Source organism: Fundulus heteroclitus, chromosome 8 (assembly GCF_011125445.2).
Source record: "Fundulus heteroclitus isolate FHET01 chromosome 8, MU-UCD_Fhet_4.1, whole genome shotgun sequence".
Lineage (NCBI taxonomy): Eukaryota > Metazoa > Chordata > Actinopteri > Cyprinodontiformes > Fundulidae > Fundulus > Fundulus heteroclitus.
Genome location: NC_046368.1, coordinates 18,602,200 through 18,674,288, shown reverse-complemented (window position 1 = coordinate 18,674,288; position 72,089 = coordinate 18,602,200). Strand labels below are relative to the sequence as shown.

The 72,089-nt window shown below is 39.5% G+C and overlaps 3 protein-coding genes across 5 annotated transcripts; 2 read left to right on the top strand and 1 right to left on the bottom strand.

Moving 5' to 3' along the window:
• Positions 1 to 18,351: 18,351 nt before the first annotated feature.
• Positions 18,352 to 22,497, top strand: LOC105930688 (sphingosine 1-phosphate receptor 3). The gene is made up of 2 exons (XM_036140256.1): positions 18,352 to 18,542; positions 18,852 to 22,497. Exon 2 carries the CDS (start codon positions 18,917 to 18,919, stop codon positions 20,015 to 20,017), a length of 1,101 nt encoding a protein of 366 aa, XP_035996149.1. The 5' UTR covers positions 18,352 to 18,542; positions 18,852 to 18,916; the 3' UTR covers positions 20,018 to 22,497.
• Positions 22,498 to 32,969: 10,472 nt separating this feature from the next.
• LOC105930690 (sphingosine 1-phosphate receptor 3) lies at positions 32,970 to 35,350 on the top strand. The gene is given in 3 exon segments (XM_012869019.3): positions 32,970 to 33,240; positions 33,890 to 34,882; positions 34,884 to 35,350. Coding segments are annotated over 2 exon segments (1,056 nt in total). The 5' UTR covers positions 32,970 to 33,240; positions 33,890 to 33,931; the 3' UTR covers positions 34,989 to 35,350.
• Positions 35,351 to 38,490: 3,140 nt separating this feature from the next.
• On the bottom strand, positions 38,491 to 68,393 carry shc3 (SHC (Src homology 2 domain containing) transforming protein 3). 3 transcript variants are annotated; one of them, XM_036140254.1, is made up of 13 exons: positions 66,691 to 68,393; positions 65,841 to 66,591; positions 59,241 to 59,311; positions 50,165 to 50,228; positions 49,226 to 49,345; positions 46,819 to 46,872; positions 46,596 to 46,647; positions 46,388 to 46,517; positions 44,770 to 44,923; positions 42,680 to 42,770; positions 42,388 to 42,579; positions 39,328 to 39,653; positions 38,491 to 39,235 (listed from the first exon to the last, which is right to left on the bottom strand). In XM_036140254.1, exons 2-13 carry the CDS (start codon positions 66,471 to 66,473, stop codon positions 39,107 to 39,109), a joined length of 2,016 nt encoding a protein of 671 aa, XP_035996147.1. In that variant the 5' UTR covers positions 66,474 to 66,591; positions 66,691 to 68,393; the 3' UTR covers positions 38,491 to 39,106. The 3 variants fall into 3 exon arrangements, with proteins under 3 accessions (XP_035996147.1, XP_012724470.2, XP_035996146.1); XM_012869016.3 differs by having other exon boundaries at positions 65,841 to 66,795; positions 66,910 to 68,393; XM_036140253.1 differs by having other exon boundaries at positions 65,841 to 67,119; positions 67,669 to 68,393.
• Between the last annotated feature and the right edge of the window lie 3,696 nt (positions 68,394 to 72,089).

The following is a 72,089-nucleotide window of genomic DNA, read 5'->3' as shown; positions in this document are numbered from 1 at the left end:
TGACTAAACCTAAGGTAAAAAGCAAGACAAAGACTGGACCAACACTAGCTGAAATAAAGACTAATACCGGTTAAGGATAAATCCAATACAAAACGACACAACACAGAAATAAATCCTAAAACAGAAAAGTCGACTAACTGAAAATAACCAAAACCACAACAGAACATTACACTTCCCGTATTCATGTCCACCATAGTGGTTCAGTTTCTCACAGATCTATTTATATCATCTTAGACATTTTAAATGAGCTGAAGTAAAATCACTAATTTCCTCATTTGATAAATAGAGGTTGAAGGTGTAGTCAGATAAGCTTTGTTACAGGGAAGTTTTATACCTTGTCATGTGCAATTGTGTTTGTAGCTCCTCTTGGTCATATTCATTTCTATGTTCAAAGGTGAGATGCGTGCACAAGAACATAAAAGAAAGAAACACACTGTCAGCTTTGGATGGAAGAGGCTCCAATACATAAAATGAAGTTTGAGGCTTTATTCATGTAGCTGCAGGTCATCTTTCACTGAAAGCAACTAACTGCCCTCTATAACAGTCTATCCTTGGTGATTTACTGAAAGACGCCAGGAAAGCGGATAATCGGCAAATAAGCAATAAACAATATTTAGACTAAACTATCATCCTAACTAAAACTAAACTAAAAAGGAAACCCAAATAAATATTTACAGAAATAAGTCATTTCAACTAAACAAATTTAAGATCAATCAAAGAATACTTCAAATTTAACATAATACTTCAAGCACTACCCTCCTTAACCCCTTGGTTTGTTAAGCAAAGAATTGTGGGATACCTAAAGGGTTCTTAGCACCGGTAAGGGACATGGTGGGGTTCCTAGGCAAAACTAGCTGCAGAAGGGAGCATACAGGCTACTTTTCATACCTCCTTCCTTACTGACTACACTATTCGGACAGCACTTATCATGGAGACCTATGAAACACTTCCACTTTGGCTAAAGAGTCTGTCTTAGTCAAGTTTTTCTCCTTTTAAACCTAGAGGTACAGCCCAGAATGACTTTGGTTCAGCATATAGCCCATGTTTGTTTCCTGGTTCCTGAGCCAATCATATGAGAGTGCCCAGGGTTCCCAAACAGATCATTTGGTGTTTTATGTTGGCAAGAGAGCAGCAGACTGTTAACATGGAAGCCAATAAGAGAAGCAGAACAGAAATACAACAGAATACAAAATGATATACCTATTCTATGTAAGTGAAAATTCTGTGGGGTTTCACAGCAGCAACAGACCGTGTAGAAATGGTATATAAGATTATCGTCAATGGCAGGTTGTTGTACTGATTTGAGACACTAGGTGTAATTATTAATTATTGCTCCTTTAAACGAGACAGTGAGTAACTAATTTGGAATTTAGTTAGCAAAAATCAAATATTGCTTTTTATTAATACATATTCTGGCATAGTCTGATAAACTCACATCAAAAATTAAAGAGTGTTCATAACTTTTATGTTATGAATTAGTAGTTTATAAATACATAGGTGTCGGTGCACCCACTGGGAGGTGCCATGTTGCGTCGCTATTTCTGACTTCAGAAGCCAAAAGGGAACAAACTGTCAGCCTTACGCGTTTTCTCTCCCTTCTATATGAGGACATTGTGTCGGTGGAGGAAGAGTATAAAACAAGCAAAGACCACCGTAAATCATTCTATTTGCCATTTTCTGTTGAACTGCAGGACCACCCATACTCTTTGTCCAGTGAGAGGGAAGAGAAAGTAACCACAAAAAGAACAAATAAGTAATTACCAGGAGAAGTTAGAGTTTATAAAAGCACAGCTATTATTACCAGGTGGACTGGAGAAAATTCTGAGGAAGTGCTGACTCAGGAATAATGCGGAGGTTGTAGTCTTTCTGCTGGACAGCTAAGTTAATTTAATATGACAGTAAAGTTTATTTTTGCGGTGATGTTAGAAACAGGGCCGTGTAGTCCAGCAACTACTCTGTCTTCCTGGCACTAACGGGTTGTTTTGTTCGCCTCTCTCTCCCTCTCACCGATGAAGGCCAAAAACCGAAACGCGTTGATTTGTCAATAAAGTCTGTTACTTATATACTTCAAGTGCTGCTGAAGTTTTCATCTACCAGTTTGTTGACCCTCTTCCTGCACCTTGGAAGTTGTTGAAGTTGTGCCAGAAACGTTTGGATCTCTGAAATTGAAAGTAAAGCCAATATACAGAAATACAATATCTACAATGGGCTCAGAAAATGAGTAAAAAAACAAACAAGTAGTCCCTGCAGCTTACTATCATGAATAAACATACAGGTGAACATTTTGAAAGAGTGTTTACTGATCTAATGAAATGATCAGCAAAGACTACCATAAAGCAACATGTGGGGAACTTTACGTGAGCACTCAACAACCACAATTGCCTCTATGGTCTCCTAGCTGACTTATCTAGAGCTAGTTCTTGCCATGGCATGAAATGTGTTGTGTCCTCGGTTTTTTTCTTCTTTTGAAGACAAGCTTTAAAATATTTTGTAATCCTTGAGTATACATTTATTTAAACAGAGAAAGGAGCAGTGTTCCCTCTTTAACTGTTTACTCACACCATTTTCCAGCACTCGTAGACATAAAAATAGCTTCTTTCCCATGGTCCCTGCTGAAAATGGAATAAGCCACAAGCCCAGTTGATTGTCTGTTTACATGTTTATAAACATGGTGTTGGTTCCAGAGATCTTTGATTCCATTGAGAATTATTTACACCACCTCTCACATGCATGCATGTCTATTTGCACACTTTTAGCTTCTCAGGGGTTTGTTTGGATATTCATGCAAATTGCACAGTTCTTTGAGTTAGACATAGACTACAGGCACCAAATCCAGCCAGAGCTGTGAAGGCACGGCACAGTCGCACTGCGGCACTCCCACGACGCTTCCGCGTTCAGTGGAACCCCGTGGTTATAAGTACCTGGGTGCTCACCTTAACAATAACAGGGTGCTTGCTCTTTTTCCAAATTAAAATTCCAGACTTTTTCCAGACTTTTTTAAAACTGATGTTTTTTTTCCCAAGACCTTAACTTTATGTACTTGTCTACGTGTGTGCCTACTGCCTACTTCATTGGTTGAGATTGTACAAACTGTTTATTAGAAATGTTAATTTTTATAGGCTAGTATTAAATGAACAAATGCATTATTCACAGTAAATTATGCTTTTACTGATGAAAACGTTTCAAAACATGAAAATCACAAGTACATGAATTTCACATCAAACAAGTGTTTGATTCCATTAGGCTAATACAGTACGTGACCAGTAAGTAAAATTATAGTTTTATAGCCTACCTTCCTATTTCTCATTTCACAATGCCTTTGAGCATACTGTAAAATTCTACCCCACATTTTTTCCCATACTTTATTAAGACTTTCACACAAAATTCAAGACTTTTCAAGGTCTGGAAAACAGTGTTTCAAAATTCCATACTTATTAAGACTTTCAAGACTTGCGCAAGCACCCTGCAATAAACTAGACTGAAGTCACAACATGGATGCTCTTTACAGGAAAGGTCAGAGGAGATTCTACCTGCTGAGGAGACTGATGTCTTTTGGAGTGCAAGAGGCACTCCTGAAGACCTTTGACTATGTGGTGGCATCAGCTATCTTCTATGGCTTGGTCTGTTGGAGCAGCCTTGTCTGTAGCTGAGGGGAAGCAGCAGAGCTAGAGAGCTCTTTCAGTGACAGACCGCTGTATCCTAGATGCACAAAGGAGCGTTTCCGCACGTCCTTCATCCCAGCTGCTGTTAGACTTTACAATCTCTGCTGCTCACAACAAACTCAATAAGTGTTTACAAACAGATAAAAATAATATTACATCAACTTTAAATTTTAATTTATTCATTATTTATCCTTGTGTGTAAGTCTGGTGTTTGCGGTCTACTTGTTTTTGCCACTGTCATAACTGAATTTCCCCATTGTGGGACAATTAATGCATTACTATTCTACTCTATATAGGGTAATGGTGATTCTATTTCCCTATACGCATGCCTCCAAAAGCTCATTTTGTTTCAAAAATGTGTGGTTCAGAATAGTTAATCGCTTATTTATTTGTTACCTTTCCAGATTTTTGCGTTTTTGGCTTTAAAATATGGTGACTTTTACATTTTAAATGAGTTTCATTGACTACCACTTGCCAATTAACCTATATTGATGCTAAACAGTTCTTGCCAGTTTCTGTTTTCATCTTAATCCCCATTTCACCTGGAAAAAGAAAAGAAAAAAATTTCATTTTCACCTCACTGATTTTTTTTTTCTTTCTTTTTTCGGGAGGGCAGTATTCAAGCCTCCTGTCAGCTGTACTGTCAGCTTAGTGCAGAATTTTCTCTCTTTCTACCTGACGTCACCAGCTTTTTATACAATCAAAACAATCTTTGAGAACACTTAAGATACTGTCCATTTTCCGGCGCATAAGCTGTACACCAATCACCTGCTGACAGAACAGCTTTTTGTTGCACTCTTCAGGCCTGCACAGACATTTAATCAACCATTTAATGCTTTAATGGTTTCCTGTACATTGACAATGCATCTTAGAAAGTTTATAGCTTGTATTGATTTCATCAACAGGAACCACACTAAATATTTCTTCTCCTCTTAAAAACCAAAATAATTTACATATTGTATGTTTAGGTTGAAACAAATGGTGTTTTATTTAGAGTTTTGTCATCACAAATTGGAAACTCAGAGATGTGAAGATAAAAACAGAAATATTGCATAATATCACACAGCAGTCTTACCGGGCTTTGCAACATCTCTCTGTCTGGTAGATCCAAGTGGAGATGGAAATTATTGAACCAACAGAGAAATTTCCTTAGGTAATCTAATTAGGGAAACATAATCCTGTCTCCCTAGTACAGAAAGCAACATGAAGACGCTGTCTGAGGCTTTCAGTGGAACATTTCAGAAAAAAAAAAGTTTTAAATATGCTTTTAAAGTTATAGTACTTAGGTCAGAAGGAATTAATAAGAAAATTAATTGTTCTGATGGCAAAAATATTGATTCAAAAATTTTAGACACATAAACGATTCAAATTTGCTTCTCTGTGCTTCCTCACTTGCATTGAAAGGAGCCAAACACTTCATTGTTGGCCCAGAGGTACATTTAAATTTTAAAAGGTTGGGCTAGTAAAATGAGGAACCATTTGTACCTTTTTTATTTAAATGTATTCTGAGCTATATTTATTTTTTTGAGCAGGGTTTAAGAGAACACTTAATTATTTCTGTTTTTCTGGACACATGTGAACACGACCCGCAGACAACCTCCGAAAAGCTTAACAAGAGGTTTAAGTAAATGTGCAAAGGTCTGTGTTTGATTCAGCTAATTATTTCTGTGCAAATTAAGACCAAAAGCTAAAAAATCAAATAGAAAATCTAATTTTGTTTCAGTGACACAGTAGACAGCTATTGGACAGAAGCCCACTAACTAAACAATTACTACTGGACATTGATGCAACATGCTCAGAGTACTGTCGAGCTAATGGTGCCCCACAGGTTTTGCTGTACGCTCACATTAATGGGTCTGATAGGCCCGCTCACTCAGCACAAACGACCGGAAGCAGATTAATCCACTACCTAATGCAGACAAAGCATCATAATCTCACAGAAAACATATTAGTAGCAAAGTCAATTCGTAATATAAAGCAGGTTTGAGGTCAAATAGATAGCAGAGGCAAGGTTTATTATTTAGCATGCTGCTGAATGAAGATATTTGTGCAACCCAGAAGAAATGCACACTTAGATAGGACCTGCCAGTTCCTGTTATGGCCAGAAATTAGATTATTTGTAATGACAGCAAAACACAAAGAGTGTTCACCAATGGTGTTCTTTTTCTTGTCAATTTTGAGAAGTTTATAGGTGGACATTGGACATAAACAGGCAAAAAGTGCTGTATAGAAAGACTACAATAACCACAATGAACATATGGGGTATGATATGTCTTTAAGAGCTTGTGTATTTCATATTGGAAACATTTCTGATATATATATATGGTGGTTTATACACAAAGCATGAAACCATAAATGATTTTCAATATTATTACGATTATTGTTTGAACTCCGAAAATTGTGGTGAAGCTTGATTTTCGTTTAGTATTAAACATATTTATGTTTCTTCATTTAAATTGTTAAGAAATCTTGAGAACTATTCCTATTATTTATTGCACCAAAGCTTTAGGTATTTCATTAACAAATTACTTTTACATCAATATAGAATATTATAAAAACATATTTGCATTTCTTAAACATAAATACCCGTCATTCAATTGCACCACTTAAATCTATATCAAAATAACCTCTATAAAAAGAGATAAAAAAAATTCTTTATATGTAACATTAGATCAGATTAAATGTTTCCTGTTTTAGGTTAGTTAGACTTACTGAAATTATTTATGTTTGGTAAATGTAAGAAAAAGAAGCAAGAGACATTTTATTGCTTTTTTCAAATTCAGAAATTGCATACATTTCCCTAGTTTTTGGTAGAGTTGCCTTTTAAACTGAATGTTCTGTGTCTAATGCTTTGGGTATTCTTCCATAAGCTTGTCATTACGGTGTTCAGGGTTTTTGGCCCCTTCGTTGTGAATGAACTGCCGTAAGCCCCTTGCAACCACGTGACTCCGTTACCCAGAACCCCTTGCGTGGCGGCCATATTGGTTGGCACGCCATTTGACAAAATGACGAGTTCTCCAGGTATTTTTCTTCTTTAGATAACGTATCACAAGATCGTTTTAAGAGTAAGTTGATGGTTGATGGTATCAGATTGCCAGATCCACACAGCAAAAGCCTGAAGGGACGGAGCGAGTCTGTGAAATGCTGGCCAAGGGTTTCGTACCGCGACATACAGCTGCTTTATAAACACGCTGGCCAGTACAGACAAGAGAGCACGAAAGCCATGAAACCACTGGACGGCTGCAATATATCAGGAAAAAGGCTCCAGCAAACGCCCGCGACGCCATGAGGAATTAAGCGGGTCAGAAAATGGATGGATGGATGTTCAGACATGTTTGTGTAACAGCACAAAGCAGAGAGGAAGACCCGCCCGGTAGGTTAAAAAAACATCACTCACTACAGATTATTTTGGTGTTTTTGTCTTGTTAAAATGGGTGGGGGTGTCGGCGACATTGCAGCATAAACATAGAAGTACTAGCGCCCGTGAACGGGCGGAGGAGAGGTGGCGATCGTTACACTGGCCGGAGAGCCGCCGCTGTCTGGAGCAGCAGGAAGCGGGTGCTGCTCCAGACAGCGGCGGCTACAGCAGCAACAGCGGCTCTCCGGCCCGTGTACCGATCGCTATAGCAGCCGCCGTAGCCGCCGCTGTCTGGAGCAGCAGACAGCGGTGCTACAGAGAAGCGGCCCGTGTAGCACCGCTGTCTGGAGCAGGCTTCTGCTCCAGACAGCGGCGGCGGCAACAGCGGCTAATCCGGGCCGTGTAGCGATCGCTACCTCCCCTCCGCCGCTATTTAAGTAGAACAATGAATAGTGCAGAATTAAGTTGTATTTACCGGAGATGAAGTGTAGACTGCAAATTCTCTCGTAGTATGATGCGCCCCCCCCCCCCTAGTCCATTGGGAGTGTCTGCCTGCGCTCTTTTCATTGAAAATATCCATTTTTTTCTTCGTCCTTTCTCCTTCGGTAAACGACAGAAACGTACATCCGACGATTTGGAATGCCTCTGTTTGCAACCGGGAGCACAACAAGTCGTAGGCATTGCTTAGATTCCAAAAATAAACTAACTAAAAGTACGCTCTAAATCACCCGTTTTGTCATGTAGTAGACGGGCTGTCAGGCTAGCGTGCCCACCAAGATGGAGGCGCGCACCCCCGATCACGTGACTGTGACGTCAGATGCAAGGGGTCTATTAAGTCAGGATTTTGTGCCGCATTGCTTACATCGCTACATACACATTTTGTGTGGTACTGAGATCGGGGATTTGTGATGACCTGTCTTTGAGCCATTTTGTAACTTGTTTGGTGGTATTCTTATGGTATTTGTTCATTTGTACTTTGAATCATCTTGTTACTTTACAGTGCTTTTATAAATAGCATTGCTTGCATTGTCTTTCGGAAGAAACATTTATGTCAAATCTTTAGTTTCTTGGCTGATATCTTGAGATATTGCTTCAATATTTTCACATAAGGTACTGCCTTTATGGCGTCATGTGTTTTGTGAAGCACACCACTCCCGTGCTTCAAAGTTGTAACGGTGTTGTCATTTTAGCACACATTTTGGCCTGAACGAAGACTTTGAAAGGCAGACTTGGTTGGCTGATTTGAGCATCCCTAATACATTTTCAAACATTTTAGGATCAATGAATGTCTTTATTTGGGCATCCCTAGTCATGTCTTCTAGGTCTTTCCTGTAAAAGTTTAGGGGGATAGCTGTACCCTCAACTTTTGGAGTGTTATTTACTATGCAAGCTTATAGGTTAGTAATGCTTAATTGCACCTTAAACTGCGGTTTACTTGCAGTGCTTTATCATGAAATGTGACTTGGTGTGGTGTGAAACGACTTTAAATGGCAGTTATGTTCTTTTAAACTTTTTCTTGCCTTTTGAAGAATAAATTTGCACTTTACGGTAAATCCTATTTTGTTCACTCTTGATAAACCAGGACCCACTCACATACTCACTAATAGTCTGAATTTAAATTTACCAATTGAAATAATATGCATGATATTGGACAGTGGGAGTAAATCTGAGTACCAGGAGAAAACTGTGTGTGCATATAATGAACAGATACCTTATAGTTAAAGTGGGAGATTTTGAGGCAAATTTCCATCTATTTCAATCTTTTATCTGATGCTTCCAATACAAGTAAAATCAGATTTTTATATTCTGATTTTATTAAATGTTTTCACTTTTCTAATTACTTGAAAGCCTAGCTATCTTTACAATGAAATGTTTGTTGTAAAATTCAAAAACTATAGATATAAGTTGTCACAATAACCTAACAAAATTGTTCTAAAACATACTGGGATCTAGTGGAGACTGGAGAGAAGCCAGAATTTGAGATAAGTGTTCATGTCTTTTAGCACCTGTTAAAAGATGAGCTGCTGCATTCTGGAGAATTTGTTGGTGATGTAGAGTCGACTGATTAAGCCACCATAAAAAAGCATTACAATAGTCCTAATGAGAGGTAATGAAAGCACAAATCCACTTTTTAACATCTTTGATTGGAAGAAATGGTTTAACTTTTGTGATTAAATTGAAAACAAACTTCACCCTAACAACTGCAGGTAACTGTATCTCTACTTTAAAAGCCATCATGGAACAGAAGATGGAGTGAATTTGCACACTGGCGTTATCAAACTGCAAGCACTGCACACACATGCAGAATAAACACATAACTTCTCTCTGCAAATACAAGAATTTGATAATAAAATATTTTAACTTGCAATTAAAACACTTAAGTCAACAAACTCCTCAACTAGACTAGTAATATTCAACTAAACTACAAAGAAAAAGGGAAAATAATAAGAAAAACAAATAAACTACAAAAAAAGAAATGGTAAACTAAAATGGAACCCAGGAAATCGAAGCAGGGATATTACAGTTCAGGGTGATTATGTATGTCAAAGAATCATGGTATGTTTTGAGGAATTTGGAATTAGGCTCAAATTAGCTTTCAAACTAAGGACAATAATTGGCATGTGTCCAAACAACCAGTTCAAAATACAAATAGGAAAGGGAAAATAAACCATTACTTCAATAAATCAAAAGTTTAAATGTGATTTGCCGAATTGGAGATCAACCAGGTTTTGAAGTTAGCCTGTATGCTAACAACAAAGAAAACATTAGCAGCTGCAGTACTTAGCAACCTCTTTAAATCACACATGCACATTTAAGGCCAGGCATTAGGGCAAGCATTTGCTCAGACTGGGTGCGTGTGGGTAACATACAGGGCTGCGGTTTTAATACTGTCTTTTTGCAGGGCAGTGGAAGGAAAACCACTTTCTCAACACAACGAGAGACACCTTTTGTGTTTAGGAAATGCATAATTCTCTCAGATTCTTTCTACAGGAACTCAGACAGCCTGTTTCAGGCAAATAGTGTTATTCTCGGCTGGGGTACAGTCACCAGGTCAACTAACCGCAGACCATAGTTGTTGTGGTCTCTAGATATCTTAGAAGATGCAGTCTTTCACTTGACATTCACGCGTTTCTCCCGTATTTAGCCTGTGAAGATAGATAAACAGAGCTGCTGTGCACCAGACTTTAGTAGCTTCATAACGTCATAGGGATTCCAGCCGTGACTCCTCCTTCTTAGGAGCTTTGCATAGGAATGGGTTAGCACAGTGCATTTTGTGGTTCAAGGTTTTTACCAGTCACTACTGTGTTCTGGTGCACTTCAGTCCTTTTTGTTCCTCCATGGCCCAAACAGCACAGTGTCCATTGTTAAAACAAGAAGTGCTGCCGGGACAAATTGAACAAGGCATAACATAAAGGAAGTGAAGAGGGATTTGTGTTATCCCTCTTCACTGCAGTGGGTCCCAAAGCATATGCTTTGCTCTATTAAACATTTATAGATATTAAAACCAGAAAAACCTCTTGCACAGTGCAGAAGATTCAACAATGTGAGCAGCACCCCAGTGATTTTCAACCGAGTTAAAAAAAAAAGGTCTGATTATTCTGAATCTTCAGACTAATGTCCTGAAAAACATTTCCAGAATTAAAGAACCAGTCTTAGCAGGATCTGGAAAAACTAATCCATGCGTTTATCTTTAGTCGAATTGATTACTGCAACGGTGTTTTCTGCTCTGCATACCCAGAACCAGAACCAGAACCAAACATGGAGAAGCAGCATTTAGTTCCTATGCTCCACTTATCTGGATCAAACTCCCAGAAGACTGTAAAAGTGCTGAAACCCTGAGGTCTTTTAACTCAAAGTTAAACATCCATTTGTTTAGAGCTGCCTTTGACTGTTCTATTTAAACCAGGGGTCACTAACCATTTTCAAACTGAGAGCTACTTCAGTGGCGTTGTGTCATACGAAGGGCTACCAGTACTGACATCTGAACTAGAAGAGTCAGAGTTCCCCTTAACTTTATGTAAAATAAATAAAAATGTCATGCTATTATAGCTATTGTCATTTTTTCCCAATCTATTTAAATGCTAGTGTAATTAAACAAGGAGAGTACTGGAATAAAATAAAGTTTTAGATGCAGCTCACTGGTGGATTGTGCTTTTTTTTTTTTTTTTTTTTTTTAGAAAAAGCTCGTGGACAACACATGTGGTCCGCATTTATTTCCTATCTGGAACAAACTTCCAGAAAACTGTAAAAGTGCGGAAAGCCTGAGTTCTTTTAAATCAAGATTAAAAACACATTTGTTTAGGATTGCCTTCGACTGTTCTAGTTAAACTGTTTTACTGAAACATCATTAGTTCAAATTTGTAGTCCAATTGTTTTTAATATTTGCTTTAAGTTCCTATTTTTCCGTGTTTTAATTTGTTTCTACATTTTATTCCAATTTGCTATTATTCTGTTTTATTTTCCTATATTTTAATCATGTAAAGCACTTTGCATTGTCTCTGTACTGAAATGTGCTATACAAATAAATTTGCCTTGCCTCTGTCCTCAGGGGCTATTTGGTGCCCGCGGGCACAATGTTGGTGACCCCTTATTTAATCTATTAACTGAAACAGATAAGTTTGTGGTCCAGTTTTTCCTTACCTGTTTAATTATTCCACTGCAATGGACTTTTCTATGTTTCTGTGTTTTATGTGCTATTCATGTAAAGCACTTTGAATTGTTCTGTTGCTGAAATGTACCAAACATGCCATGCCATGCCATTGTCTTGATATTCAACATGAATAATCTCTGTAAATAGCTTAATCAAGTATCAACTAAGGCTTAAGAGCAGCAAATGTTGCTTCCGACTATCTTGGAAAGTTCAGAAGGCAATGTCTAACAAAAAAAAATCATCCATCATTTGCATCGATCTACATGGAGAATGTTTATTCACGGTGAAATTCAAGCGAGTTACAGATGCCTCGGCAACTTCACACACAGCATAGCTCACTGTCCAAATTCCAAGAGCTGAGGTAAAGGAGCCAAAAAGTGATGTGCAGTGTTAAGGTTCAGTTTTAAACAGACTGAACAAGTATATTCTGTTTGGAGGGGTTGCCTGGAGAAAGAAAATTCTCTCATCGCACAAGCACTACGTTTAAAATTGATTCAACCACCGTGCAGCCATCATGTACACTTGAATGCATCAAATTTATTTGATCCACGTAGTAAAACTTAGACTATGCTTGTATTTTGGGTGGCATTGCGTCAGCTTACACAGTATTTCTGTTTTGTTTTTTTTTTCCTCTTCGTGCATTTCCATGGAAGCTGGCAAAATATTACATGAACTCAGCCAGATGAGTATGCAGAGAGCTTGGCTCGGAAACATGTAATTTTTACAGCAGCTTTCAAAATGAAAGCTACAGAAAATAGTGGATTCTGTTTTCTCCGTGTTCGGTATCATCCAACCTCCAAGTCTATTAAATACATGCTTGCAAGATAATGTTGGCCAGGTTGGCACTGGATTATCTGTTAAGGAGTCAGAGGATTATTACCAGCACTCAGAGTAATGTTAAAAAATATCTCAGCTGGAAAAAAAGTGAAAACCTCAATCCATCATAGTTCATAGCTACAGATCTAAAGGTAAAACAGTCACATATTCAAAAGGAAGTGGCAAAGCTATTTCTGTTTGTGTGGCCCTCCGTAGTTGGCCAGTCTCAGACTAAACTGTGCCACGGCTGAATTTATACCCCGTGCAGAAACATCTCTGAGGCTTTGTTCTGTGGAGCTGCAAAGAGAGAGAGAGACCAAAGGCTGTGCCTAGAAATACTGCCACCACAAAGCCGCAGGGCGGGAGGGGGATGGTCCGACTGTGATTCGAAGTCCAGACTCACAAGGGTGTGTTTTAGCCCCAAAATGGCAAGCATGAAATTAAAAGGCAGGATTTACATTTAATTGCACATGGATGTGCCCACTGCCCACGGACCTGACCCAAGCCCTCGCGCACTAATGGAGGGTTGGAAGCACATCCTGGAACAAGTGGTGACTGCAAACACACCTTTAGTACTCCAGCTCAGCACTCTTAACGTTTATTCTGTCTTTCCTGTTGTGATTTAACCATTAGGTTCCCAGTTTAAATCAGAGGGTCTGATATCAGCTGTTACACCGACTTCCTACTCATCAATTATGAATGGCAATAAAAATACTTTTTACAAGTACATATCTGAAAGGCACTTTGCCTTTATGTTGCATTATGATCAATAATGTACATCATGATCTCAAAGCCACGAGTCAATAGCAGTTGGTTAATTATGTTGTATTTACAGCATATTTTATGTGAGTTTCATATTCCTGCAAGCTAATACTAATACTGAAGTGACTTGACAGCTGTAGATGTGTTCTGATTGTTTACATACATAATATAATATTAATTATATCCACAGTACAGTTTGTTTGTTTTTTCAAATAAAAATGCAAAGTGTGACTGAATTTGTTTTCTATGGGCTCTAATATAATCTAGCATTTAATTGTTTTTAAAAGTTTAATACTGAGAAATAGATCATTGGTGCGTGATCTCTATAATTCGACTTCTATGTAAAGGCCCCCGAGGTTTGTTAGAGAACATTTATGATCAAATTGCATCCTGAAGACCAAGAAAGACAGCAAAGTCAGGAGTAAAGTTGTAGAGATGTTTAAAGCAGGGATAGGTAATGAAAAACATGCTTTGAAGGTCTTATGGAGCACCGTTCAATCCAAGAAAATGGAAAAATGGAAACAGTCTGGCAGCTCTTCACCTAAATCGCTTTAAAAGGAAACAGCCAAGGGTTCCATGGTAACTGTGTAGGAGGTGCACCGATCCAGAGCTCATTGGGAGAATCTGTTGACAGAATAACTATTAGACGTACACTGCACAAATGCGGTCTCTGTACAAGAGTGGAATAATAAAATCTATTGGTGATGGCAGCGTCATGCTGTGGGGATACTTTACTTCAGGAGGGAAAGGGAACACTAAAAAAAAAAAAACAAGAAAGAAAGTTGGCAGCACTAAATATTTAAAGGCAACAAACTTCAGGGATATTTTAAGTTTAGGACTTCAACTTAACTATTTAGGTTTTGCCAAACTTTAAATGTTATGTTTTTGTAACTTGGAATCCTGATTTTCTTCTTTTTTTTTTCAATTTATAGGAAAGTAGCAGTGACTGATGTACAAACTATCTGCAATCTGCAATTTCTTACTTAAACAAAATGATGCTTTTTATTTAACCCTTATTGTCCTTGGGATTTTATGTGAGTTGATGGGAAGATGGGTAATGTTAAATATAGGATAATGATGGAAGATAAACAGGAAGATGCTGAAATAAACGAGACCGGCAGTGGATGATCTCCTTCCAGAAAGAAATAACCCAAGCTTATAGATAAAATAAATAGATCAAAGCATATTACCAATAAGGAAAAGAAATTGGCAAAAAAAAAAACACATTAAAAAATGAAAGCATTCAATCATCTTCAGTTTATGTTTCACATATTGAACATCATAAAAGGCTTTTATGATTAGGTCTTGAAAGTGGCCACTTTTGCATTCATTTAATACAACATAACAAATTTCACAGCAATAATGTGGAAATTATGCATGTTGTATATAAGTAAATCCTATATTAACATATGTTTTCCATATGTTTTGTATATCTTTTTCATATATTTAAAATGATGGTAATTTAACAGCACAGAAGTTGGCCAGAGGTTCTCTAACTGGAACTGAACTCAGCTATATGTCAACAAGCCACTTTCCCAAAGGCTTTCACAAAGATATAAATGCAACTCAGATAGTTAGACCATGTATGTATATACAATGTCCACCATCCAGTTCAACTGTATGTTGGCTACTGAACACGCATTACTGTAAAAGACTGAAGAAAAAGGAGCTCATTTCGGGTTTCTGGGCTGATAAAGAAACTTTGTAAAAACGTATTAATGTAACAAATGAAATTGCACGTTGGTGAAGAAAATGTACATTTGTTGCCATGCAAAGAATTGTGCAATGCCTGTTATCAGCATTTATATGTTTCGGTGAAAATTACAAAAGCGCACTTGTTTAGTGCTATAAGCATCACTATAATGAACTTGGGTTATGTGAAAAGACAAGCAAGTATTGACATTTATTCTAAAGGAAATTGTGTTAATCATGTGCCAAATTAAGAGTATTTCTCCAACAAGAATGGAATGAAATACTTAAAATGCTTCTGAAATGTTTGCCAAGAATGCTAAATACTCGTGCATTTACTTAGATCGATAGATAGATAATTTCCATATGGGTAGAATGACCCTGTCAACGCTCATGCTCAATGTTCAGAGGCACTCTGCATCCAGATTGACCCTGAGCACTTTTGTGAAGAAGAATGGGATAAAGTTTCAATCACTAGGTCTGCAGCTGCAATTTCAAGCTTAGTATTGACTGAAGTGGGTGGGATACATACGCACACAACACCTATGAGAGCTTATTTGTCAAAAGTGTTAAAATCCATGCATCTTGGTTCTTCCACAATTATGCACTGTTTTGTTCTATCACATACAATCCCAATAAAGTACAAAAGTTCAAAAAGTGTCTATATCTTTCCAGAGCACTGCACATAAAAATTATTGTAAAATGAAAATTTTTAATAGTGCCACCTAAAGTTGACACTCTTAAAAGTGGGATCATAGACAACCATGAACATGGAGGGTGTCCATGCGGCTTGACCGTTGGTTAACCCAATAAAAGATATATCACAGGTCCAAATAAGATCACATAAAACTACATACCATAGAATTTCAGAGACCAGTCGTGCCTCAGGCAAGGACACTTTCACTGAGCGATGGGTTTGCCATCCGTGAGGCATAATCACTCTGAGGTTGGGAAGGCTATACAGTAGCCTATGTGAAAATGCAGTTGCAGCTTGTAAGATGTGCTTAAATGATATGGCAAAATCGTGGCAGAAAGTCCCACCCACATGTGGTGCACTCATCATTTGAGGATGTTTCAGAAGCCCTGGTGCTAAAAACTACGCTCCCACAGAGAATTTCATTACTCTTCTGATGACAAAAGACGGAAAAAGACAAAAAAGAAAGTAAGTGTTTAGCCAGGGTGGTCCTGCTGAACTGAAAACCTTCCACCCTTATTCCCTCTGGTAACACACATAGGATCACCCGGACCACATATTGCGGGTTAGTGCTCGCTGATGATTTCAGATTTGGCTGAAAGTCTATGCAAGTGCAGATGTGAGCCCCACATCACTGCAGTTAGCTGGGGGGAAAAAATTGAAATAAATAACGGAAAATCCAAGGATTTTCCAACCATGTTCCCAGTCTGTTAATCCAGCGGCCTTCACGTGGACCCACTCTGTGATTGGTCCCAGATTCGCTGTGGGTTCAGAGACGCTGTTTTGCTTCTTTTTTTTTTTTCACAGAAATTTCCCCATTGATTCCAGCCCAGTGTGACCAGAAGGAAATGAATGAGAATTGTGACTTTAACAATGCAAATGGACTGTTGCCAGACCCTAGCTGTTTTTTTCGACCACACGAAACATTTCTGTGGGTTAATAACCACAGGCACTGGAAGGTATCCACTATTTAGAGATCTGGTCTGTGGGACAGCACAGTATGTGCTTAGTTTGGAGAAAATCAGCTCAAACTGTGGCCCTGTAAGAGGTAAAGCAATGAGCATGGGGGTTCCTTTTTTCTTTTTTTTTTCTTTTTTTTTTTTAGTTTGGAAATTATTGTTTAAGTTTGGCTCAGATTGTTTAGTGCTGACTGGTTAGGAAGGGCTTAAAACTACTGCTGCCTGTAGATGTGTTAAATCTGTTCTCAAGAATCATCATCTCCTACTGCCAGCCCTGCCCATCCTTCCTGGATATGAGGTCACAAAAGAAGAATCAGAACAAAGGACTGTTTCAGCCATCTTGACCTACAAGATGCATGAAATCTTTCAAGTTTTTTGCCTCAGCAAATACAAACAAGGTACAACAATCATGATAGAAGCACTGGATGCCTCCCCCTCACTTCATCTGTGCAGAAGAAATCCCAGGCTCGAAATACAGGATATCTACTTTTATCAATGACACAAAAGGGTCTTTTATGGGGAAACAAACACACATACACACACACACACACACACACACACAGACACACATCAGTACGACACAAAACTCACAATTTTAATTAAACCTTAACTATTTGGCCTTGAAAACCTACCTTAAAACTAAAATAATAACATGATCATAACCAATTAACTTTTTAGTATGAAAATCTATTTTCCATTTTAGGGAATTAAAAATAAAAGTCGGCGCTACATTTTCCCCTCTTCCAGCAGTGATGTCTGTCTGTATACATCAAGGTTCCAGCTTTTTCTTTGCAGGATGGAGCCTTTTTGCATTTCTAATATAAAAGTCACTAATTTTCACCACCCACTCACAGATGTCGGGTGGTGGTGCATGGGGCCCAGTGGTCATCATCATGAGGGCTCGGGTGCAACCAGGACAGGCCACCAATCTATCACAGGCGACAATAGAGATGCGATCTTGGACTTCAATAAGAAGCAGGAGTACCCAGAGAGCACCCACACATGCATGGAGAGAATGCATGTGAATGCACGGGAATGCACGGGCGCCGCACATGGCAGCCCACTGCTCCCCAAGGGTGATGGGTTAAAAGTAGAAAACAAATTTCGTTGTAATGTATGTTTCAATGTATGTTTCAATGACAATAAAGATGATATTACTATTACTATTAGATGCAGAAAGGCCCCTGGCCTGGACTCGAACCCCCAACCTTTGTGCTGGTAGGCAACAGTGCTACGATAAACGAGTTTTTTTTTTTTTTTTGTTTAGCTGCATCCACACCTGCAGTTAATTGTTTTATAATTGTAAATTAAAGCGTGAACTTCTTGCATGAACTGTAAATGTTTCCCATTTTTCGTGCTGCCTCTCATAAAACTGCATTATTCACATTTATTTCAACACTTAAGGCGCTTTTAAAAAATAAATAAATAAATAAAAAAGCTAGAATGTTCAATCTTTGTGTCATTTTATTTCCCCGCTAAATAAAGCTGTTAAAAACACCCACCTTTCGTTTTTTTTTTTTTTTTTTTTTGTTTCTGTTTTTTGTCCACGTTTAAGGCTAGAGGTAAATACTTGAAACAGTAAAACGCTGCGAACTACAGACGTGAAGTCACGTTACCTCCTGGTTGTGATAAGCCTGCGGAGCTGCGGCTGCCCCACAGCAGGCTCTCTGTGTCTGGGTCGATGGAGGGAGGCAGGCAGCCAGGGAGAGAGGGAGGGAGGGCCGAGCGGGACTTCCAGCCCACCGCGGACTTCTGTCCGGAGTTTTCAGAGCTCGGTGGGAGAGATGAAGAGCTGCTCTCCTCCGTGGCCGAGGGGAGATGGAGGGGGGGAAAAAAGTCAACGCAGCATGGAGGAAAGACGGAGCCCGGCGGTGTTCGCAGCCATGAAATGTTCGTTCTTGGATGTTCCTTTGACTTTTAAAAGCTGCTTACGAGCCTGGAGCGTCCAGCGGTGAGTTAGTTGCCTTCCTGCTGCCACTGACAGCAGCCGATGGCTGAAAATGCTTTAAAGACTGCGCTGCATGGGAAGTCAGACGCGGATGATTTAGAGACTGGATTAATGCCGGAATAAAACAAAGAAAAGCAAAAAAAAAAAAAAAAAAAAAAAGAACTTCTATTTTTTTTATTATTATTGTAAATCCCCTAATTACCATGGTGACTAATTTTTTAGTCAAAGAGCTCTGAACTATTTTTTTTTGCGAGGGGAAAATTAATATTTATAGATGTGTTTTCTGAAATAACCTTGACGCCTCTTCTGCAGCTGAACGCACCAGATCATCTGCTCTGCACTGACCTCGTGTGTCGACGGCCTTCGCTGATCCAAAGATGAACATCATACTCCTTCACTACAACTACACCGGAAAGCTGGGCCACCGGCTTCCCAGCCCTGACAAGAACCCGGGCGCTTTGGACGTCCAAACCATCGTCTTCCTCATCATTTGCAGCTTCATCTTCCTGGAGAACCTCACCGTCCTGGTGGCCATATGGAGGAACCACAGGTTCCACAACCGGATGTACTTCTTCATCGGGAACCTGGCCCTGTGCGACCTGCTGGCCGGAGTCGCCTACCTGCTCAACCTGCTCCTCTCTGGAGAAAAGACTTTTGAACTCTCCCCCACGCTGTGGTTCATCAGAGAGGGCAGCATGTTCGTAGCGCTCAGCGCCTCCATCTTCAGTCTCCTGGCCATCGCCATAGAGAGACACTTGACCATGATCAAGATGAGGCCTTACGACGCCAGCAAGAACTACAGAGTGTTTCTGCTCATCGGCGCCTGCTGGGTGATCGCCGTAACTCTCGGCGCTTTACCCATCTTAGGCTGGAACTGCATCGATAAACTCCTTGACTGCTCCACGGTCCTGCCTCTCTACAGCAAGAAGTACGTAGCCTTCTGCATCACCGTGTTCACCGTCTTGCTCTTAGCCATGTCGGTCCTGTACGCTCGCATCTACATCGTGGTGAAGTCCAGCAGCCGCAAGGTGAGTAAGTACAGCAACTCTGAGCACGCCATGTCCCTTCTGCGCACCGTCATCATCGTGGTCGGGGTCTTCATCGCCTGCTGGACGCCCATCTTCGTCCTGCTGCTGGTGGACGTGGCGTGCGAGCGGCATTGCCCGGTCCTTTACCAGGCCGACTGGTTTATCGCGCTGGCTGTGCTCAACTCGGCCATGAACCCCGTCATCTACACCCTGGCGAGCCGGGAGATGAGGCGGGCCTTCCTGGCTCTGGTTTGCGGCGTTTGCTTCAGGGCGAAGGCGTCGGGGAGCGGCAGCGGGAACAGGCGGTACCTGGAGCCCAGCCGAAGCAGGAGCAAATCCTGGAGCAGCCAGAACAACCCGAACCAGAGCCAGAACCAGAGCCAGCAGAGGGGCCAGGAGACGGACACTGGGGCAAAAAGAGAGGGTGCTCAGAGTGATGGGACTGATTAAAAAAAAAAAAAAAAAAAAAAAAAAGGGCTCAAGCAATCAAACAGAAGGAACGATCTTCTCGAAATGCATACGATTTTGGGACTGATCATCAGTTTGACATGGTGCATATCTGAGATGAAGATCCGACTACACAGTTGCTCCAGCGCTTAAGTTTTACTTTGCTGCCTGAATGTTTACATCTCTCTAGCATCTGCAGATGAGAAAAAAAACAAAAAAAAAAAGATCACTTTACATTACGTTCAATGAAGGAACCTAAATTTCTCCAGATGTGTACATTTTACAAGTGACTCTTGAGAATATAGAGGACGATCAGTATTGTTAAAGGTGCGTTCCCCACAGGACAGGGCAGCTCACGACCAGCTAAGATCCTGAGAGATTTTTACTGTAATATCTGAATCAATGGTTCTGCCATAGTGGCATTAAACAATCCTCACTATCATTGAAGAATATATGGAAAAATCAGCATGCAACATTTTTTTTTGGACACTAAACCTATGCTTAGAGTTCCACAAGTAATCATTATTGTAGATAATTGTTACAATGAAAGAGTGAACTGTATTTATTAATGTATAGTGTTGGGCTCTCTTTCTATATTTAGCAACATTTTGACTGCAGGCTCCTTATGAATTATATTTGAAGCAACTGAGACCCAAATTGCTTCATTTCATCTACTCTGTTTTAAAACTAATGCAGTTCTCGTTTTGGTGATACTGGGGCTCCCCCTTCTGGTCAGGTGAAGTACTGCTGCGATTTCAGAACTAAAATGCTTTACTCTCGATGGACCATAGAGTTTGTGTAAAAGCGTAAAGCTGGCAGACATGTGGATGCTGCATGCAAAAAAAGTATACAAAATTTTAACTCTGTTTATTTGTCACAATATATCAGCTTTGAAAGTCAAAATAAAAAAATAAAAATATTAAGCTGCTGAATCAGGAGTGACTCATGATTCAAATTCAAAGAATTTGAAACTAGTGAACTTTGACATAAATTTCTGCCTGAAAATTTTTAACACCCGCGACTAAACTAGTTTTTTTAAAATGTACACTCCATCAGCTGTCTGCTAAGAACAAATCAAACAAGATCAATTTTAATGAACACAGTAAGAATGCTGCGGTGTCGAAATTGTTTTCATCCCATCATGACAGGCCTCTTTAGTATTTAGTAGTGCTCTCTTTTACTGTTAAGAGGTGCTGCCAACAAGACTAATAACCAGACTCCAACTTCTGGCGGCGGTCCTGAGGATTCATAGCGCCTCCGCTTCATCAACGCTTTTGGATTTGTGTGTTGCTGCCTTTTGTGAATCCCACCAGAGATTTTTTTTTTTATGCAATCCAAGTCAGGGGACTATGATGATCGCCCAGGTATCTTTCAGGTCTTCTTCTGAAATCAACCTTTGGTGGACTTTGAGATATGTTAGGGATCCTCATGCTGTTTGAAGCTCCAAGAATGTCCAAGCTTCAGCTTTTTCACAAACAGCATGAGGTTATCTCCCAGGATTTCCTGCGATTTGACTGAATCCATCTAATGAAGTCATTGGCTGGTTCCAGCAGATGTGCCTGGCTGAGACCCCACCTAAAAGGCAAATGTGTACCCTTATGACACATTCTACTTATGGGCTTAAATAAATCAGAGACTACAGTCATCATTATAAGTAGGATTTTTTTCTTTGGTGAATATGGATAAAAATGAGATGTGATTGTCATTCTGCATAGTAAAAAGAATTCAAGAAATCAGTTTTATTTAACTACTACATTATTCTTGAGTAATTTTTTTGCAAACGCGTGAAAAAAAATCTAGATTGTTGCGGGTATGCATAATTTTAAGTGCAAGTGTGTTTGTGCAACTCTGTGTTCAACTGCACATATCATTCCCAAGTCCTCTTTATGTATTTCCCTTTTGGACATGCAGGTTTTCACTTAAATGTTCCTTTTTAATTATGAAGATGAACTCTCTGATGCAGCGTATTAACCATCGATCATCCAGCTGCCATTGGAGCATCGTACAATCTCTGAATTTCCATGTGTATAATTAGATAAAGGATAACACCGTTACAGTTTATGTCCTCGCTAAAGTAAAACTTTTATCCTGGTCTGTCAACAATGTTAAATGCAAGAGCTCAAAGTATGTAATTCAGTCCTGTCTTGTTTTAATTTTTTTAGAATGTCTGACCACAATTGGTAACTTTGGAATGGACCAGAAAAAGTGAATTTGTGTTTATTTTCAGAACTTAAGATAAAGACTGCCCACGAGAAGCTAAGTTTTTTTTTAATTTTCTTCAAAGCTGCACACTTTGTTTTGAATGAATAGAGAAATGTACCAAAGTGTCGTTTCGTGTATGCATGTTAAACTAGTAAACGTTGAGCTGAACATATAATGATCAGTTTCTTTTTTCTCCACAGGTTATTGTAACAATAATGCAGTATAACCCGTCAGTCATTTATTAATTAACCTAACGCAAAGAATAAAAGACTGGACAAGTTTCTGTTTGAAAGTTGTTGATTTGATTCCAGCTTCATCCTACTCCATGTCGATGTGCCTTTAGGCAAGGTATTTTACCCAGGTTGCCCTGCTGGCTAAATAAATTGACTTTATTTAGCGAAACAGATTTATATATAGATAGAATTTGAGTGTGCCAACTCAAAATGTAGACCAGGAAGTGTAGGTAATCTGACACTTGAATGTCATACAAACCTTAATATTAAACCTAAATACGATGTACAAACTGTATAACCTAACTATTACATTTTAACAAGTAAAAGGGGATATAATATTGTCCATACCCAATAAAGTGTAATAAAGCGTGTTTGGTAGGCAATGATAATCAAATCTTATTTTTATATTTTTCACCACCTGATTTGTGCACATTGTTGTTAATTGCTATTTATTGTCACTTTTAAAGCATATTTGGAAAACAAGCACCAAGTTCCACAAAACGTGTGCATTAGCTCTGTCAGGCAGACGAATGGAAACATTAATGTGCAGACATGGCATTTGTGTTTTACCCAGCATACACCATACAGCTGAAGGAGGGCGGTTGTTAAAATGTAGCTAATTGATTGTCTTAAATACATGTTTTTACATAAATACATGTTGTTGTTTTTCTATTGGCATTAACTTCGTTGTTGACGACGATTAGCGATCCTTTAGATACCTTGTGCTATCTACCAAAGCAGATTGTTTTTCTGTTAAAAAATAAATAAATCAGAAGACTTCTGCGAGCAATATTTTTCTATCTCCAACCTTTCGTTGTTAGACCAAGATTTATAATCCAATCTTCTGGCTGATTAGACCAAAGTGGAGCTTTTTTTTGCAACGTTTGCATTTAATTATCTAGCGGAGAATTTCAAGGACTGGACATCATTCTGACTGTCAAACCTGATGGTTTTAGCATGAAGGTCTGAGGTTGCTGTAGGAATTTTCTCTAATAGAAAATCCTGTAGGAGAATGTCCAGCTATTAGCTTGTGACCTTATGGTCAAGGGCATTCAGGCTGTGCAGTAGGACAATGATCTAAAACACACCCAAAATTCTACCTCCATTGGTGCCTTAAAAACCCAAAACTGAAGATCTCAGAGTGCCCTAGTCCATATCTGCTGGTAAACCCGACTGATATGCTGTGGAATGACCTTAAACAGGCCCTCACGTTTAAAAAACCCTTAAACGTGGCCGGATTAAAGCAATTCTCTAAAGAAGAGTGGGCACAAGCTCCAGCACTGTGATGTTACGGACCAAATTGGCAATTATTTTTAAAAAGCTGCTGCCGATTGTTGCCACTAACGATGGCTCAACCAGCTACTAGGTTTTTCATATAGAGTCAGTTTGGACTCCGATAGCTTATTTCCCTCTATAAAAGAATTCTCATTTGATGATTGCCTTTCATATTGTGCTGTGGTTATATTTCTCAAATTTTTTTTTGTTAGATGATCTGAAGCAGTTAAAGGTGGCAACAAAAAAAAAAGGTGCAAAAACAAGAAATCTGTAACGGGGCAAAAGATTTTCACAGTTTTGCCTCAAAAGTTGTGCACTTTGATAAAGTTATTCTACAAATGCAGATAAAAGCAAAAATCAATAAATAAATAAAATTACATAAATGAATTAAAGTCCTGTTTGTCTCTGTGTTGCCGTGCGATAGACTGGCGACTTGTCCAGGGTGTACCCCGCCTCTCGCCCAATGACAGCTGGAGATAGGCACCAGCACCCCTCACGACCCTACAAGGGATAGACGTGTTAGAAAATGGATGGATGGATGGTCTGATAGGCTCAGATCGACAACATTTTTTAACTCCTGGGTTTCTAAACACATTTGTAAAAACAAGACAAGTAATTTATTTTATTTTACTTGTGTGTGTGTGTGTGTGTGTGTGTGTGTGTGTGTGTGTGTGTGTGTGTGTGTGTGTGTGTGTGTGTGTGTGTGTGGTATCTTCTAGATGGGAACCTAGTCCAGTTAGTGCAGTAAAGAACTGAACAGACAATCATACAATGCATGCAAACAAACACTGTTACTTAAAAGCAATTTAGAGCAATCAACATAACAGTCAAAATTTTGGACTGTGGGCAGAATGCAGCGTACACAAAGATACCCCCCACATGCATGGGGAGAACATGCAAACTGTATGCAGAAAGACCCCCAGGCCAGGATTCAAACCCCGGACCTTTCTTCTGCAAGACAGCAGTACTAACGACTGCCTCATCATGCAGTCTGCATCAGAACGTGAAACTATTTCACACTCTATAGGATGCATGTAATTTAAAGGCCTCGCATGGCTTAAAACATCTTTATAATATATGTGTAATATTAGCCGAGCCAAATTTAAGTTTAAAAGAAGGAAGGATTAAAGCTATGCACCTACATTAACACGGTTCCTCTTTTTATCTCGTGGCTGACATGGGGTAATTATAAAGGGTTAGGAAGTTAAAGAAGCTGAAACAGGGAAACCGCTGCAATTAAGAGCTCAGTTTTAAAGTATTGACGTGAACTACAAGATAGATTCTGTATTTTTCCTCAGACAACGTTTAAATTTAGCTTTTTGGGACTCATTACAAAGATCAAACATGTTTAATAATCGCCACCGTTCACATTTAATGACAACTCTAGTAAAAGATGCGTAAAAATAAACTGAAAATAAATGAAAAATACTATTTTGTCTCAGAAGCATAGTGCCACACTAAAAATCCAGTCTTCACTTTGCATATATTTCTTCACTAGGGAAAACAATTCAAAGTTAAAATTCTCGTGTTACATCAGTGGTTTTATCAGGCGTTAACAATAACTATACTTTAGTGACTTTTACTCTTACTTGTCTTACAGGTCCCTCTGTGGGTTCTCATGATGTGATTTTAGGCCCAATGTTGTTGAAAAAAGAAAGATTTTTTTCTCAAAATGAATGAAGAGCCCCTACTGAAGGTGCTGCCCCCGCGATCCGAACCCCGGATAAGATAAGATAAGATAAGATAAGATAAGATAAGATAGACTTCATTGATCTCACAGTGGAGACATTCACTTGTCACATCGGCTCTTATAATCAATAAAGGTGCCAAAAGGAGGAAAAGGTGCATGAGGCATATACAGTGCGTCCACGTATATACAGTGGATCGGGGGACAAAAAAAGAAAAATATATAAAGAAGAGATTTAAGGTGACTTATATACATATGGGTTTGATGTTGTACATTAAAATGGTACCAGGTAAAGCACAACAGTAAGGTAGTGAGATAACTATAACAGCTGAAGTCTCTTATTTAACAGGATTATTGCACAGGGTATTAAAGAGTAATTGCACAGTAGTTATTGCGCAAGTTATTGCAGTTATAGTGCAGCATTGCAAAGGCTGATAAGCGGAAGAAGATGGATGGATGGTTTACAAGTGGAGGGCGTTCAAACCAACTGAGAACATGCCAAGGTTCGGCTGTCCAAGCGGCCGAACCTTGGTAAAAGCGTCATGATGGTAAAAGAAGTCTCCATAATGTCATCATGGGACATAGAGCAGGCTCTAGCAACCAGTGACATGGTACGAGCAGGTAGATAATAAGAGACCTTCCACAGACGAGTTGCAGGGAGGAAGTCTTTGCTCTCTGAGAAAACCATAAAGCATCCACTATCAGTTTTACTATGTTTTAGGAAAAAAAATAATAAAGCTGAAGCAAAATTGGACAATGCCACACAACGGTGACCCAAAACATGCCAGTAAATCCATCAAACACTGTCTGAGAACTAAACAGTGGTCTGGGGTTGAAGCCAAGATCTTGATCTCATTGAGTAGTGAAGCTGAATTGTAAATGCTTAATTTACTCCTTAGAAGTTAAGATGATATTCCTGCTCTCCGTGCGTGTAGAGCGAGCGCTCTTTTTTCTTTCAGGGTATCTCTTGTCAGTCTCCAAGCATCATCCGTTTCCTGAACCCTCCATCGCTCAACAACTCCTCCTCCTAAGGAACAGACCCTGTTGGAGGCGGTTCACGTCTGCCCACAGCACTCACACACCTGCAGGACCGACATAACCCTTCTGACGCCTACTTCAATCTGTTCTGAGTGATTAGCCCAGCACATCTCGCTCACAATCGCAGTTTGCTCTTCCACAGCCTGCATCTAACCCCTGCCCCTTCCTTCCAGACGCCGATCTACCTAGACTCTGAATCAGCTCCATCATTTTACAATAAACTGTGACAACATTGCCTGTACCGAAATGTTGTTTCTGCACATGGGTCAGAAAATTAAAGCAAGATAATGAGAATATTGTATGTTAATGCTCAATATATTCACAAACCAGATGTCAACAACCGAAGAAAAGATAAAAGGTATCATGGTAGACACGGGAGCAAAGTGTACAGAATGGCACAGAAAAAGGGACCGCTGCTATCAACCTGCTGGACCACAAAGGAGGAAAGCTGAGGGACGCACTCTACATGCCTTTGTGCCCACACATCTTCTTACTGAATACGTTTTACTCTTACTTGACTAATTTTTAGGCTGACAACTTTTTACTTTTATTTGACAAAAATATGTTGAAGTAATGCTACTCTTACTTGAGTACAATTTTTGGCTACTCTACCCACCTCTGAATAATAATAATAATAATAATAATAATAATAATAATAATAATAATAATAATAATAATAATAATAATAATAATAATAATAATACATGATTTGACAGTTGGAGGGCCTAGTTCTTGGCCGTCCCTCATCAGCTCGGGACAACTGACCTGCTTGTGAATGTGATTGCATTATTGTGAGTACCAGAATAAACTTAGTGTGTTCCGACGCCGGAACACACTAAGCAACTAAGATCAAGCCACAAGCCTCCAGTTATTACAAACTTTTCTAAAACCACTAAATCATCACCAATATAAATGCAAATCTGTAGAGAAGATAAGAGCTCATCCAGACAGATTGGTCTGCCAAATGTTCCGACCTTTTCGCTCGTCATCGACACACATGAGCACGTTTCAAACCCATCTGACACCCTGGAACAGAAGTGCACCAGCAAACTCCAAATTACACTTAACCTGCAAAAGGTGTCGCACCTTAATAGGTCATCAAGTTCAACCGAGGCATGCCACCCAAGATGCTGCAAAGTTCACATACAATTCAAATTGCAGGAATCAAAGCAAACAGAGCGGATATTGCATGTTCTCCCTGTGCATGCATGGGTTCTCTCTGGGTACTCCGGCATCCTCCCACCTTCCAAAAGCATGACTGTTAGGTTAATTGGTCTCTCTAAATTGCCCTCAGGTGTGAGTGTGTGCATGCATGCATGGTTGTTTGTCCTATATGTCTCTGTCTTTCCCTGTTGTGGACTGGCGATCTCTCCAGGGTGTACCCCACCTCTCACCTGTTGACCACCAGCTACCACGCGACCCTGCACAGATATAAAAAAAATAAGTTGGATGGATTATTTTATAGAAATAACAAAAAAGCAATAGGTTGCTTTGTGAAGTCAGTAAAATCAATCATCTCAATATGAATATATGACAATGCTGAATGTACAGTCCAGTCAAATTCCTCGTATTTGTACAGATACCAGGCAAAAAAAAGCTGATTCTCAGAACCTGAAAGTTAAATTAAGCAAACCAGAGTAACCAAACCAAGCAGATTGACCAGACCAGACTAAAACCCTGGAGGACAATCATGGCTAAAAAGAAGAGATGGATAAGTCTTTTCCTCCCAGCACTGCACAGCACCTAAAGACTTTTTATAGAGAAGGACCTATTCAGGTGTTTCCAATTACACGTAGTTCGTATGCTGCACTCCAGCCAAAGGATCCGTTCCTTCAACAGCTGTTGTCACAAATTGTCATCTGACAGGGCTGCATGGTTAGGGTAGAATAAAATAAAACTTTTCAATGAAGAAAAAGTAAATAAAGGTTGGATTTTTGTATTTTCCTTTCGTCACATGTTAAAATCTAAAGGCCACGGTATGAAATGAAAGCTTGCCACTTGCTAAAAAAGTGAAAGTAACAATGTCATATCTTGGGCAAATGGAAACCTGTTTATAGGTTTTCATAGAAACCGTTGTGACACAAACAAACTGTGGTTTCTGTTTTTTTTGGGGGGTGTTTTGGTGAGGACTTCTTAAGAAGGTGGAGACATTGCAACATTGTGTTATTTTATGTTAATCATCAGTCATATTTCAATCTGACATCACTCAAGTTTCACAATAGACCAGCTTGACAGCATTTGGAGGGAGCTGGATGTTTGTATGTGTAGGAGATTGCTATAGTAATGGTTTTTGTTGCTATTGACAGTTAACTCACAACATTATCACCAAAAATGGCAATCGAAGGACGGCTGGAAAACAGGAAGCTTCATTGTTTCTATGTGAATGTAAATAACTTCCCTTTCTCATATCTGTAAACCCAAGATTTTGCTTCAAATCTAAATCTAGATTTAGACCATCGGACCCTTGCGGTTTCCTTACCAAGCATACAGGTCGACAGAAGCAGCCAGCCTGGGACTACACTCCATCCTGCACCAACTCAGCAGAGGAAGTCCACCTGTTTGCAGGCTTTGGCTTGGCCTTGGACTGGGGAGCATCTTCACCCGACACCGCTGTTGGTCTGATCCAGGGCAATGACGAGTCTGCCTACAAACAACGGGTGGATTGGCTGGTCCACTGGTGCGGTCAGAACCGTCTGGAGGCCTCAACCTGCTCTGGACAGTTGAGATGATGACGAACCTCTGGAGAAAAGCCCCGACATCGTCTCCGCTCAACATCCTCAACAAGGATCATCACAGCGGACCTCCCCTCCATCCAGGACCTGTTCAGGTCTATTGGGATGAGGGGGGCAACATCTTTGCAGACACAACAAACCATGGCCAAAAAATATTTAGATATTTTTCCCCTTCAGGTGCAGATACACCCCCCCCCCCCCCCCCCCTTTGTTCAGGCACTATAGAGACGGTTTTTCCCTCCAGTGTTCATATCGATACCATCCAGTTTTGCACCAATCCAACCATGCCTTCCTCTTTTGTCAAACCAATCCATATATGTGCATATTTACAAAAAATATATTTGTATTTCCGTTTTCACATGTTAATACTCAAAAGGTCTTAATTCAGAGCAAAGTGGAACCAGAGTCATATTCCGTGTTTGTGTGCACAGACTTTGCGACTGAAGCGGATTCTGGGAACTAAATCCACCGTACTGTGACTGATTTGAATGAACCTAGCAGCCTACTTGGTGACCTTTTCATACTTTGAGTTGTTGTAGACTGGGATTCATTATTAAATAAGACTATTAAGAAAAAAAAGATGCAACTCTGTAAATATTATGAATAATCAGAGTGATAATATAAAGGGAGGCAACCACTCTTCCGTACCTGAAATAGAAAGAAGGAAGTCGAGAGTGTTTGTAACTTGCAGTTCATTAATCACTTCCTTTTAGGACTGAGCAAGAAAAGAATTACTTAAATTTCTTCAACAGACTCACCCAACATCAGCAAAGCTTTTCTGTAAGTATCTAACTTTTATCTCAACCATTACACGCCGGCAGTGGAAACCTGTGTTCAGACTTAAATGTGGAAGAACTGCAGATGATTTGGGAAATTTTTGATTTCGATCTTCCTGCGCTGTATGTGGAATTTAATTTGCAGAATGGACTGAAATAGCACAATTTTAAGCCGTAAAAGCCGAAGAAAATGTGATGCACTTGTTTCAAAGTTTTAGACCCAAGTCACCGATTATTGTGGGTGTACAGTGCCGCTGAAAATTATTCATGTCCCTTAAACAATTTTTTACGGTTTCTCACAGTAGAGCAACAAAAAATCTAATTTACAGTGATGCTATGTGATAGATGAACATAAAGTCATGTCTAAATAAAAATAGAATGAGTATGGGACAACTGCAAACTTGCAATGACATAGCTGTCCATCCACATCCTCTGTAGATAAGAGTAGAGATAGCAGAAGTGCTAAGATTGTTGCATGATACAAGCAGCCACAGAAAGTTCTCAGAAGTTGAAATCAAGAACTTAGGAAAGACCTTTGACTCGTTGTGTTACACAAGCAGATTTATTTAATTTTTTAATTTGTCTTATTGACAAGTTACTGCTTTATTGGCTAATTATAGCTCCAAATTGCATTTCAAATTTTTTTGGCCTATCCAGATTAATGGTACCTAAAAATGCTAAATAGTTAAACATTATTCTTTTCTCCAATAACATACATAATGCCTGTAGGTTTGACCAAATTTGTTTCTTTAAGTTTAGGGTTAGGGCAGGTTTAGGAAGATTAGATGTTTCATCATTGGCAAATAAACAAATAAAATTACAAATCACCAATCAATCACGTTCAGAATCAGGTCAGCTGTCCCGAGGTGATGAGCAGTGGCCAAGAACTGGACCCTCCAGCTGTCAAATCATGGCCAAAATTTATTATTATTCAGAGGTGGGTAGAGTAGCCAAAAATTTTACTCAAGTAAGAGTAGCGCTACTTCAACATCTTTTTACTCAAGTAAAAGTAAAACGTTGTCAGCCTATAAATTACTCAAGTAAGAGTAAAAAGTGTTTATAATAAGGCTACTCAAGTACTGAGTAACTAATCATAACAGCTGATAATTTAATATTTGAAAATTATGTAATCAGACATATGAGGTTATGTGCAAATTCTGGTATTTTTAGACAAACATATACTAAAGACAAAAGAAACACTTTTAAACTCAAAACAATACTTACAGCAGTTAATGTATGTTAGAACAGTGGAAAGTACTTCCAATGACAATATCTACTGTTTGCTGTAATTTAATTTGACCTCCAAATGGCTCAATGATTTCAGCAGATAGAAAATAATGTTAAAATAACAAAGTCTGTGTACAAATAAGAAGTCTCACTTTAAGATAAACTACATATTCGTCTCTGTGGTCCATTTCTGGTTAAAACAAGTCTGTTCTTTATTTATGAAGTATTTCGTAGCAGGTAGGGTTGCCAGAAACTTTACTCAAGTAAGAGTAGCAATACTTGAATAATAATAATATGACTCAAGTAAAAGTAAAAAGTACAATGCAGTAAAACAACTCTTAAAAGTATTTTTTTTTTCAAAAAGTTACTCAAGTAAATGCAACTGAGTTAATTTAACTAGTTACTACCCACCTCTGTTGTTGTTATTATTATTATTAATATTATTATTTGTGATAAAAACTAATAAATGTATACCTAATATTTAAGTTAAATAAAACCAGATATTTTTTATCATTTCTCTCTTCCTAAATGTCCTTGCAGCAGAGGGAAAAAAACCTACCTCCCCCAATCCCACAAAAGGCTTCTTTGAGTTTTAAAAGCCGCTCCGCTGAAGAATTAAATGTGATACATTAAAAAACAAGAGAAAGGAAAATATCCAGCCTCAATCTTTCCCTCCGCTCTGGGTCAGAAATGGTACTCAGTCTGTAACCTGAGGAAGAGGCTTCAAAGCCACAAGTAAAGCCTACCATCAGGACCCGAACCCACAGGCAGACTTCCCTCCTCTCTGTCATGTCTGTTCTAAAGGCGCTAACATACTCAGCAGTTTGACTTCTTGTGTGTCTTTGCTGGTCGAGGTTAAGTACAATTAGAAAAACGCGTCAAAGGCTGGTGAACATTTTTTTGCTTTTGTAATTTGCTGCTGTAATTTATCCAAAACAAACTCGAATATTGTGAAAAAGTTTATTATTTGTCTGTCACTCATTTCAGAATGTTAAACTTAAATATTATGTAGATTTATTTTGTATGGAGTGAAATACTCAATTTTTCCAATCTATTTTGCATACCAGCTTATCCATGCAGGGTTGATGGCTGGGTGGTGCCGGATTCCTAGATCTCCAGTGGTCAATAGGCAAGAGGTGGAACAAGACACCAGTCTATACCAGGAATACTTCAAGCCATTATTTCCTGTAGATTTGAAGACCCAAAATTCAGTGTCTCAGAAAATGAGAATGTCACACCTTAATCAGCTAAATATTTCAAAACACCGGCCATGGTTCCCATTGTCTCTAAATAGTCTCTCACTCTGGGCCAGCAGGCTGCACCATCATGGGGAAGACTGCTGACTGGACAGATGTCCAGAAGTCATTGGCCCCCTCCTCAAGGAGGATAAGCCACAAGATGTCGTTGCTAAAGAAGCAGGTTGATCCAAACATGTTCCTGGAAAGTTAAGTGGAAGGAAAAAGTCTGATAGGAGAAGGCACAGCAGCAATTGGGATAACTGCGACTTTGAGAGGATCGTCCAAAAAACTCCGAGTCAACCTACAAAAGCTACCACAGATGCTACAGATGTTGCATTCCTCATGTTAATACATGTTTCCTAAAGCAGAAATCTCTTACCTGGGCTAAGGAGTAAAATAACTGTTGCCACGTTATCAAAAATCCTCTTTTCTGATTAAAGTAAAGTTTGAATTTCATTTGAACATCAAATGCACCGTGTCTGGAGGATTGTAGAGCAGTGGTTCCCAACCCTGTTCCTCAGGTATCCCTGTCCTGCATGTTATATACAAGGAAATTTCAGAACGCTTCATGTTGCCTTATGCTGACAAGCTGTATGGAAATGCTGATTTTATTTTCCAGCTGGACTTTACCCCTGCTCATACAGCCACAAGGAAAGTGAGAGACATCAGACCCAACAACGCAGATGACCCAGAGGCTGCTGTCATTGCAACCTGGGTTTCCATTACACCTCACCATAACCACATGCTGATTGCCATGCTGCAGTGATCCATTAATTCATGCAAAACAAGGTCAATTCAGAGACTGAGAGCAGAGAATGGTAATTGGATCGTACTTGTGCAACACTTTAACTAGTCCAACGACCACAAAGCGCTTTACACTGCAGTCCGTCATTCACACATTCACACCCTGACGGTGGTGAGCTATGTAAGTAGCCACAGCTGCCCTGGGGCAGACTGACAGAGGCGAGGCTGCCTTACATTGGCGCCTCCTCTGACCACCACCAGTTCGGGTGAAGTGCCTTGCCCAAGGACACGATGACTGAGCTAGTCGGAGCGCGGGATCGAACAGACAACCCGGTAGTTAGGGCTACTCTCTGACTGCAGCGCCACTGTCTTTTCAGAAGGGACATACTTTTCAGAAGTTCAACATTTCTGTTTCAGATTTCCTTTTTTGTTAATCTTTGGATTACGCTAATATGCTGAGACACTAAATTTGTTTTGTTTTCATTGTTCACAAAGCTTGAAATGTTATACTCTATTTGTATTGAATCTACATAATAGAAGAGTTCAGCTTCTTAAACGAGTGAAAAGATATTGAACTTTTTCACAATCTTTAATTTTTGTTCAAAAAGTAGCCGTATATCATTCAATAAAAACATACATGACCTACTAATGACTGCTAATGCTAATAAATATAATGCTTATATACTTCTAAATGCTTCCTGTAATTTTTTTTCTGTGCTGCAGTTGCTGATGGACTTCTAAGCTGCTGCTTACCTCTGATCGCCAATGTCTGCAGCTGGTAATCTGAAGATGAACATCATACTCCTTCACTACAACTACACCGGAAAGCTGGACAACCAGCAGATGTTTGCTTCTAATCCAAGTGCTGTGGACGTCCAAACCATCGTCTTCCTCATCATTTGCAGCTTCATCTTCCTGGAGAACCTCACCGTCCTGGTGGCCATATGGAGGAACCACAGGTTCCACAACCGGATGTACTTCTTCATCGGAAACCTGGCCCTGTGCGACCTGCTGGCCGGAGTCGCTTACCTGGTCAACCTGCTCCTCTCTGGAGAAAAGACTTTTGAACTCTCCCCCACGCTGTGGTTCATCAGAGAGGGCAGCATGTTCGTAGCGCTCAGCGCCTCCATCTTCAGTCTCCTGGCCATCGCCATAGAGAGACACTTGACCATGATCAAAATGAAGCCTTACGACGCCAGCAAGAACTACAGAGTGTTTCTGCTCATCGGCGCCTGCTGGGTGATCGCCGTAACTCTCGGCGCTTTACCCATCTTAGGCTGGAACTGCATCCGTAACCTCCCTGACTGCTCCACGGTCCTGCCTCTCTACAGCAAGAAGTACGTAGCCTTCTGTATCACCGTGCTCACGGTCTTGCTCTTAGCCATGTCGGTCCTGTACGCTCGCATCTACATCGTGGTGAAGTCCAGCAGCCGCAAGGTGAGTAAGTACAGCAACTCTGAGCACGCCATGTCCCTTCTGCGCACCGTCATCATCGTGGTCGGGGTCTTCATCGCCTGCTGGACGCCCATCTTCATCCTGCTCCTGGTGGACGTGGCGTGCGAGCGGCGTTGCCCGGTCCTTTACCAGGCCGACTGGTTTATCGCGCTGGCTGTGCTCAACTCGGCCATGAACCCCATCATCTACACCCTGACGAACCGGCAGATGAGGGGGGCCTTCCTGGCTCTGGTTTGTGCCGCTTGTGACAAGAAGCATGTTTGGGACCCTCAAGCCCAGCAAAAGCAGGAAGAAGTCACGGAGGAGCAGGAGTAAATCTGACCAGGACCAGCGGAGTAGTCAGGAGGCAGACACGCGTCCTCAATGACGTCTCAACAATAGCTGGAACAAGAGGAGATACCAAGAAGGGACATCAGGCCAATTGAAGACTAAATAAAGGGAAATCTACAGTAAGAAACTAGTTGGGGTCTTCATCACCGGCTGGGGCCCCCATCTTCACCCTTTTCCTGGTAGATGTAGCGTGTGAGCAGCACTGTCTGGTCCTCTACCAGGCTGACTGGTTTGTTCAACTCTACACTCTGGTCAGCTTTCATGACACAAGCTGTAGTGATTGTAGTTTGTGACATTGGCTGCACTTTTTGTGTCACAAACAAATGCTTTAAAAGTGTAATCTTCAGCTATCCAGAGCAGCCCAGACCTTATTCACAGGCTGTTTTTTTTTTTTTTTTGTTTTTTTTTTTTGGTCTTTGCATGTACTGAACACAATTCTTGGAAATGTATTTTGTTTTTATTCCTTTTGATTAAGGCATATCTGTTTTCGTTTAGAGAAAATGTGTTGAAAAATGGGAAAAAGCTGCCTCTGATGCCAAATGAAAAGATTTTTAGGTCTATAGTAAACACAAGAGAAATTCTACACATTCACAATTTTATTGCCAAACAGTCATACAGAATAATGACAAACCCATACAACTAAAAGATTAAACACCTGTAAACTTCATTTGGACTCGTTTTTATTTCATCTTTTAAATATAAGTGTCCCAAAATAGTGTTTCTCTGTGACCCCCCCCCCCTCCCCCTGTCTTTTCTTCATAACCCAAAAATTATGACATTTATAATACATATTAATAGTGAGGGAAAGAGACCAAGGTAAAAGTGAGAACGCTAGTCTCAAGCAGCAACACTCAGCAGGGCAAAAACATCCCCCAGTGAACAGGCATGCCCCATCAAAGATCAGCTATTGCACATTGAAGGGAGAAAAAGGGAGAAAAAAATAACACAATTTGTACAAATTAAAGGCACATTTTAGTCAACAGAAATCTGAAAAGATGCCATCAGTGTCCTAGTGTGTTTAGTCGAGTATTTTCTTTACATTGCAAAGCTAATTATGTTCAATCTGTTACATTCAAGTATGGAGGGTTTTATTTTTTCATTTAGATACTTTCTTCAAAACTTCTAATTCAACTTATATAAAACTCAAATTAATGTTTTTTTTTTCTAAAAATGTATCATTAGTCCCTCTCGCAAGCTGTCAGGTTTGCTAAAACTGAGTCACAAATATTGCAGAAGTGACTGGAGGGAACGGGTTTTACAGCACACCAAATGTTCTGCTTTGTGGCCAAACAGGTTGTTGTGTTATACTTGTGCATGTACACACCTTCTTGCAGCACAAACACAGGCACGTTATATTACATTGCATCTGTCTTGTCAAACTCATTGAACTCGTACTTGTTTTGGTACAACTCAAGTGGTCGAGTGCATTTCAAATACAATGCCCCGTTCATTTGGTATCCATCAGTGTCCTGACAACAATAAGGATGAAGCCATTTGAAAAAAAAGGGGGGGGAAACCAAGAGGTTTCCAGAAGAGCTGCAGATCATTTCGATGTACCCTACCCAAATTTGGATGTCTTTCTGCACAAAAACAATCAAGAGACCTAAGAATGAACTGTTTCGAGGAGAGATTGTTTACAGGTGGCAAGAAAATGTAAATTAACTCTGAAAAGGAACCGTCTGAAAAGGAACCGTCTGAAAGAACCGACAATGAAACAATATGTGGTAATCTGGCATGGGGTATAATAGTCATGGTTAGGCATGGGACAGTTTTCTTTAGCAATGAAATTGGAGGAACGATGGGTTTTCTCAAGCAATATAGTGTGTAGAACAACAAAGCACCTCCCCTCCCCTTTGCTGCACACTGCTGGCCAGCTGGCCAAAGGACGGCCACTATTATTACCCTCGCTTATGAAAAAGGCCAAGTTGGCGGCATGGAAATGACTCCATTGAAAAAAACATGGACAAGCATGGTGTTGAAACTAACGTCGCAACGCCCATCACACTTCATAAAAGGGTGATGATGTTTGGAAACTACAGTTGGGGAGCTACAAGCAACAGAAAGCTGGCTATCTGAGCACATAGCTCGACTAATTTGACCAGTTATCAGCGTGTTACACCACCTGGGTTGTCTAGACTAAACTGGTATATATGTGGTCTAAAAGCAAAGCACATTTTGTGTGTATTTATGTCTGTTAGAAGTCCAAATGTAGACTGGCTTTAGCTAAGGCTGACAAGCATGTCAAATCAATGGACGGTGCTTGTAATAGATGTGGTGCATCTGGATGACCAACACAACACCTCACTTAATGAGCCACGCATCCAAAAACTTCAAAAGGTCCAGGTCCCATTCCCCAGTTGTGGGTCATGTCTGTTTTGGGATCTATTTTTTGTAAATTAATGGTGTTTTTTTCCAGGAAATAAAATGGACTGCGTTCATCATCTGCCCCTCAGATAATCTGTCAACACAGCATCATCTCTGCTTTAGGACCAACTGAGACACAGAGGTGCTGCTGGAGATCAGTACTCTTTCTCAACAACATCGTTTCTTTAATAACGAGGAGCTGAACTTAATTTCTGGTGATATAAAAAAAGAGAAAGAGTATTCTATCTGCAATTAAATTACAAGTATGTATTTAGTTTTACCACCCGCTACATGGTTCTTTCACTAAAAAACTCAGAATCTTTGTAAAGACATATTATGGTAATATCACAACTGAAAAAAAGTTTGTAAATCATTCACACAGAGCCAAATCGAGCTGTGTTCAAATTTCAGTCCATACTCCTGGCATATATATATATATATATATATATATATATATATATATATATATATATATATATATATATATATATATATATATATCAAAGCAGGGCTACAAATAGACATAATGTTCATTTATTAAAAGATCTATTACATGAAGCTTTGAAGTTGATTATTTAGTGGGTTCTATTTCATGTATTTTGGAAATCCTGTGAATCCAGGGTATTTTTTATCCAAGTTTATAAAGAAGACCATACCAGCCCATGCCTAATCATGATTAAAGACATCAACACATATATTATGCATTTGTATTGTCAGTAAATGTATGTGAATAATCTGTTGAAACTTCAGTCAATGTGAATCTAAGATTTAGTTTTCTGACACTTTGAAATGTTGGCCCCTCATCTGCTCTGTACAACTGAAACAGAGCTCTGATTGTGCTATTCATTCGTGATCATAAGAAAAAAAAAAGTTTTTAAAAGTTCACAAAAAGAGCCGAGCGTGTTCATTTAAAATGTATGGATATTAAACCGTATGACTCAAGCACCAAAACTAACCACCGACAATACACCTAAAAAAAATGTCAGAGAAAACCAATTCAAAACAAACCACTTGTTGAAAAAGCAGATCTTTTTTTTTTTTTTTACAGTGTCAGCATAAACAAGCACCTCCTTTCAAATAAAGGGGAATCGAGGTCTACGAACACGGCCACGAGAACAGTTGATTTGAAGTCATGCGGCTGCAGTGACACGAGGAAATACTTTATAATTATTGAAAAAAAAAAGGTTGATCTCTAAAGCCATTGACAGCAATATGAAAAAGTGTCCATTTGCTCCTGTGAGAACGCATTCAGTTCCAATCTCCAACAAAAGTAGCTTTCATATGGAGACTAAGAAATTAGGATGTCACACTAATGGTCAGTTTAAGGGCATTTTTTTTTCTATTAGAAATTATTTAAAAGAGCCTTTCTGATTCTTCAACCACTGAGTCGACGATTTCAGTAGAAATATGGTTGTGCTTGACAGACAAAACTGAAAGTTTAGAATTTTATTTTAAAATATTCTTCTCGCCTCTTTGAGGTTTTATTTGCACTTCATCTAAACTACAAGGACAATTTTATTGGGTATTTTTTTTTTTGTAAACACCAAATCAAGATATTTAGTCCAAATGCACCAATTTTTCTTCTCAAAAATATAGCATTTCAGTCATCACAACAAAATAATAGCAATTCTATAAATAGTTTTCCTTTATCCTTAACAAATCTTGTGTACTCCAATGACTCCAGTAAAGCTGGTCAGTTTTGAGCACTTTGAGCCTTCTTTTAGGCATCTTCCAGTTCCAGGATGAGAGAGCAAATAAAGGCTCTCTGCTTCCCATCAGGCCTTTCAAGCATCACAATTTCCTCTCAACGGGCTGACGGAGACAGAGTTCACTCCCAGCTGAGACAATTGGCAGATTGTTGTCACGGTGATGGCCAATAAGGTGGCTAATGCTGTCAAATATATGATCTTTTGTCCGTACCTTTGAACAGAAGACAAATCACAAAATCGGTTATGGTCTCGCAAAACGGTCACTCCTAAAACCAACTGCTGTACTTTTTATTCCTTTCTTACCGTGCCCTCAGGGTCCACCAGCAGTAAGTGTTTCGCAAGTCCGTTGTGCATGCCAGTCAGAACGTAGGACCCTGGGTTGGTAGTGCTTGTGCGGACGAGAAAGTCCCCGTTGTTTTTGAGCAGTTTTTCAGCATCGCGCCGGCTCATTTTGCCGTGGTACCACATCTGGCCTTCCAGCTCCTCCTGCGCACGGAAGGCCAAAGAACGCACGAGGAGGGGGCTGGAGTTGTCCACAGATGCTGCCTTCTGAAGGTTGGACACCTGGCTCTGTGACTGGCCCTGGGTCAGTGGCTGAGACTGGGACTGAATGGCTTCCTCAAAGGGCTCTGGTGCATGAGAAGAAGGAATAGTCAGTACGGAAAAAAATAGACTTGAAATGATTGTGAAAAGACCGTCATTATTAATCGTGTCGCATCAGTTATGGCAAGCCGGCCAAATCTGGGAAGATTCACTACAGTTCCACGTTTCTCGGTTTGCACATAATGGCTCTCGGTGCAGTTCACAGGGGTCCCACAGTGCACAGTGAGATTTAGGGTAGTCCCAGACAAAAGACGAGGACTGGAGGAAAATCATGGAGAAATCTTGGCTCTGGGGGGGAGTGGTGGCCTAGTGGTTAGAGCACAGAGCTTCGGTCCCAGAGGTTCTGAGTTCAACTCCCACAAGCCGCCATTCTGGGTCCCTGAGCAAGACCCTTAACCCCCAATTGCTCCCCAGGCGCCGCACAATGGCAGCCCACTGCTCCCCAAGGGGATGGGTTAAGATGCAGAAGTGAATTTCTCCATTGTGAGATCAATAAAGTTCAATTAATTAAATCTGCGGCCTTGCATTGCACTGGTAGCATCCTGCAACCAAAGATAACCTGCGGTAAATATCTGACACTGTCAGATATTTCAGAGCAACCGAACTGCCACACTGAGCAGCAACCAAGGCTGCAAACATGTGCATCATCATCAGCTTGGTGCCTGTTGGATTACACGGCAGTCACAAACCGGTGAGAGCTTTCATCATTGCTCCCTTACAGGAGACTGAATGTATTTTTCCTTCCTGTTGGGTTTTTATTTTAGTCAAATTTTTTGGCCTCTGATTAAACAGACTCTTTCATAGAGTTTAATCTCTTTAATCTGTCGCTGGACTATTTTTATTCAACCTATTTAACCGTGGTTTTGTTTCGGAAGAGTTTGGGATTGAAGAGTAGAGCAGGCGGCTGATTTAGTTTATACTAAATATAGCCGGTGCTGTAGCTGGATGGCATTCGCTGATGGGCTGCACGCTGATGACGTCACTTGTTGTCGTCCGTCGTCACCGATGTAGCAGTGAACGGTGATGGTACAATGTGCACACATAGAACTTGACTCCGTAAAGCTCATTAGATCCTGGTTGCATAGTGTGTCATGGAGAAGTCTTATGGGAGTGATAAAATCGCACAGGGTATACCGACCATTAAAAATGGTTTTGTGAGCCTTTGTTGTCAGAGAGGTTCTTTTGAAGCGGTTTACAACTTCCAGGGTTTGGGAACTGATCTGAACTTTCCAATTATTTTTCACTTACAGCCACATTTGTTTGGTAAGTTTTCCCTAAATAAAAGAAAGAACAATTTGTTTTGGACAGCTTGTTAAATTGACTTAGATCTTCTTAGTCTGTTGTTGAAATTTGATTATTGACAAAAGATCAAAAAATGTTCTTTATGGGTGCTATTACTGCTCTATAAAATCAGTATTGAATCGGGGGTTAAAAGAAGTAAAGAATAAAGATATACACCAGTATTAACACTGTTATTGTCTATATATATTTGCTGACATGATGTAATTACATAAGACATGTATAAAGGAGGTAAAGCTGAGAACCTCTGTAATTATTTTAATTACAGCACCCTCAGCATTTAATGGCACCCTTGGTAAGATGTTTAAAAATCCTTAAACACATTTTCTTCTACAACAGTAGATGTGGTCATTTCAGTAACTAACAGGTCATTTTAGATGAACCCAACTTTTTAGTTTGCGTATATTTATTTGGATATTAAAATCCCACGTTTAGAATTTTTGAAAACGTTTTTTATAAAAAAATGAATACAAAATCCAGGTGAAAAAGCTGTATTTCCGTTTTTCTGGTAGGCTCAACCAAAAGTTTATTTAAATGGATATATGGGCAACTTCCATTTTCTAATTTATGAATTACGCACATATACAGTACATCATGTGTCATGTCACATCATGTACACACTGGAAAACAATAAGCAATTGATCATGTTTTTCTACTAATTACACAAATATTTAAAAATATAACCTAAACAAATTGTTTGTTAAATCTATTTTATAACAATTTTAAGTGCTGCCAACAGATACAGCTGATTTTTGGTGATTTTGTGAAAAAAGAAAGACATTTTTTTTCCTCCCCTTATACATTATTTGATTATTTCGGTTTGAAATGGCTTTGGCAGCTATTAATACTATTTATATTATCATATGTCAAACTACTATATCAAAAAGGGATATTCTAAGGAAAATTTTCATTAAAAAAATGTAAACTGTCTTACGATCAAGTTTTTCCAGAAAAGCACAAATTATACGCCTAACATGAGCCAAATATACAAGACAGGGAATAAAAAGGCAAAGAAAGTGTCACAATAGTCCAGACAAAGCTCAGCCTGACTAATATGCTGCGGTACGACACTGAGACGGTGGTGAATGAACCACAAACCTCAATGACCCTGAGCAACACTGTAGAGATGAGAGGTCTGAAATCCAAATGCTGTGACAGACTAATGGGGCAGCAAAGAACAGCATTAGGCATTTTTATGGTTTTCAAATGTGGCTCTGCAAGTTATTGAATTTTAGTCACACAGTGATGTAATTATTTGATCGCCTACAATCAACTTGCAAAAAAAATAGCTCAAAGTACTGAACTAATGTTTGCATTTGATGTTGTAAGGTCTTAGTATTTTAACACATATCAATGACATACAATTAAACTAATCTTTTCTCCAAAATTGGGCAATTCTGCCCACTTTTTTACCAATATCAAGGGAAACTAGATAATAAATGAAAGCTGATCAAGTCTTACTCATGTCAAACAGGTCCTTCTGGGGGCTCTCTTTGCCTGCATCTCCCGTGGCTTTTGTGGCATTTTCTGCTTCTGCCTGGATGGCTGCAAGCACCTGGGCATCAATCTGCTGCGTGTTGACATACATGGGCATCTCTGCTGATTTTGGTGCCTGGCCTTTATTCTCTGGCAGACTGCTGATATCAAAAGATCCTGGGCATTTCGAAAAAAACAAAGTCAAAGCCATACTGCTGGAGTGACAACACCTGTCAGGGCTAAATATGTGCCTAATTTACCGGACTACGGTACCTACCCTGCTGCAGGAAGACGGCTTTCCTCTCATCAGCCCAATTGTCACAATGCCGCCCCTGGTAGTATGTCTGATCCACCGAGTCCGGGCCCGCCTGATCAAATGCAGAATCAGTGACCGGTGAAGATATTTCTCAACAAACAAATTACTCTCAAACTGGAAATGAATAGTTTTAGAAGCATCGATATCTTCTTAACTTCATTCAACATCCAGATGGATGGATAAATCGCAAATAATCAAGTCAAATGGCATGTACAGCAAGCTTTCTTTTTTAAAGAACTTAAAATGCTCATAAATTAGATGTTAATCCAAAAATATTTGAAAAGTCAGATCATGCATTGTTATTGTTCACTGTAAAATGAGCCCTTAGAAGAGCAACACACAAATGTCTAGTTAGGCAATATGACTCTTAAATGTGTCAGACCGTTGGATAAATGTTAATATCAATCAATAATAACCTGAATAAATACAAAATCAAAAGACCCCAAAAACTACTAATAAACCATGGCAGACCACTGAACACTGACTTAGCAAAAAGGGAAGCGCCCAATGGAAGCGCTCCATAACAAAAAGCTCAACTGAACCATTTTACAGGGTGTGTGTCCAGTTTCATCAGGTGGAAAGTTAACACGCCCATTGTTGAGGGAACTGGACATCATACTGACAGTCACTGATGGTGGTGGTGTTGTGATGATCTAGGGGCTGGTTTACAGCTTTGAGGACTTAATGACTTGCTTTTTTTTTTTTTTGCAATTGATGGATATATGATTTATGTCCTGTCGTGAGTTCATTACCGTAACGCTTTTCTTTCCTCTGTTTGTTTTATACAGCACTTTGAATTAGGGCTGGACGATAATTCAATAACAGTATATATTGATCAATAGACGAGTGGCGCGATAGGAAAAACAATATAGAGACAGTTTTCCTTCCTTCCTTTCAGCCTATGATATTAGTTGATGCTGCAGTCACTACTTCCTCTCAACCAATCGTAATCGCGGACCCACGCCGTCACAAAGCCCCGCCCTCTCAAACCACAACACAGAGCACATGAATATGTCGCAGCAAGGAGAGGCAGAGGAAACAGTCCCTAAACGGGGTTTTACTAGTTCTCCAGTCTGACAGAAATAAACCAGTGATTTGTAAAACTTGCAAGGAACCGGTAAAAACAAAGTCTGGTAACGCAACCAACTTGTTTCATCACATAAGGCGCTCACACCCGCAGCAGCGCGAGCTGTGCAGCCCCGCACAACTCCACGTCTTCATAGGAATCTTCTGGAAGTTCTTCCAAAACAAAGCAGGTACAGCAGCTAAACTGGGCTTCCTTCTTTGTGATAAAATGACAAAGCGTCCAAGCGGCATAAGGACATCACGCATGCAGTAACATGCTTCATAGTGATGGATATGCTGCTGTTGTCTGCAGCTGAAAAACCTGGCTTCAAACAATTACTTGCCACTCTTGATCCACGATATAAAGTTCCTGGCCGCAAGTTTTTCTCTAACAGCGCTCCCTAAATTGTGCAATGAGTGCAGGGAATCAGTGCAAGGCATATGTGTTGCGTAGCAATATAATGCAGAACATCAGCAGGGCTACCTCTGAATATAATTTAACTGGCCTAGTCAAAGTCCTTTCTTGAATCTGATTGAGATGCTGCGGCGTGACCAGAAAAAAAAAAAAAGCTGTTTCGGCTTGCAAACACCTCCTTGTTTGGCTGATTTAAACTATTCTGCAAGAAAGAATGGGTCAAAAATATTTCCCAATGATGTAAATGACTCAAAGGGAAAATAAGCTTTCACATGAGGCAAGGTGGATTTGGATTTTTTTTGTTTCCCTGATAAATGAAATCATCGTTTGAAAACTACATTTTGTATTTACTATGGTGATCTTTGTCTGTTATGACATTTTTTAATGATCTGATACATTTAAGTCTGCTAACAAAAAAAGCAAAAGATATACCTTTCAACAACACTGTAGCTCATTCCACAGGTTCGGACTTTGCAAGTTTTATGAAGAGTCAGCTGTTGCATTCTCTTTTCAGACAAAATACATCCACATTATTGGTGTTTTAGAATAAACTGCATTATTGAAGTTGTACCTGGCCTCCTTCTGATGCTGCATTCTGATTTGTCAGTCGAGTGTCGATAAAGCCTCCTGGGGGTGGCATTTTGCCCGGTATGTTGTTATAATAAGGATGTTCTGTAGACTCCTCTTCTTCCTCTGTCCATGCCAACTCCTCCATGTTTAAAAGCCTAGAAGGAAGAACACATGCACACAAGAAACGTAAGAACACATTTCCCAATACATACATAACTCTCAAGCTATTGTCTACAAACATCCGCCTTATTCGGAGGGTATGGTCCATTGTCTTTCCCGTTTTTATTTTTTTATTTTAATGAGTCCTGTCTGGCAATGTGGCATGAAGAATTGTTGTCATACTGGCAAAAGGAGCCCAACAGATTTTAACTTCACAAGTGGAGCCGTACCAATTTTGCCATAGCGCTCTGCTCGATTTATATATGCAAAAAATCTTTATTAGATTTTATGCTGGGACTAGTTCATGTTCAATGGCCACAGAAATGGGAAGGTATAAGATAAAAAAGAAGAGAAGAAGATGAGACAACATGCTAAAAGGGAGAACATGTGAAAAAAACATAGGAGAGGAAAAGAAGAGAGCAAGATAACATCCTCTGAGTCTATGAATAAACCCCCAGGTAAACAAGAAATCATAAAATAGTATTGATAAAGTAAATTCCTGATCAAAGGACATTTTAAGAGTGTATAGAATTGTGACACCATGGATTTTTGTTTAAGAAGTTCAATTCAACAATATTTTATTAATCCTAAAGAGAAATTACAGGTTGCTACGACTCATATTATGCAGCTATCTTAAAATAGTTTCTGTAGATGCTGATGGCAGTGGGCAGGAAGGATCTTCTGCACTTACAGGATTCCTCTGGAAAACCATTAATTATACACAAAGAAGAACCTGAACTGTTCAACGGCTGGAATCCTACATTTGACTAGGATGGGATTCTGCTTGTCTGGAAACCGAAATTATTCTTTTTATGGCTCAGCGTCTGCTCTCCTCAGATCCCAAACATGTATATAATTCTTAAAAGACGAGGTTGCTGGCCAAAGTGACATTAAACGGATATTAAGTATACAATCTCTATTTCAACCTTTATTTAAATAATTCATAAAAATTTAATCATACATTTTCTGTGTTTTTTATACCTTTTCTTTACACCACCAAACTATTTTTTATGAACACGGTTCCTACACAGTATTTGAAAAATGACATGCCACTTCATGCATTTTCGAAGTAGCAATTAAAGAATCCTGCAATAAATATTAGTTTTTCAATAAAGACTCAAAAGCAAATAAATTTGTTTTGGAAAAATTCCAACAATAGCAATTTAAGAGGTTTGTTTGGCTTTTTTTAATCTGTACACTTTCAAGACCACAGGTCTTATATTTCAAGTTGTCCGACATCCAAAGTTGGAAGATGGTCTTATTTAGTTGTTGAATCTGTGTTAATTCAGCGAGTAAAATACCACAATACAGATGGTAAAATGGTTTAATTAAGGTGTGGTAGGGCAAAAAAAAAAAAAAAAGATAAAGAGTATCATCATTAAAGCCAAAATCAGTGTAAAACACACACACACACACACACACACACACACACACACACACACACACACACACATCCTCACCTGTCATGGACTGACGACATCTTGCTCGAGGGACACTGCAGGTACTGCTGGAAGCGAAGGTCAAACGCCTGGCCGATGGTGCTGATAACATCCTGAGCGAGCCCGTCAGAGCACTCCAGGATGTGACACGCTGAGAAGAGTCAGATTACAGCAGTAAAGAACATGCATATTAGATCGTTTTGTGAGTGGCAGAGAATTGCATCCTCACCTCTTCTGTTGACAGGGTCCTTTGCTACATAGGCGACGTAATCAGTTGTGTCCTACGACAATAAAATGTGACTTGTTAGATTTTACTGTTTTAATGCAGCAATGCGATATTCAAATGATTACATGTTATCTGATCGTTTGTTTTTGTCAGAGTAATGTAATTCGCATTAAACTATACATGCTAATATGTTGATTCTTTTGGCATGACTGCTGGAAATACTCACAGGGTCTCCACCTGATGCAAAGGAGATAGACTGCATGTGATGGTTGGCAATGATCTGACAGAAAGAAAAGAACAATTAAAGATACAAACTGATATATTATCACATTTGCTCCCACTACTCAAGTCCATCAATGGCAGAAAAAAATTGGGCTTATTATTATGCATGTAAGCAGTTAATTTCTCCAGGGTGGACTAATAATAAAATAAACAACTTCACTGGTTCTTAAAAACAAGAACTTAATTCTGTTAAGTAGGAAAAATAACCAAAAGCAGCTGGTCAAATTGCAACTTGCTAAAAGACACTAAAGCAAATATCAGTTCTGGTGTTGATATCTATGTACAGCTAAGAAATGATTTTTTTCCCATTGCAGATTTCGGTTAAAAATAATTTTATTCAACCAAGAATTTTGTTTCCGATATCTGAGACAGGCAATTCTCAGTAGAATAAAATAATGTAAAATGGTAATCAGTTTAAAAAAATGTTTGTTTTTATTGACGTGGCCTTTCAAACATTATTATTCTCAATAATCAATGGAGAAAATCTTTATTTACAATACATCGGTCAAACCCTTCCTATAAATACTGAGCAGCTTGTTGAACCTTTCTACGGGTATTTTGATGATTTCTCTTTGGTGATAAGTGCTATCTATGTATGTGAAGTTGAATTGGTCTCATGCCGTCATTTTAAACTTGAGCTAATAAACTAAACTAAACTCCTTCCACAGTTTCTCTGTCAGATTCAGGTCGGGGGTCTGCTTGGACCAATCTAATATGCAAATATTACTTCTACTAAGATGAAACGTGTTGGTATAAAAATACTTTTTAAACTAAAATCTGGCAGGGGTATGAATAATTTTGACGTTAACTGTATGTGAACTGTATGAAGAATTTTAACCCTAAATGGGTTAGAGGAAATCCACCACACATTTGGACTTGTCCCCTCAGTTTTTGTTTGTGAAACAAAATAATAAATTAATTTAAAAAAATCATCCAGAAGCCTGTTTCACAAAAGCAGAATTTAGAAATCCACGATAAAAGATAAAGCCAATATTGACATAGCGTGATTAGACCATCCTGGCTTTGTCCATTTCAAGAAGGCCAAACCAGGCTCAGGAGGTGCGCCTATATCAAGTCAGGTTTAAGTAATTCAGGTAAATCTCTGTCCCAGGCTTTTTAAGGAGGCCATGAGGTCGATCACTGATGCTACAACACTTAAGCTGTGTCTGCCAAACTTCAACCCAAACAAGCAACATTGATGGAGCCTTTTGAAGAACTGAAGCACATCATACTCTAGAAAAAGTAACACTGCCATTATTATAAAGGAAAACGTGTTTGTTTGGAGCTACTTCTATGGCAAAAGAAAATGTTAAACCGTTTTCTCTGATCTATCTGATTCTGTAACTCTAGAGGGCGCTGTTTCGCTGACCCTTCTATAACTACTAAAGAAAAGCAGTAGAAGGATAAGATCTTTTCAGCTGACAGCCTTTGCAAAACAATGTTCACCTCATATCAGATTTTAATAGTGATATTAACAATTGATATGAACACTGTCTGCATTAAAACATTAAGTAGATTCTAAAATATATTGAAAGACATTGTTGTAAGATACCTGATATGCAATGAAATTACTTAGTCAAGATAAACTATATCAAATAACATAATATTATTTCCCTTCACAGTTGTTAAGTCACTGAGCCTTATGATTTGTGTAGTATTTTTAGTTTAAGGGTTGCGAGATTGCTTATTTTGTGCGCTTGAGGGGAAATCTGTTTTTTTTCTCAAGGAGGCAGTAAAACAGCGCCCTCTAGAGTCGCAGGCATTATTGTCAACACCCTTTCTTCTTATTCAGCCATTTATCCAATTCCTTCAGCACATGCAATAGTCTATTAAAGGCCTTTCTGTCAAACTTAGAACAACAGTCTTCAAAAACACAGCTGAACAGTTTCAATGCCCAAATGGAAAACAATAAAAGGGTATAGGCTACTATCATGATTTAAAAAAAAAAAATAGTAGTGACTGAATACCAATGTGTATCAGTAGTCTTTTAATGCAGGCTAATTAAAAAAAAAAAAACATAGATAAGAAAACAGAAGCAGTGACCAAGCTCATTGGTCTCTGATCGGTGTGACCGCTGACTGAACAGAGAAGGGACCTGGATTAACTAAAGCCTGGGTGCTAGCGAGTCCAGGCTTGTTTCAGCCACGCTATCTGGAAAATCCTGGCTTAATCCTCCATCTTGGTTTTGTGAAACAGCCCTCAGGTTGTTTGTAGTACATGTACTCTACCATAGAATAAATAAACAGTTTAAAGACAGTTTTAAAAGTCCAAAATTGACGTGATATTTTAGAATTAGTGCACGCAAACGTCTGACCAGAACTGCACATGATCAGGGAGGGCTGGACACTGACCTGCTTGCAGTCGGGGGTCATCAGGTTGAGGCTACTGGTGGAGATATTCAGGTTGATGGACATGCCAGCAAACTGGAGATTACTCTTGCCCAAAATGCTGGACAGAGCTTTGGATGGTGGCTAAAAGCAGCGAGAAAGAGGAAAAACCTGAATTTCCTTATTCTTTGTTGCGATGTTTTCCCTAAACATCGGATTAATAATATTGGTTGATGCAAATCAGTAAAAAAATAAATAAATCTTAAATCAACCATCAGATTTATGCCGCTTACTATGTTTTAACAAACTCAAAACAACACAAGAAAATATCTTCAGTCAATAGGCCAATACCAAATATTGCCTTGGCCACATAAATGCTTAAGTTTAAAACAAGGTTAATGAAGGGGAGTGGGCCGAGGAAATTGGCCAGAGTTAGTTAAGCTCGCCTGCCACCATCACGTGTTTGTCACACATCCGCAGGCACATCATCTAATATCAAACCTCCATTCAGAGAAATTAGCTCGTGCTCATTCTGTTTTTGTTATATCCTCTTTTCTGACATTTGAGGAAGCTTTAGAGAGCGGAATAATGCTTCACATTAAGGCACACAAACAGAATCCGCTAGCATGCACACGGCAGCTCAGCCTCTTGATCACAGATATTGTGAACTACATGAGTCACTAAGCACCGTGCAGTGTGCAATACATCGTGGGCTGAAGCTACGCCCACGCTGACATAGAACCATTCGTCTTCATCTCCCTCCTGTGCCTCTCATTTCACATACAGGAAGGTGGTGGTGGGGAGGAGAGGGGGGGGGGAGTGCAAAACATACAGAGGGGGTGCTATAAATAGAGCAGGGAAGGGTAAATGAATATCTTATGTCCTTTACTCTGCTTCAACCCACAGATCATTCATATAAATTCCTCCGGGATGGCGACAGTGCTTGCGTTTTTTTGGGTGTACCTTTCTCTTCCGCGGCGCTCCTTTGGTCCCAGGAACAGCTTCACACACCAGGCTGATAGCTTCCCTACAGGGAGGGTGACAGGAACAGCCATGTGAGAGTTTATCAGCAACAACGTGGATCATATTCACATCGTGTTGCTTCAGACGGACGGAGAGGTCGCAGAGATGATTTTGAACGCTTCTGACTGATAAGCAGCCATCATGGCTGCGCAGTCTGAAATAACTTTAATAACTGAATCTTTACTGTTTTGGACCGTTTCAAACTGAAACGTGCTTAGTACAGATTTAGCATTTATAATGTTATAACCGGGCAGCATTAAAGCTGTAGTTGGTAATTTTGTTATACTGGGTAAAATGATCCTTCCATCCTGACAGTAGTCAATACTTTATGTATTCAGAAAAAGGTGTTAAAAAATAGATCTCTCTGAAAGATGCAGGTCTGTAAAAACCCTGGCCAGTCCTGTCATCCAGACCGAAGAGCAGGGATCTGTCAGAGTTTTGTTCCTGCTCTCATTCCCCGCTGTCCTTCAAGTTCCAGGTGGATCACCTTATCTATTGGTTGTCCCACACGCCGATCATTTTAACTAGGGCTGAACAATTAATCGCATTTTCAATATAATTGCGATTTAAAAAAAAACGCAATTTCCAAATCGCAGAGTCTGCAATTTTTGGCTATGTAACAATTTGGGAATTAGACACGTCCATTAGGTGTTGGTAAAATGTTTAAAGTGGGTTTGCCTCCACATGGAAGGGAAGACAGTTGCAGCAGTGAGATAATCTAATTTTATTACTTGTTTTAGAGTTTATATAATCATACATAGCATTAAGTTCTGGTCAATCAGTTTAATACATAGACTTGCTTGTTGGTTGCACTTTATGTTCAACAAGGATGATGTCCAAATCAACTAAAGGCTGTTCTCTTGAACAATATTCTGATTAATAAAAACATTAAAAGTTCTTGTTTTGAATAGTTCTTGTTTACAAACATCTTTATTTAGACGCCATTTTTGTTGCTTGTGGTTAACGCAGAGAAAAGTCAAAATTGCAATTTTGGTTGAAATATATTGTAGGCAGAACGCAATTATTTCTGCTCTGAGTTTAGATGCTGTGGGTCTTTTAGCAACTAATCTGCACAGCGAGGAAACAAAATGATTTGTTGTTTGTATATGTTTAAAAAGACATGATAAATTAAACTGGGGGGAAAAAATTGCAATATTAAGAAATAAAATCGCAATTAGATTATTTTCCAAAATCGTTCAGCTCTAATAACGCCCTTAATAAAACACGTAGAGATATTAAAATAAAGCCAAGTCATTTTTAGAGGGGTGATGTAACAATATGATTCCTGGAAGTACTTATTTTAGGAATGATATTTCTCTCATGTAGTCAGAACTACATTAGAGATACATGTTTAGATTAGAGTCTTTTGGAAGCATTAGATTATTGTTATTTCTTCTCGGTAAATTTGAAAAGAGCACGTATTAAGGATGTATAAAATAATGTGTCGCCGTCTCAAGCACATCAACTCATCTTCTGAGTCACTGTGCTTTGGAAAGGTACCTTTACAACAACAGAACTCAATGTATCTTAATGTGATTTCATGTGATGAATAAACCCAAAGTGATGCACAATTTTCATATACGTGGCTTGAATTTAATTTTTGAAACAAAAATTTGAAAACTGGTGTGAGCGTTTATATTCAGCCCCCTTTACTCTATTACCTTTAAATCAAATCCAGTGCAACCAATCCCTTCTCTTGTGAAGTCCTCAGAGGTTTGTTAAAGAATATTTAAGAACAAACCGCTTAGAGAAAACCAAGGAACAGAGCAGATAAGTCAGGGATGAAGGTGTGCAGAAGTTTAAAGTAGAGTTACGTTCTAAGACAAGAACCAAACTTAGAACATCTTCTAGAGCCCTGTTGAATCCGATATTGAAAAATATTATAGCACAAATAAAATTATTAACAACAAGGACCATCCACTTAAACTGAGAGACTTATCAAACAGGTAACACATGGAAATAGGTTCCAAGGTCAAAGGAGATTCACAATTATTACTTTTTTGGAGTTTCAATGCAAAACACATTATATAGAAAATAGTTTCTGAATAAACCACATCTATTGTAAAGCAGGATGGTGGAGAAAAGACTAGGGCAGAGTTCTACCTTCCAGTGGTGCATTGACTAAACATACTGAGCTATAATGGAACGGCAGCTTCACGTGTTAAAACATCCCAATTAAAGTCCAGGCTGGAACCCAATTAAAAGCATGCCCCAAAACATAAAAAATTGTTGTTAACAGATGGTCTTTAACAAAGCTTGAACTATTTTACCCAAGAAAAGGCAAAAAGGATTGATTAAGTGGAATAGATATAATCAGACTTTTTTTTTTTTTTTTTTTTTTTTTTTTTTTTTTTTTTTTACAAAAAATCTTAGAACTTTCTTTCCACTCCAAATCCACCCCCAAAAAAACATTGAGGTTGGTGGTTGTAACCTCAAAATATACTAGGTGGTTGAATGCTTATGCAAGATACGGTAGGTGCCTCTATTGTGCACAAGCGCTAGAAAGAGCAAACGGCTTCACAACAAATTAGAAAGGAATGGGAAAGATTACAGATTTTTCTGCACATCTGAACAAGTTATGATTTATAGAGAAAAGACAAGGATATATAAATCTAAAAAAAGTAATTAACAAAAGGAAATTTCCCAAATAAGTGACTAGAAAGATTTTACTTTCTTCTGAATCCAATAATGGATTTATTCTTTATAATTTTTTAACTTCTGTGTTTTTCTTTGCCCAACACTCAGAACAAAAGAAAAGCCAAAAAAGCGGTCCTACTGCTGTGTCACTTCCCAAGCTAATGATGCCAAGCTCAGGAGGTCATGCAGAAAAGTGAACATGACATAAACCGATCCAATCCAGGCTTTGTTTCACTGCACATCAGTTGCTAACTTCAAACATATCATTGAGTCACAGAAACGTCATAATGAACAAATTAATACAAGTGTTTACATCCACAGAAATCATAGCTTTAACTTTTTTTTTTCTAAATGACAATATATGTTATTGTTTGTCTACATTTATACACGGAATCAAGAAGCTCTCCATTAAAAAAAATGCCATCATACAATAATTGTGCAACATTTTTCACAAATGTTTGATGAATCAAACATTTTTACTGTTGGATTTGAAATGAGTCGATTTTACTAACTCGTAAAAATCTTATTAGAAAAGGTTTAATTGTCTCTGTCGGTGTATTTAGCTTGTTCCCTTTTTTTTGGAAGGGGGAGGGCTCATTTGGACTCTTTCTAACACAATAGAGCCACTGAGTCATTGTCAGGCTCTGAGTCACTTTAATCGCTGTGTGTCATTGCTGCAACATACGCACACAGACAGAAAAATGGGTGTACAGAAGAGCAGGAGCTACAGGCATGTGTTAGTTAACCAAACAACTAACTGCTCAATTTTAATGTTCAAGAGTGAAATAATTCATTAGACAATCTTTTGTACAAGGATATTTAAATCTAACTTCATGATAACTTCTAATTCCCTTACTGCAGAATCAACTGCAATGTTATATGTTGGTTAATCTTCAGTACATAAACTGCTAAACACATCTGTCTATTGCAAATTTGTGATGGTTATGTGATGGGTCTCACAAAGCCAAATGAAATAAAGACATAGTTGAATGCATTTGAATTTATTTTTTTTATTTGAATTACCATTTTTTTTCCCAGGATGCAATTTAAATGTATTTTAACTTGATGAGAATGTTTAGTGATAGAAATGTATTTTAAATAAATAAATACAATTTTAAATAAACTGCAGATGCTAAAAGGATGGGAACATGAAAAAGCTATATTTAAAAAAAAAAAAATATATATATATATATATATATATATATATATATATATATATATATATAATGTCCTGCACTTTTTTGGACACCCCACTTGCATTAGAACGGTCAAAATGTGTGAGCCATGTCCCAACAGGAGTAAATTAGGTCCTCACAAGGTTTAAGCAGTGTTCCACAGTCCTCTAGTTTTGGAACACCTGTCTTATGTTAAAGCGCACAAAATGTCTTAATCATGCTAACATTTGAATTTCACTGGGTTTCAAAAGTCTGCTGATGTTTATAATGACCTGTCTCACAGAATGTTTCTTGTGGCATATTTGGCTTACAATTTCTGTCACTTTGAGGTGTGAGATATGTGCTATTATTCTATTAACTTTTTTGCAGTCTTCTAAATTGAAAAAACTTCAGAGCTGATCAATTATCTACTCATGATAGAAATAAAACAGTGGATAGATTCCTCGAAGATCACTGGCAAAGATCTCATGATGACATAAATATCTAGAGGGGAAAAAAATCAAATCAGCTCAGGCCACCAACACTGTAGTCCTCTTCCTTACTTCATGGAACAAACTAACTGATTAAAATTAAATCTAAAAACTTTTAAAAATGGAGTTTAGGAGTTAAAATGTTTACAATAAAGCCATTGTTCACATCATTTATTTAAAATAAAACGTTCATGTTCGCTTTCAAATTTTGCATCTTGTTTTTATCCCATTTAGTTTGTAATTTTGCTCTTTGAAATGCTCTTTCCATCTAACTCCTGCTTGTAGGTAAATAACAGAGCTTCACAGTGTTCACAGTGGTAGCCGTTGCCTTGCAGCAAGAACGTTCTATTTTCAAAACTGGGGTGAGGTCATGCGTGGAGTTTGCATGTTCTCCCTCTGTATGCGTGGGTTTTCTCTGGGTATTCCACCTCCCATCCACAGTCCAAAATCATGACCGTTATGTTAATTGGTCTCTCTAAATTGCCCTTAGGTATGAGTGTGTCTGCATGGTTATATGTCTCTGTGTTGCCATGTGATGTACTGGCGACTTGTACAAGGTGTATCCAGCCTCTCTCCCACTGACCGCTGGAGATGGGCAACTCCTCTTTATGCCGTCACATCCTCTAAATCAGGGACTCTCAACTCCAGTCCTCAAGGTCCATTGTCCTGCAATTTTTCAACACCTGAGTCAAATAATCTGGATATTAGCACGGCTCTGGAGAGCTTGACTGCATACCGAAGAGGTGATTCAGCCATTTGATTCCAGTGTGTTGGACCAGGGACACATCTAAAAGTTCCAGGACTCTGGACCTTGAGGACTGGAATTGAAGCCACTGCTCTAAATCCAAATTCTCATGGACTGACCAAGCCGACAATCCCTTTAGGAAACTCAAAGAACAGTTCTCCGTTTGCCAGATCCCAGCCATCAATTTATTGTTGAATTGGATGCCTCAACGTTGGAGTGGGAGCTGTTCTCAGTAAGAGGCACAGTATTTTGATAACAAAGTTGACCCACATTCTTGTTTTTTTCTAAGCGCTTGTCATACACAGAGAGGAACTATGATGTTGAAAATTAGGAACTGCTAGCAGATAAACTCGCCTTGGAGGAAAGGAGACATTGGCTGGAAGGAGCATGGACACCATTTCTTGTTCGGATGTACCACAAGAACCTGGAATATCAAGTCGGCAATGAGATTAAATCCACAGCAGGGCAGGTGGCATCATTATTCAGTCGCTTAACAGTTTCACCTTATTTTACAGATCCGGAACCAAGAATATCAAGATGGATGTCCTCTCCAGTGTCAAGGAACTATCCATCAACAATCAGATTGGGGACCAGAAGTCTATCCTTTTCAAGTCAGTTAGGCTGACAGTCTTGTGACTGGCCCAGAGGATAGGATCATGGAGACCTGTGGTCTAGACTCAATGCCAGCTGATGCCCATTTTAACCACAGTCAAAAGGTGCGGTCTCAGGATCACTTTAGAAATGAGGGACTCACTTTTTTTCACGTCTTGACTGTTTTGTCACCCAGACCCCAGAAAGCCTCTAGCAGTGGTTCAGGGCCGATTCTGGTGGCCCATTCTGCTTAAAGGAGGAACGACTACTAATGACACCTAGTGATTTAAATCAGAACAACACCATGCCACCCTTAACATCCGTTTTTTCAAAGGTGCTACTGCTGTGAAACCCCACTGAATTTCTACAGGACAGGTATATAATGTTGTATTCTGTTCTATTTCTGGTCCGTTTCTCTTACTGGCTTTCTTGTTAACAGGCTGCTGCTCCATTGTCAAAATAAAATACCAAATGTTGCACACTGTTTTGGGAACCTTGGGAACTTCTCATAAGTTTGGCACAGGAACCAGGAAGTAAACTCAGACTACTTTGCACCAAAGTAGTTCCACACCATACCTCTAAGTTTGAAAGGAGAAAACTTGACAAAGACATTGTTGATGTAGAGGACCGATTGTTTATAGGGAATGTATCTCCCATCCCAGGTGACAAATGAGAATTATTATGGTTAATTTTACAGTAATTTTCTTAGGTTTTGCTCCTTTAAGGATACCAAAGAATTAATCTCTGAAACCAAGTCATGTAATCGAGAAAACCGCCAGCTGGACTACTATGACCCTTACCAATCCCCCGTCAACCATGGTGCTACCTAAGTATGGACTTCGTCCCCGGTTTACCTCCATCTGATTCCAACACTGTCATCTTGACCATCACTGACCAATTCTCAAAGATTGTTAACTTGATTCCCCAGAAAAAACTCCACCAAAGAGCTCACTGGGATCCTGGTCTGTGAAGTTTTTCGTCTCCATTGATTACCCAAGGAAATTGGTTATGACCCCAAATTATCTCGCAGTCTTAGAATGAGTTTTGTGACCTGCTTAGGATCCAGGTGAGCCTGTCCTCTTTCTTCCATCCTCAATCGGACGGTAAAACTGAAAGGATGAATCAAAAAGTAGAACCCAAGCTTTGGATCCTTTGTGAAGATGATGTCACCAAGTAGTCACAGGATCTAACTTGTGTTGAACATGCCATCAACTCCCTTCTATCTAGTGTCGCCGGTCTTTCTCTGCTTTACATCATTTATGGATTCCAGCCACTGTGTAAATTGTCCAGGATGCATGACCATTATACCCTCTGGCCATGCATCAGCAATGCTTTGTCAACACATCTGAAGGAAAGCTGGTAAAATTCTTCTCAACACCTCAGTCGTTTATTCAAGATCAGGCAATTGTCACAGCTCTCTGGCTCCACAAGACATCAGAGGGCAGAGGGTGTGGCCGTCTAGAGAAATTATCCCTCCTTTCCTATATCCAAAGGGTTGAACTCAGCTGTTCAACTGCAAATACCCATGAGCCTTCACATCAATCCCACGTTCCATTTGTCCTGCGTCAAACCTTGCATCAACTCTGAACTCATGCCCTCCTCCAATCGATGAGGCACCTTCTCCAATTCAGAAACTGGGGTTGGAATTTTTCTGTATCTGGTCGTCTGGGAAGGTTATGGTCCAGAAAAGCAATCATGGACAAGGATCATTCACAAGGATCACCATGACCAACCCAGAGCTGGACCTTAGGGGTCCGGAGGTTGGGGTACTGTAATAATCCGTCACTCTACCTCGCTATGTTACTGCTCAGCCAGTCTTCATGCAATCAGGTAAGGTTTTGCTAAACTCTACCAACTTATTTACTCCATAGCCTGTTCCATCCCATATAGAAGTTATGTTCAGCCAATGTTTCTCTACCAGGTTGTCGAAAGCCTCCACCCTGCATTCCTTCTATGCCTGACCAACCTCTCGTTTATGACCTGATTTTTGCCCCTTGGCATTTTGCTTCTCGCTTTGCAATTTTTGGATTCCACACTTGATCTTAAATTCAAGGGTTTTTTTTTTTGACCTAATTATCAACTCTCTCCTTCTGCTTGTGAGAAGTGGCTTTTGTTTTGTGGGTTTGTTTGATTATTCTGCTATCTGCCTCCATGGAAACAATCTTCTCCAGTTACTTGACCAATCTCAACGCACCTGGATTGGATTAGTCCATTTTGTGGATTTTCTGTTTTCCAAATCCCTTTGCTCACTGTGACGTCACCTACAAAACAAATGCTCCAAAGAGCTTCACCATTGCTGGGGCGACAGTGGCACAAGAGCTAAGAGTTTGTCCTATAACTGGTTGGTTGCAGGTTTAAACCCTCATTCTGACCATCTCAGTCATGTCCTTGAGAAAGACGCTTTGCCTTGTGCCAGTGGTCAGAGGGCCTGGTTGCACCCATTGTATGGCAGCCCCACTTTTGTCAGTCTCCTCCAGGGCAGCTGTTATCAGCATGTGAACGGGAGATTGACTAAATGTATCCTTTGGGGTTCTCAGGACTTGATACAATGCTATACATCATATATAGTACAGACCATTTACCTGTGAGTACTTCAGGTCCACACATTTAGGACCTGATGTACTCTTTTTGTAATTTAATTATTATTTTATTTTTTTTACATATTGTCATCAATAGCTTTTTTTTATTTTCATGTGTTTTCTTGGTTTTGAATCTGGTACATTTTGAATCTAAAGTCTTTTATGTAAAGCACTTTGGAATCCTCTGGTGTTCAAAAGGTGCGATATAAATAAAGGCTGATTTCAGTTTGACGTCATTCAGGAAGTTAGTAATTCTCTCCTCACCCATTTTAAAGCCATAACCTTTGTGACGATTATATCACAGATCCTCCACTCTCCGTTATAGTGGTTCCTTAGTTAACCTGCCAGCGTTTAACAATTCCCACCACTCTTTGGATTTCAATAAACTCTGTAAAATGTATTCTCTTGTTGGTTGTCTTTGTGTGTCCTTTAAGTCAGACCGTATAGTAGTACAACACATGTTCAGATTTGTTCAACCTGAGAATGTTAGATTTTAAACTATAAATAATCTAATGCAATCCAAATTCTTTAAAAGTCATTGTGAGCCAAATTGCAGATTCTAAAAAAAAAAAAAAAAAAAAAACTAGTTTAATTTATTTTCTATTATCTGAGACACTGTCACCAGGAAATATTACATGGCACAGCCATATGTTTTTAGTACTTATTTAAAATATTCAGGTTATTATTCATTGTTATGTCACAGTGCTCATCCTTATAGAAAGTGCTGTTTTTCAAACAAAAAAAACATGCAATTTAAAAGTGTCAAGTCATCAAATCAAATATTTTGAAGCAAGAAAACCACACCATATTTGAACATACCTTGTTATTTGTGACCTTGTGGTAAAATCCAGGGATCTCATCGACCGCAGGACTTCTATGCAGCCCAGATACTGTAAACCGAGAATGAAAATTATGTGACATAAACAAAACAACCATCTAAAACATATCTGATTTCTTAGCACTGTAAAACATTGCATTCAAAATGTTGGTATTAATTATTATGGGGCTTAAAAAGAAGAAAACTGGACTTGTGTTAAGTGTAAGATAGCCACATGCTTCTCAAGAAGCCCAAAGTATGAAGGATCTGTTTTTTTTATGTTGATGACCCAGGATGAGCAGTTGTGTTTTCATAAACTTGCCACCTTTTCTAGTTCTTAAAGGGCTCCTACGCATTTTAAGTAAAAATTCCAGACTCTTTTCACACTCAGTTTTGTAACTCATGTCAAAGATGAAAGGTCGCTATGAAACTATGGCATTATTTTTTTATAAGAAAATATGGAACATGTAGAAACAAAAAAACAAGGACACAAGGAAGGAAAGTAAGAGGGAGAGAAAGCAAAGGAAGTAAGAGAGGCAGGAGGAGAAGGAAGAAGGGAAAGAATGAAGGAAGGACATAACTTTTAGATAATGGGAGAAGGAATAAAGTCTAGAAATACAAATAAAGTTTGTCTATACTCTTCCTTTTCCACACTTTTCCATACCTGAAAAAATGCTGAAAACAAATTCCAAGTTTTTTCTGACTGCATAAATTAAAGAAATAGAAAATTTCTCCAAAAAGGGTTTTACAAAACCAGCTGACAAAATGACTGATATAAATTTAAATAAAACAAAAATAATGATGAGTGCTTTATCTCTTTAAACATATCAGTATACGGGTTTGCCATAAAGTCATTCACAGTACAAGAGACTACTCATATTACAGACGTCACATGCTTGATTAATACTGCACCAAGCAGGGACATTCTGTGCTGACAAGTTCTATTATTTTTCAGAATCACGTTCTTAATTTGACATCCAGGCACCTTAATGTTGCCCTCACCTTTTCATAACTATAACATATTAAAATCATAAATTTCAGATGACTTCTTTCTCCAGGATGCATTTGGCAACTTTTGGTAAACAGATACTTTTTTTATGTCATAGTGATATTTGTGGAATGACACCGGTATCTATTTTCAGAACAATAAATATGAAGAGCTCAATTCAGCAAAGCTAAAAATATATCAAACTGTTCTAAGATTGACTTATTCTGAGCACATCATTGAGCCATTGCCTCTCTGCTGTTTCCCCTAGTGTATGAATGTTTCATGGCAAAGTATTTCCTTTCAGTACAACATGGAAAAGAAAAATTAACACGTTATTAAAATGAGGTGAACGTTGCCCTAGATCTATAGTCAGAGCAATAAGGAAAAAGTTTAAAACAAATGGAGCTACACACATCTGTGCTGACCCCGCAGACACACAGGGTTAGAAAAGGATTTGGAGGGGCCAAATCTCCATAGAATCACAAATTTAACCATATAGCTTGCAATATGCTACTGGGACTTTAACTGTAACCATGATTTTTTGATTGGATGAAACAAAGATTGAGCTTTTTGGTAACAAACATGCCAGATACCTGGGCTGAGCGCATCAGCCGATACCCGATACAGAGTCGATACTACCATTGAATGGATGGAACAGTGTACCTTGCCATGTTTGTTGTATTGTATTTAACTTTATCATCACCACCCCTCACAATTTTCACATTGCATATATTGTATATTGTAGTCAGACTTGTTAGCATATCAAGTTTGAAATGTTTCCAAATAGCAGACTTGGCTCCGTCCGGAGCTTGCTCCATGTTGCTCTGTGTTTGCTTATCACTAGCTGCTGTGTGTGCTCTGCATGATGGCATTACAGGCGTTGCAAACATAGAGTTGAAGTGACTAGATCGCAGTAACTGTATTGCTGTATATGAAAAGAAATGACCGGATCAGAATGCCGCATTCATCTGATATCCGATCTAGATAATTAGTAAATATCTGAGCCGATATCCGAGCCGGGTATCGGATCGATGCATCTGTTGGCATAAAGGTCAGAATTAATACATGAAAAAAAAAATATAATGTAAAATGGAGATTCAGTGGTGATATATTTAAAAGGTACTGGGAGCATTGTTTCCACTGCGAGCTTAGAAATAGCAGTACAATTTGAATAAAAATTTCTCGGACTATACAAGAAAACTAAAATCGGGTCATCACAGGATCACAGAAATGGTTAACAAGACACAAATCAACCTCCCATTGGTATCTCGGTCCCCACACTCCAAAGAAATCCAGTGAGCTGGGTTAAAGAGAAGAATGCAAGACAGAGGACAAAGGATTTTATATGATAAATAAAAAATGTGTAATAGCCATTGAGAAAAGATGCACCTCCCCGTCTGGTCCATTGTGAGATGCTTTATGAGAAGACTCCTCTCTGTCCAATCGGGGGATATAAATATTAACAGCAAAGGTGCAAATATTTGTGCCATTGATGGTTTGACTTAACCTGACTCTAACCATATGTATTTCGCTCCGCCTAGCTCCACTCACATCCATCTGGGACTGATCCATAGAAATTGCCTTTTTTGAAGGCTGGGCCTTATCAAAAATCCTTGCATGTGATTGGATAAGCCACTTGTCTGTCATCTTTATCGACGTGATATTTCAACCACTCATACCGAAGCTAACCCGTGACGCTGTGAGAGCGACGCAGGAAAACACAAAACTTTTTTTTTTAATGTTTTTGCAGCTCTAGTGGCACGCGTTTTATTGACAGTGAGCTGACAGGAAGAGGGTGGAAGACAGGCGGCAAAGCTCCGCGGGTCGGAGTCGATCCCAGGCCGACCGCGTCGAGGACTAAAGGCCTCCTGATATGGTTAGCGCTAACCGCTCCGCCGCGCCCCGGAAAACAAAACTTGCCAAATCCGGTCGGGAGAAGGGCGAAAACATCGTTTCCACCAACAAAAGCCTTCAGAGGCGTTCTCTGATGTTCTTTTAATGAAACAATATTAGGTAGATTGGACAACACAGAAGAAATAGCAGCATCAATGTTTTTGGATTTGCTTCCTCGATGCGAGCCGCCATTGTTGAATCAAAACAGTCTGACGGTCGCTTCTCCACTACGTCACATCTATGAAACTCCAGCCCTGCGTCCTGATTGGCTAGACAATAAAATTGGTTGGAGAAATCACTCTCTATGTCCCAGATGGATGTGAGTGAAGCAAGGCGGAGCGAAATCCATATGGCTAGAGTCAGGTTAGGTTTTACTAGGAAAAAAGGTCATTTTCTTAACCCCCCCAAACTGAATACATTTAAATCCTGTGGTAAGATTATCAAAGCACTTCATCTACAAACATAATCAGACTAAAAATAAATAAAAACTTAACCACTATAGCTGTGTATCCATGTTGACCTTTTCTGTATTATATACTGGTTCTTACATTAATTTTGATAAAGGACAGTAAAGGATAGTAAAAAAGGACAGAAGTGTAGTGAAATAACAAGAAGTAAATAAAAACGAATGTGACATATAAAAGGTAAACCAGTAGGAAACAAGCTAGGCACATGAGCAACATGCATTATATAACCCCAGTACATAACCCCAGTTCTAAAGTCCTTACACTGGCTCCCTGTATCACAGAGAATAGACTTTAAAATACTTCTGTTAGTCTATAAATCCTTAAATGGCTTAGCACCTAAATACATCACAGACTTGTTATCAGCGTATAAACCCTCCAGACCACTCAGGTCTTCTGGCTCCAGCCTACTCTGCATACCTAGAACCAGAACTAAACATGGAGAAGCAGCATTTAGTTCCTATGCTCCACTTATCTGGAACAAACTTCCAGAAAACTGTAAAAGTGCGGAAAGCCTGAGTTCTTTTAAATCAAGATTAAAAACACATCTGTTTAAAATTGCCTTTGACTGTTCTAGTTAAACAGTTTTACTGTTTTTAATGTTCTTTTTTGTTACTACATTCTATCCCTACTTGCTTTTATTCTATTTTCTATCTACATTTTATTATTTTGGTATATGTTAATCATGTAAAGCACTTTGTATTGTCTCTGTACTGAATTGTGCTATATAAATAAATTTGCCTTGCCTTGCCTATATATTATATAGCCATGAATAGTCATCATCTGAGCCGCCATGGGATTAACAGGTTTACCAAGCATCAAATGGCGGTGTTAAAATGAATGATATAAGATCCATCTTTTATTATTTCAAAACCGGGATTCCACAAGGTTGAGTTATAGGACTTGTTACTTCATCTTAATAACTGCTACCAGAAAGTGGTTCATATCCTAAGTGCATCCTTTGCCTTATTTCTTTTTGTATTTTATTTTTTTATTTTTCTTACCAACTGCTTTTTAACCTGATTACTGAGCAGATGTGACATGTGAATTTCTCCAATGTGAGATCAATAAAGCCTATCTTATCTTATCTTATGCAGGTGTAAATCCACACAACTCCCCAGCAGGTTGCCATTCATGGGAGTTTTACAGCGCTTTAAAATAAATTTCTATAATCACATGTAATGTTTGACTCTAGAGCTATGTGGATGGTGTTATTGATCAGATAGAAACGCAAACTGGAGATGACTTCAAGTAATTAGACATTGTTTTCAGTTCTCAGCTTAAAACCATGACAAGGAGCAGAGTAAATGGAGACTGTAAACCACGGGGGTAAAAACATTTTCATTTCCACTCTCTTTGTTTAATTCTTCTCAGGTTTGGGAAAGTTTGCAGGGTATAATAAAAACACACAAAACATGTATATAGCTTAACTCCTAATGAAACAATAACTGATAAAAAAAAGACCCACGTGAATCCCTTTAGATAACTGTTTATGCAGCCAACACTGGCCAAAAAGTTGTCCCTCTTTATGTACATACGTCTATACTTAGTTCTATTAATATCATGTCTTTGTGGGGGAGTTAGCTTGTGGGTAATGTAATGTATATTTAAAGCTATGCCAGAGACTGGGTGTGCAAATGAGATGCAGCTAAAACGCCAGGGTAACATGCAAGTCTAATAAGAAAATGTGGTTTTACGTTCAGCTGCTGGTTCAATAAAACCTTAACGAGCAGGGTTCCTCTGCAGTATGGAAAAGTGTGGAATTTGACTGAGGTGTATTCCTGGTCTGGATAAAAATGGAGAAAGAATATAGGGCACGGAAATGTGCTGTGGTACATATATCCAGACTCTCCCAATAATATGTACATCCATCCATTCGTTAGTGAAACATAAAATACTTGGGACCAGTCTAGAGTGCACGCCGCCTCTCGCCCAATGACTGCAACCCTGCAAGGTTGGCTGGATATAGATGATGAATGGATGGACAGATAAAATAGATTGCTTGACACATTTCTAAAAAAAAGAGTGACCCCATGCAGTAAAATAAACTGACACCATCAAATGTGTATTATAAAAAAATATACAGATGGAAAATTTGATGTGAACTTTTAAATTTCTTCAGTTTTTTTCTTTGTGCTGAACAACCGCAGCAACAAAAGGAGAATGAAAGTGCGACTGTAAACAATGTCACAGTGAGTCGATGCCCTCTCTGGTGTAATGGTGCGTGACGTACGAGGAGTGACCACATGACGCTAATCAAAAGTGCTGTGAGCAGAAACACCATGCTGAACTCAATACACGCAGGACACAAACTGACAGGAAGTGCAGGGGGGGGGGGGGGGGAGTCAGACCCATTTCCCCTGTCACAGCAGCATTGACTGGACAAAAATAAGTGCTGTCTGCCTTGATGCAATTAATGGGAAACCAAGCTTGTCCCACAGACTGCGGGCTTTATTCAGAAAAGTTGGAGCAGGTGTCATATGATGGCAATCATCTTGTGTATGTTTCCCCGGGTGTGAGCTTCCTGTCCTAAAAGCTAAATAAGCTGTTTGTTAAATACGTCGCACAAAGAAAAGATCATTTTATTCACTTAAACTATAACACAACGATGACTTCATGGTTTCAGTGAAAATGCTTCCTCCCTCCCCCCCTCTATTCTTGACTTTCCTTGAAGAGCTAGGTCTCAGCACATCACTGAGTGCTAGTGACTCATTGCTGGCATGATGACACTCGCAGCTCTTCTACTTGTGCGCCACCTTAAATGATGTATGATGGCTGAAGAACATTAGGGAGAGACAAAAGCTGCAATGAGACAAACCATCGCCGTGAGTCGGCTTCCTGCTCAGCCGTTCTCAGGCAGCTAACAGAGCCGTGGAGCCCGGAGAGGTGCACGATGTACAGAAATAACACATCACCATGGTTACAACAGCATAACGCCGTAGCTTCACATACATGAGACAGAAGAACGCCAGATAAACCGGTCATCTGAAGCCTGCTGCAAACGGCGCTTTTATGTTGCTGTCGTATGGCTCCGTCTCTGCTTTTCCACCGCTGTTGACCTTCTGCATTGCCTGAATTATTCAATGTTTTCTGGTTGCTCAACCTTCAGCGGTAGCCAGCTCACACACACCCACTCAAGGGCATGTTGTGATGCACAACTGCATTCTCACTTTTCAAATCCCCATCGGAACCAGCTAATCTCTTCTCATTGAAAAAAAAAGGAACGAGAGAGCAAACGGGAGGGAAAGTCCACCAACCTTTACAACGTATGTGACTCCTGGGCCGGATATCTTCTCGTTCGAGTGCAGCCATCCTCTGGAGGGTTTGCTCACCAGCCCGCCAACCCCACCTGGATTCCAATCCTCTCCTCTAGGCTGGAGATCATCCAGTCTGCTTTTCTTGCTCATGCTGACAGCTGTCTCCAGCTGAGTGCAGGGGGTCAAATGGGAGCTGCACTGAGACCCTCCCACACCAGAGACGGCTGTTGCTGCTGCTGCTGCTGCAGCTGGCGCCACGCTGCTGGGGCTCGAGCCCGCGCCCCCACCCCCCTGCAGCTTGGACACGGCCAGGTCCTTGACGGCCGAGGGTAGACCCTTGATGCCGAGCAGGCTGCCCGAGTTGCTGAATTTCAGGCCGGAGACCTTGTTGATGAGGGTGCAGAGGGTGGTGCCTCCATCCTCCAGGTGCTCTGAGCCGTGGCTGGGTGTGGTGCTAGAAGGAGCGGCAGCGATGGAGGAGGGCTGGACCTCAGTCGGGGGTGTGTAGGACGTCTCGGCTGCAGACTGGGAGGAGGCCGAGACCTTGGGGTTCATGGACAGGCCGTGGAGAAGCTCATCGACGGATGTTACTGACTCATTCCTGAAACGGTTGTATTTGGTACGGTGAAGCATACCCTTCTCTCAATAGCTCGCTCCTCTTCTCTCCACCAACCAACCAACACGCACACGCAGCCTGCCCCCTTCACACGCGTGCAGGCAGACGTGGCCGAACCGCGTTGATAACCCTCTCCTGTAACATAGCAGCAGCAGCACAGGCAGCGAACGCCTCTCAGCAATCACAGGCCACCTGACTGTAATTTTTTTTTTTTCCTCTCTGTGTTGAGGTTACAGGGGCTGTTCGGTGTGCAGAGCTGGTGTGGTTGCCGCTGTCGCTAGAGTCCAATCGTCTCTCAATAAAATCCAGAGCAGAAATCCAAGCCGTTGCAGACAAAATCTGTAGAAACACAACAATGTAGCAGAAGAAGTCGAGGATGAGAACCTCGCCAGTTTTTGGGGTGCAGCTTTTCAAGCTGCAATGCTGCTGCTTTTCCTTCTTAAGGCAGCTTACCTCGGGGTGGGGGGGGAAATCCCAAAAACTGAAGGAACAAGAACAACAACAAAAAAAGAGGTTTGTCGCTGATGATCACGGACGCTGCAAGGAAAGAGCAAATTCTCTTTGCTGGCTGCTGCCCGAATGCCGACTCAGAGCTGAAGCATGACTCACTGATCTGAGAAAACCTTCTCAACAAAAGGCTTGCTGAACACTGCAAATCACTTCCTGTTGGAGGGAGAGGAAAAAATAACTCCCACTAACAGCACACCAGAACCAATCAGTTTTTAAATTCCCTAGACTGATATTTATTCCCTGCGACTCCTCGCTTCCTTTATTTGCTTCTCAGAGGATAGTAAATTAACATGGGGGGCTTAATGATCTTAGCTATCAAAAATTACTAAAAATAAAATGTGCATTAAGTCAGATCATAAAACAGCAGGAAATTAGAGAAAAATATCAACGGCTATTACACCATTAACGAATCACAAATATTAACAACTTTTAATAAAGGCTTAAAAATACTTTTGAATAAATACGCAATGAAAAAGAAAAAATGCTGCAGTAGGTTTGCATGACTGGAACTATATCCTAATATATCGCTCTGTTTATTTCGTAACAGCAGCACAATTCAAGCAGACATCATCCTAAGACAGCAGCTTTGCGCAAGCAAAAACCTACAACTACTGTATGTACTGTGTTATGTTCAACCGCAGTCAAGAAAACCAATTTTTGATAAATTTACAAAGTGAAAAAAAAAATCTATAATAAATTTACCTTAAAACATGGCCGAAATGTTCAAATATCTGCAAAGGAAACAAGACTTACAAAAAAAGTAAACGTTTGACGTCGAGAAAGCAGACACAGATTCAGAAAAATGCCCAGCGACTGGTTCCGGCTGAACGACATGAATTAAAGAAACAAATAAAAAAAGAGAAACAAAACAGACACTGACATTTTTCTCAGGTGGATACGCCAATGATCAAACAAACAGCCCTTAAGAGCAGCAGCGCAGCATCAATGTCTCCCCCAGTCAGCAGAAAGCATGAATCTGTATAAAATGTCCTCAGGACTATCTAGCAAAGCTGACACACAGACACTCATTCATAAGCAGCTTCCGCTCTCAATGTGCCGCAGATTTCGCACTGCAGTCCTCCCCAATATCTCGCTTTCCTAGCTGGCAAGAGAGAAGGAAAAAAAAACAGCACGTCTGCCTTTTCTCCTTAGAAACAAAGGCAAACATAAAGGCAGAGATGAGGAGGCAGCTCCTTGTAAATCACAAGAAGAGGCAACAGAGAAACAGAAAAAAGCAGCCAAGGGCTAGAAAAAAAACCCACATGCGATATTTAGTCTTTTATGTGAATGAAATAGCGGGCAGGCAAACCAGGGTTTCTGTGAATGGAAGTAAGGCCTTTCTGCCTCTGCAAGGCAATCCCTTGGGATGGCATGGTCTTGTCCAATAAGAAGCCAGCTGGATGACTCATTCAGGGGAGGCTTGCAGAATAGTGGAAGAAACCATTCCAGACACCCATTTGTGTTTTGTTTCTTCTTAACAACCCCTTAGAAACGATGAAAACATTAATGGGTGTGAAATGTTTTCAAAACACAATTCCTCTGTGTTCTGTTAACAGAACAAAGCAAAAGAAAAGGGTGAAAAATATTAAATAGGAAAAACGCTGCCACCCCCGTTTGTTGGACTAGCATCATTATCACCTTTTTTCCTTCACATTCTTGTCAACAGTTGCCACCTACACATTTAATCACTAATTTACTGTTTGCATGTAAATGGGGATAAATTCACTACAGCAAATATATTTTGAACTGAAATATACATGTAGACTGATTTTTTTCCGGACTGAAGTGAACTCTTTACAATTGTAATGGTCTTGTGTTTGATGTCACGCATTCTTTACTGTTCACTGAATTTACCATACCTGAACTACTGTGCAGATGGTCCTGGTAATTTGGACTCTGTAGGTATAAGTGTTTGGGTGTTTGGGTGTTTATGTGTGTAGGCACATGTGAATGTGTATATGTATAATTGGTTGTGTATTGATGTAGTTGTTTAAAGAGGCCATGACAATAAATTTTATTTTATTTTGGGGGTATAAAATGATCTGTTTTGCACTGATGAGGCCGTGTGAATAACAAAGTGAATAACAAAAGAATAACAAAGGACCTGCTCAGGGGCAGTTAGCTTTGTTGCTTTGCTAAAAAACGGCCAGATCAGAAAACGGGTTGTCTTATCTTTCTACGTAATTCATATTCTCCAATCAGAGTACAGTATCAAGCAAACAACCTTCCCCTCCCCAGACTTCACATCACTCTCATCATCTCTTCTTGCCTGGGACTCTGAAGGAGAGGGTCCGTCCTGCGGGACCAGCCAGCCATGTGCCCTCATGGGACTCACAAGCTGGGGAAAGAAATTAGCTTTTTTGTGAAACACATTTCCCGTTCTTTCAATGGAACGACAAAGGGGGAAATTCTCATCCTCTGCAGAGCGGTGGACCTGACTGGCATCGGAGACCTGCGGGCCAAATCAGAGTTAAGTCTGCAGTCTTAACTTCTGCGTCATCCATGCCAAAACCAACTTTGTTGTGCTTCCTCAGATGTTGCAGGAAACGCACTCCAGACGGAGCCAGAGCATACAGCAGAGGACTCATTTTCCCAAGCTGAGAGCAAAATCTGGACTGAGATCGCCTGCATGCCGGGGACTCGACTACAACCCGCGGCCTGCTCCGCGTTTCAGCTAGCCAGAGCCCATGCCCGCTGCTGAAATAATCAGCGTTTCCTTGGAGTACTGCTTTCCCTTGGATGCCCAAAGTGAACCAAACTGGCACAGAGGCACCGACAGGTTTGGCAGAGAAATAAACAGGGAAGGTTAAATGGGTTATTTAGAAGGTTACTTAATGCATTTTCACAGTGTTTTTGAAACACGTGGAGCTTACAGGGTAGTTCCCGTTAGCATCCTTCGAAACATGTCATTGCCGATGTAATTTGAGTGTGTTTTATGGTTATCTCCACAAGGGTTTTATACATTGATGGGATATTGATGTTTGTGTTATCCGGTCCACTCATTACGACTAAAATAAAGGCAAAGCTTTTTAAAGTTAACGGCGAATGTCCGCTAGCATAAATGCTATTAGCTTCCGGATAAGTTCCGCTCTTCCCGGATGCACGACTACGATTCGTTTCAAACATAAGGTTTGTTTCGCTTCGCTCCAATATCGTTTGATAGTGCTATAAGTGTTATTACTGTGTTATTCTTTAAAATGTTATTTCATCAGATAATGTTTTGTTTAACTCAGGATTTGCATTGTGAATGGGTTGAAACACATACCAAATGTTGTTCTGAATTAGTTAAGCTAATTTAACCTCAATTCTCATTCTTTAAGATAAACTTTGGTTCTTCAATCTGCAGTGAACCAGGATTCACTGAATTATTCTGATGATGATGATGATGATCAACCACTTTATTATGTCTTTTTTTTCTTTGTGTGTACATAGTTCCATAGCCTCTTTTTATCTTCATTTTGCTTAGTAGTTTTAGTTAAGTTTCACTAGCCTCGTAGAGAGGATTTGTTGATTGAAATATATTGTTAATTCAAACCACTGTTGAAAAAGAATAATTTGGACAAACTACTTCTGCAGAACTACAGGTCCATCTCAAACCTGCCCTTTATCGGTAAGATTATTAAAAAAAGCTGTGTTTCAACAATTAAACACCTTCTTAACAATGACCAGCCGCTTTGACGTTTTCCAGTCAGGTCTCTGTGCTCACCACAGTACAGAGACCGCCCTTGTCAAGGTGTTTCGTGAAATTCATATAAATGCAGATTGTGGAAGAACCACAGTGCTGGTACTATTGGACCTTAGAGCAGCATTCAATACTGTCAATCACTCCATTCAGTTAGAGCCCCTGGAAAACTCGGTCGGCATTTTCTGGTACAGCACTCGACTACTTTAAATCCTATTTAAAGGACAGGGACTTTTTTGTGTCAGCAGGTAACCTTACATCCCAGACGACAAAAATTACATGCGGGGTTCACCAAGGGTCCATCCTGGGTCCCCTCCTATTCAATATATACATGCTCCCTCTTGCTCAGATAATAAAAAGCAACAAGGTCTGCTACCATAACTATGCAGACGACACACCGCTTTACATCACCATGTCACCAGGTGACTATGAACCAGTTCAAGCACTGAGGAAATGTTTAGAAGAAATCAATGCCTGGATGTGCCAAAATGTTCTTCAATTGAATAAAAACAAAACTAAAGCAATAATCTTTGGACCAATAAAGGAGAGACCAAAAGTTAGCACACAGCTTCAGTCGCTTCAGCTAGGAACCACTGATCAGGCCCGAAATCTGGGAGTAGTGATGGACTCAGACCTGAACCTCCAAAAGCATTTAAAGACAATTACAAGGTCGGCTTTCTATCACCTGAAGAACATTTCCAGGATTAAAGGACTAATGTCTCAGTAGGATCTGGAAAAACTAATCCATGCGTTTATTTTTAGTCAAATTGATTACTGCAATGGTATCTTCACAAGTCTGCCTAAAAAGTCGGTCAGACAGCTGCAGCTGATCCAGAACGCTGCTGCCCGCGTCCTCACTAAGACTAAGAAAGTAGAGCACATAACCCCAGTTCTAAAGTCCTTCCACTGGCTCCCTGTATCTCAGAAAATAGACTAAAATACTTCTATTAGTCTATAAATCCCTGAATGGCTTAGCACCTAAATACATCACAGACTTGTTATCTGGCTCCAGCCTACTCTGCATACGTAGAACCAGAACCAAACATGGAGAAGCAGCATTTAGTTCCTATGCTCCACTTATCTGGAACAAACTTCCAGAAAACTGCAAAAGTGCGGAAAGCCTGAGTTCATTTAAATCAAGATTAAAAACACATTTGTTTAGGATTGCCTTCGACTGTTCTAGTTAAACTGTTTTACTGAAAGATCATTAGTTCAAATTTGTATTCCAACTGTTTTTAATATTTGCTTTTAGTTTCTATTTTTCCATGTTTTATTGTGTTTCTACATTTTATTCCAACTTGCTTTTATTCTGTTTTATTTTCCTATATTTTAATCAACTATAGCACTTTGCATTGTCTTTGTATTGAAATGTGCTATACAAATAATTTTGCCTTGCCTTGCCTATATAGTGATGTTCTCTGAATGTTAATTTTATTTCTGT

Bases quoted from the DNA above. Each gene is read 5' to 3' on its own strand.
- shc3 (XM_036140254.1), bottom strand. From the start codon at position 66,473: ATGCTTCACCGTACCAAATACAACCGTTTCAGGAATGAGTCAGTAACA. The intron at 59,312-65,840 runs GTTGGTGGACTT...CTCGGTTTACAG, and splicing joins GAGTCACATACGTTGTAAAG to TATCTGGGCTGCATAGAAGT. The intron at 42,580-42,679 runs GTAGGTACCGTA...CGAAATGCCCAG, and splicing joins AGCCGTCTTCCTGCAGCAGG to GATCTTTTGATATCAGCAGT.
- LOC105930688 (XM_036140256.1), top strand. From the start codon at position 18,917: ATGAACATCATACTCCTTCACTACAACTACACCGGAAAGCTGGGCCAC.